Here is a 64,025-nt window from a genome sequence, read left to right on the forward strand (position 1 = left end):
TTCCGTACGAAAACGATTCGCGGCGGGAAATCGCTCCCTGACCCCCGCTGGACCTCCAGGAACTTTTGGCCAGCTTGTGGGGGGCCTCCTGACCCCCACGAGACTTGCCAAAAGTCCAGCGGGGGTCCGGAAGGACCTCCTGCCGTCCAATCGTGTTCGTCTATGGCCGCCGCCATTTTTCGGCGCCATTTTGGAAAATGGCGCCGGCTGAAGACAACAAGATTCAGGAGCAGGAGCCCGTTCCGGACCGCTGCCGTTCCGGACCGCCGCTGGACCCGCAGGTTATTTAAGTCATTTGGGAGGGGTTCGGGAGGGTGGGGGATTTAATTTAAAGGGTCGGGGGTGGGTTTTAGGGGGTTTTAATGTGCCGGTTTTGCGATTTTTAGATTTTTCACGATTTTTCACGATATTTTACCCCCCCAAACGGCAACAATACGATTCCCTCCCCCTCCCAGCCGAAATCGATCGTTAAGACGATCGAGGACACGATTCACATCCCTATGGAACGGAGGTTTTCTCCCCTTCCAGTTTTCTGCAAGCCTGTTATGGACCCCTCAAAATACAAAATTTGCTACGTTTCAAGAGATGCCTTACCGAAAGTGATTCAACACAACCCTATTATTAAATATTGCAGAATGGCCTGGCAGGGTTTAAGTAGTAGGCTGCAGGTCCCATGGGAAATCTCACCTTTTGTATCTATAATAGGACATCCCCGATTTCTTCCTGGTCTAGAAAACCCAGTATTCAGAGTCTGGGTGGTTAAAGGGCTAGAATATCTCCACCAGGGAGGAGAACCAAGATGGCTGCCGCAAGGTGAACACGGAAATAGCCTGGTTCCGTGGAACCTTTGGAAAAGCCTTTTCTTTCCTGAGAATATTTATTTAATTTAAAATGCCTCACACCAAGAGAAAGGCAAGGATCCGGGAAAATTCTACCTTTACTTCGAATATTATTTCAAGGCAACCGCGGATCGAGAAGGCTTTCCAGGTCATGCATCAGAGACAATGAAGAAGGAGCCGCGAGTGAGCTCTGTGGAGAGCAGACACAGTATCCTCTGGCTGAAGAAACATCTCTCAGTCCCGGAGCGCCAGCTGTCCCCGTTCTCCCATATAAATCCCCAGAAGGAATGGGGAGTGAACAACTATTGATAACGCCGCCGGAACAACTTAAATCAAGGACTTCTAGCACCCCGAGAAGTGATGGTGACCTACCGTCTGCTTCAGTGAGCCCTTTTTTTTCGGGCTCCAAGGGTAAGAAAGAGGAGATACGGCGTGAGAAGAGAGGGGAAAAAGAACCTTTGGAGTTAGGAGGTAAGGAAACTGAAATACAGGTGATTGTAAACGTTCCATTGGAAAAGCCAGAAAAAATTACCTTGGACGGAATATGGAAGGCTCTGACTGATATGAATAGACATATGAGTAGAGCTATAAATGATTTGACTACTGCCGTAAAGCAAAACATGGACAAAGTCCGGAGTATGGAAAATAAGAAACAAGTGGTTGAAACTGCAGTGAAAATGGTTGAGACTGAAATCAAAGAGGTCAATTTGATAAATTTGATAAAGTGCAATTTAATAAAATCTGAAAATATCGTTCTGAGGAAAATGGAGGTTATTGAAAATGAGATAAGGAGAGCCAATTTAAGGTTCCTGAATTTCCCAAAGACCAGGTGGATGACACCTAAAGATCTTCTTAGAAGTTATTTAATTAATATCTTAGGATTGCCAGAAACATCTATCCCGGCAACTTCCAAGGTATTTTATTTACCAGCTAAAGAAGGAGAAAAGCATGAACAAGTTCAAGATCAAGTATCCGCTGATAACCTAACGGATATACTAGAAAAATCTTTCGAAACTAAGATAGAGACGAGAGCAACGATGTTAGTGACGTTTATATCATTATCGGACAGAGACACTATACTGCGTCTATCTTTTCGTCATCAGAGTCAATTGTTCTATGGGCAACAGATTAGAGTTTTCTCTGACATTACTAAGAAAATGCAAGAGAAAAGGAAATTGTTTCTGATGATGAAGAGTGAAGTGACATCAAGAGGAGCAACATTCTTTTTAAGATTTCCTTGTAGATGTTTATTAATATATCAAAATGATAGATATATATTTTCAGAGCCTGAGCAATTACAACTGTATTTGGATTCACACTCCTAATATAACTCTAAAGGGGTTGGCTAGACTTAAATTTTGGTACATGACACCTTGCGATAACTAAATAATTATGACTGAATTTACCTGTATCTGCTTAAATAATTGTATTCTCCCCCTAATTCTTATAATATTAGTACAGAGAAAATTTCATGTACGCAATCTTGATTAGATTAGTTTTATTTTCTGTTTTTTTCAGACACATTGTTTACAATGTAAATTGGTTAAAATTCAATAAAATTTCTTACTGACAAGAGGAAAGAATATTGCTTAGAGAATGCCGCACCTGAGGTAAATGCGCTGACATGTTGGAACGTTGCCAAGACGGTGTTGAGAGGGCACATTATTTCTTAGCTTGCTGAGAAAAAAAAATTACTGAATAATAAAATCCTCTCCCTTAAAAAACCAATTAGCAGAGCTTATTAAATATCTAATTGTGGACAGTAGGCAACGTTTAAGAGAAATTAAAATGGAATTAAATGAGATTCTAGATAGTCTAAAAATAATTTGCTTTATTTTCAATTTAAACTTTTCCAATGGAGTAATAAGTCAGGAAAGTTGTTAGCAAACCTGCTGAAGGAATCAAAGTCTAGAAAGATTATTATCAGGCTTAAGAACACTGAAGGGGGATCTCTGGTTACAGATGCAGAAGGAATTGTGAGGGAATTTGTATCATTGTTTTAAATCTTAAATAACAAGGATTTAGTAAATGAATCAATGCAAGCTCTTTTTTTTTTCCAGAATATGCATCTTCCTAAGTTGACAGATGATCAAAGAAGAACTTTAGACACCCTTATACAAGAACAGGAAATTTTGGGGGTTATCCAATCTTTGAAGTTAGGCAAGGCCTCTGTTGGCAGTTTGGGCCTGAATTTTACAAAATCTTATTTATTTATTTATTTATTTATTTATTTAGCATTTGTTTATAAACCGAGGTACAGCTGACATAGCCTTCACTCCGGTTTACATTATAACAAACCAGTTACATTTAAATTCATAACAGTGTGACAGAGATTGAATCAGAACATTAACTTAATAAAAGTCAATAAATACATTGAACAATAGATATGAGTGTATGCAACACTTGAAGTTGACGGTTGAAACCGTTAATGAGAAAAAAAGGTTTCTGCGAGACAGGACGAATGTCTTATAATATTATAATCTTAGAACATTATGTAACTGCTAAGAAATGTTTTCCTTAGCACGGGACCAGGGCGCTGTTGAATTAGGGTATAATTTGGCTACAATATTATTGTCTAAACTGGGTAAAAATCCACTGCTTCCTGAATCATACCACCTAATTTCCATTCTCAACCAGTAGTTCTGGCCAACAGGTTGAATTGGCCAGAACTGCTGGTTCTGATCAAACAGGATTTATGAGAGGTTGTAATTACACCACTAATATTTTAAAAGCTTTACTAGCATTGCAAGGTGTTCAACATAATAATCCTAGTGGCTTACTAGTCAGTTTAGATTCGGAAAAGGTTTTCGATCAAGTTGCATGGTCCTATTTATGCTATATTTTACAAGAATTTGGGTTTTCATAGGGTTTTGTAAGTTGGATAAGATTACTTTTTATGAGGCACCAAAAGCTCACATCCCGGTTAATGGCATGTTATCTTCCCCATTTCAAATACTGCGGTGCACTAGACAGGAGTACCTTCTCTCACCACTACTTTATGTGCTATCCTTGGAACGATTAGCGATAAAGTTATGAGAGATGCAAGGGCTTAGTGGTATCAACATAGGGAGGCGAGAATTAAAACTTAGTCTATTTGCTGATGACTTCTTGTTGTTCTTGGGGAATTCTAAACAATATTTGGAGCAAGTGATCCACTCCATCCAAAATCATTTGGGACTTTTTCAGGCTTGAAAATAAATTATGGAAAATCTGAAGCATTCCCGTTCTTCACAGATTTGAAAGGCACTTGGAATTCACCGTTTCTTTTTAAATGGACTTCAAATATCTTAAAATATCTTGCCATTCAATTGACCCATACAGAGAATGAATTATACCACTTAAATATTGTACAGGCTTTGTTTGAGTGCAAGAATTATTAAACAAGTGGATAGATTATCCTTTATCATATATGGGCAGATGTGTGGTAGTTAAGATGGTGATTCTGCCAAAAATGCTTTATGTGCCACAGATGCTCCCAATATGGATTCATACAAAGGAGATCTTTGGCTTTAAGTCTGCTACAATAGATTTTTTTTGGAGAAAGAAGAGAGCAAGAATTAACAAGAGTGAGGAAACTCACTCCAAGAAGAGATTTGGGCAACGTTCTCTCCACCTAGCTTGTTGTTGCCCAGGTAGAGTGTCCATCAAGCTAGGTTGAGAGAACGTTGCCCAAATCTCTTCTTGGAGTGAGTTTCCCACTCAGACGGCCAGCAAATCTTCACTAGAAACCACTGTTCTTTCCGTAGGTCTCATGTGGAATGCGAAAGTGGCCCCAACCCCCGACACTCATACCTAATCCCCACCCCGAGTTAGTAGGTGGGCCTCCCATAGGGATACAAATACCTGTCTAGGGCACAGGCACTATAGCAAGTCTCAGTCTCTCTCTCTCTCTCTCTCTCTCTCTCTCTCTCTCTCTCTCTCTCTCTCTCTCTCTCTCTCTCTCTCTCTCTCGGCTGGATAAATACTTTTCTTCTGATAATGATTACAAGAAAACTCCCACCTCCCTGATCCTGCTTTCCTTTTGTTGTTTATAAGCAAAGCAGCCAGTTGGAAGCTGCAGTCAAAGTCTTACCTCATGCTGACATCCCTCCATCTCTGTCTTAAAACAAAATCATCGTTACCTTTTATGCTTAATTAAGAAGGCTCATTAGCAATCAATCCCCTGCCCCTCATTGGCTCCAGGCAGGTATTGACTACTCTAACTCTGATGCAAAAGCTTACAATAGGTCCTTTTGAATTTAAAATCGTTTTCCATGGACTAAGAAGAATTAATTATAATAAACTCAAATATCTTCACCTGTCCAGTAATGTCCACTTGACGTCAGTGTGGTCTAGCAAATACTACAGCACTGGCCTTCCAGCCAAAAGGCCTCCCTCCCCTCCCATGACATGGAATGATTCCTCAGGGACATCAAACAATTTAACAATCCACTATAAACATCTTTAATTACCCTTCCCATTGTCCTTCATGGAACATTTGCCATTTCATTCCTCTGTAACCGACAAAAGAACGATTTCCAAGAGCCCCTTAAAGTAAAGGAAATAAACTGGCACAAATGTTAAAATGGCCAGAAAGGCAAAAGAAGGACCATCTTCCACTCAGCCTTTTACACCAGTTGAGGAGCAGATTGGGCTCACTCCTTATGCCAGACAGCTGTTGGAATTATTTTCCCGTTTTGTTTCATTTCATTTTTTTTAGATTAATATCTTACGTCAGTTCATGCCGCCCGCTCGAAGTGGATTTCAGCCAGTAACAGAAGTCAGGGTCTCTGCATGAGCTCACATAAAGCAAAGGGGAGAAGGCAATGGGGCTACATGAAATGCATCCAAGGTTATTAAGGGATCCTAATGTAGTGAGAAAGATTTCAGATAAAGCGTACGTTCTGGACGGTTGAGAGTATTTCTTTAAAAAAAAAAAAAAAGTTTTTACAGTATGTATGCATTTAGATAGATATTAAAAACAAAAAAAAAATCTAATCAATCAACATCTCTTTATACAACGAGGACATCTAATGACCAAACTTAGTATTGCACTTAGAAAATGTCCTATTCTGGGGAAAATCTTGCCGAACACTTTCCAATAATCTGCTTAGGCAAACTCTGCTGCTGTCTGGATGGAAGAAGGAGCTGGTGGAGAAGGGGGGGCGGCTGGAAGAGCAGACTTGGTCAGGCAGAGCCATGACTTTAAGAGCGGAGTCGGCGGCACATTGGAGATGGAAAGGGCTAGACAAAATGCAGACCATGGAAACTGGACAAGACTAAGTCCTTCCTGCATGGCACTGCAGCCAAGCCCAGCCGCCACTGAGTTTCCTTTCCTATGCGGTTTCAGCTCATTTTCCGCAGGCCTGGTCAGCTGCAGCTCTTCATTGCTGCCAAGGCGTGCCGTGAGCTTGCAGACACCTCGGGAGATCAGCTCTTCTCCTCTTGCCAGGCAAGAGAGGGATATCCTACAGCTTTAGGTTTATTCCAAGGCTGGAGAGCTCCATGGAGACCTTGCAAAATATCAGAGGGAAGGAGAGTACAGAGGTCCCATGCTACTTCTTCCTTCAGGTTTGCTATGATATCTGCATAGGTAGGAAAGGGAATGATATGGGCACATAAGTGAGATGAGGGCAGCAAAACTAAAGGTTCAATGTTGAGGCCAGCACTGACTCTGCCTGGCCCTAATCAGTGTTTTAGAGACAAGCCACATGAACTCGGTATTATCTGATTCCTGGCATCTAGTTCAGGGGTGGGCAAAGTACAGTCTATGGGCCGCTACTGGCCACCGGGACCCAAGCCCTCTTCCTTAGACTACCGGCCTGCCCGCCCGATTCTGGGCCAGCGCTGCAGCTTGGGGCAGGGCATGGACTAGAGGGAGTCTGCTGGTTTTCTGCCGCAGTGCAGCATTGTTTCCGATGCTCCGAACCGGCGCTCGGGCCTCAGCCGCATGCAGGCGCGTGTTCTGGCGTCAGAGAAGTGTGCTTGGGTGCTGTAAGAGGGTCCCTGCATGGGGTCCGGGCGTGCACTTCATCCTAGAGCGTAGCTGTGGTGGGGGGGGGGGGGGGGGGAAGGGGCTGGAGAGGATTCGCTCGCATTCTGCAGTCTCTAGGGGGAGGTTGTGGCAAGGCTGGGGAGGGGGCACCTTTGATTTAAATGGGCGTCCTTGCTGTTCAGGGTTGGCACAGATGGGTGGGGGGGGGGGGGTCCCTGTTTCAGTCACTGGGACCACGGATCACTGACTCTAGCTGTGAATATGAAGCAGATCAAGGGAGAGTAGAAAGTTTGGTTCTGGTTTTTCTCTTTTTTTTAGGTTGCTATTCTACCAGGCTGGGGCAGTGGGAGCTGGGGGGCAGCTGCAGATTGGCTGGGTGGGAGGAAGGAGCTGATTGGATGAGGATGAGGATGGGGATGACAGTGGCTGGAGGCTGGATAGGGAACGGGGATGGATGACTTCCCTGCACCTGCCAGTCCTCCTCAGTTTTTAACCTCTTCAGATCCTCTCAGGAACAGCACCAAACCTTAATGTGGTTTCCAAGCTAGAGATCTGCCCTCCCCGATCTAGCTCCCATTCTGAGGTAGGTCTAGACCAGTACACCAAATATTCAGCTTCTGAACCTGCAGGGCTCCTCACCCTACTATATTATGGTGCCCATAAAGGCATTCCTGTCTGACCTACCTTAAACTGCATTTTGGTGGGGCTGCTACATAGCCTATCTTTGAGTACACATGTAACACTTTTCTGGCGCTCCAAGTAGTCACAGGTGAGTTCTCCATCCCCCAGGCCTGCAGGTGTCCTACCATTGACAGGGCACCTTACATTGGCCTGTCAGTCACCGGGACCTTAAGCTGAGCCTCTTCTCACTGAGACGGTGTTCAGTTTTGGAAGTGGTACTTGGCAGTGTCTCCGCCTGGCAGGGTTGTGTGGGCAAATGAAAGAGCTCTCTCCTGTACCTCCTAGGAACAAACTGGGGTTAAAGCATCTGGACAGAAAAGCACAGGTGTGAAGAAAGGATCTAAGTGGCCTTGAAAGCCCTTAACTACAACAGCGTGTTTGCATAATGCTGGTCCAGGTAGCATCACCTAAAAGTGGTAAAACTTGAAAGACGGGTATGTGTTTTGCTAAACAGGGACCTTTGAACATTATAAAGATAGTTCTCCAAAATTCAAACCAGCTGGTGCTACACTACCCGGATCCTCAAGGGTTCTCCAAGAAATGAGGCTCTGCACATGATCCTGCTTCTCAGGCAAAATGCATGCAGCTCAACCTAATGACTCTTCCCCTGGAGATATTCTGAAAAGCCAGCCTTGTTTGCGCCCTTTTGGGTCATTCCTCTCCTGCTGAGTCTCTAGAGTAATTTGTTTTTCCTATTTGGCAAAGCGAGAAGAAAAAAAAATCACTATGAAGGGAGTATACCTCATTATAAAGTGGGTCAAAAGTATTAACTCTAACCAGTTACATTTTACAAGAGTAAGTTTGAACTTCCAATTGCATCAGTCCTAAACATGCCAAGAAAGAGACAGACAGAGAAAAACACTCGTTAGAAAATGCCTTCAAAGGAGAGCTGCCATTATGGGGGGAAAGGAGAACAGTGTGTAATTATACAGGGGTGTGGACAGCAAGAGCCACAAAACTATTCAATCAAGCTAGGAGTGCTTCCTGTATTCCAGATGTGAGCTCAGGTTATACTGAGAGAAATGTGTTTAACACTGCTGTTGCTGATAATTCTTTTTTGTGAGTAAAAGCAATGCACCTTTTTCAGCCACATCTTATTATATCAGGGGTCTCCCTGCTGCTGACTGCCCTCTGGCCTCAGTCAGCTTAAGCAGGAGAATTGGAAACCCTGGCCTGGACTCAGACACAGCCTGTTCTTTGGCAAGATCGGGTCTCTGCTGTCTCTGCCGTCTTGCAGAGACGCAAAGTACGTTAACCTTGCAATGCAGTAAGCTAATGGTTTGCTAAGGCATTGGGAGTTAAAAAAACAAAAAAAAAAGAGCAGGCTGACCCAGAGATATGCACATGAAGACACAAGATATGGGATCTTAAAGTTTAGGAGTACAAAAGTTGTGAGCCTAAGACAAGTTATGCTCTGTGCTCTGAACATTTATGAGCACAACTTTAATGCTCCTAAAAGGTTTTGAGTGTACAACCTGTGTGCACACAAATCCTGTTCTGTACACACAACAATGTGACCGAAGCATGCTTTATGTGCAGAAAACATGACCTGTGTGTAAATACTAATTACATGACATGATATGAAGTCTGCGAAACAATGCGACAAGGCGATAGCAAAAGCCAGAAGAATGCTGGGATGCATAGAGAGAGGAATATCGAGTAAGAAAAGGGAAGTGATTATCCCCTTGTACAGATCCTTGGTGAGGCCACACCTGGAGTACTGTGTTCAGTTCTGGAGATCGTATCTCCAAAGAGACAGAGACAAGATGGAGGCAGAACAGAGAAGGGCGACCAAAAAGGTGGATGGTCTTCATAGGATGACATACGAGGAGAGATTGAAGAATCTAAATATGTACTCCCTGGAGGAAAGGAGGAGCAGGGGTGATATGATTCAGACTTTCAGATACTTGAAAAACTTTAATGATCCAAAGACAACGACAAACCTTTTCCGTCAGAAAAAAATCAGCAGAACCAGAGGTCACGAGCTGAGGCTCCAGGGAGGAAGACTAAGAACCAATGTCAGGAAGTATTTCTTCACGGAGAGGGTGGTAGATGCCTGGAATGCCCTTCTGGAGGAAGTGGTGAAGTCTAAAACTGTGAACGACTTCAAAGGGGCGTGGGATAAACACTGTGGATCCATCAGGTCTAGAGGGCGTGAAAAAAGTGGAGGCAGCAAAACACTGCACGGAGCGGCAGTAGCCACAGAGGCATTCACAGAGCGGGATGCCAGTGGCCAGTAGTTGGTGTTCCACCTTCACGGAGCGGAAGGATGGAGGGTTGCTATTTCCAAACAAAAAATAAAACAAAACAAAAAATAAAAACAGGGGTGGGTAAGAGTATGGGGCAAGGGGGTGGCCTGCTTGTTACAGCGGTCGCTACCCCTAATTGAGCTGGATGTCACTTGGATGCAGATACGGAGCTGCTCTCTAAATTGGGTGGAGGGGAATTAGGGCTGGAGGGTACTGGAAGCCAATAGTAACAGGTGGGAGAGAGAAAAAGGGAAAAAAAATGGATAAAGTGCGTAGCTTGCTGGGCAGACTGGATGGGCCGTTTGGTCGTCTTCTGCCGTCATTTCTATGTTTCTATGACCCCCACACCATGAACTCTGGTTTCAGCTCCGTAGGTTAACACTGGCCCCAGAAACTTTACTCCATCTCTGACCAGGAGTTACATTCCCAGCCTTAAGAAAACCCGAGTTAAGCCTATGCATTTCTCTGCATTGGGAGGATAATAGCTAATGCCTTGATTAACATGGCATCAGGGTTGCCAGATGCCAAACATTTTTAGAGCCCAATAAATCGCCAGATCTAGCCCAAAAGTAGCCCAAAACTCAAAAGTTGCGAAAACAATTTTTATTATGCACGATTGTACACAAATTCCTGTATAGTCTGTAGACAAATTTATGGGGGGAGGGGGCGGCGAGACAGTTGGGCAGACCGTGGTCTGGATTGGGGGGGGGCACGGGCGATCAGGCAGCGAGTAGACTGCATCGTGGGAAAGAGGGTGTTGTGCTTGGAGGTGGACCAGGAGGCAACTGCCCCCAGGGGGTGGAGCACTGGAGGAGACAGAGGTTAGGATGAGCTTCACCACTGGAAGCCCGCGGTCCCCCCGGGTGGAGCCCGTAGGGACCTGGGCAGCTTGGACTTAGGTGGGCCTCGCAGGGTCTCCTGGAGAGGTAGTAGAGAGACGTGCCCACGAGCAGCAAGGGAGCGCGGTCGGCCACCAGGCTGTAGGTCTGGAGGAGCAAGGAAGGCCGGTACAGCGTAGGCGATGACAGGGCAAGGGACAAAGCCAGAATCAGGAGACGTGATCAATGGCAGCCGGGGTCAGAATCCGAGGATCAGTCCGGGGAGTAGTCAACGAAGCAGGGGTCAGGTTCCAGAGGTCAGACAAGGTCACAAGGCAGGCAGAGGTCAGGATCCAGGCAGCAAACAGAATGGCCAAGGAGCAGGCCGAGGTCAGTACCAGAGAGACAGTCCGAGGGTACTACCTGGGGAGACAGGACAGACAGATGCTGGAACAGTAGGACACTGGAACAAGACTGGAACAAGACTGGAACAAGGCTGGAACAAGATTGTGAACGCAGAGGCAAACTAGTACACTTGCAGTGCCGACCCGATTGCCAAGGCAAGAAAGTGCAAGCAGGGACTTCCTTATATCGTACGTTCAATCAGGGCGCGCCGCGGGGCTAGGACCCACCCCTGGCCCTACAAGAGGCCGGGCGGTCCTCGCGCACACATGCATAGGGGCATGGCCAATGCCACTGGGGACACCGAATTCCAGTGTGAGGCCTGGTGCGCAGTGGAAGGCCCGGTGACTGCCGCCGCGGGACGCCGAGGTCTGGAGGAGCTCACGGCTGCCGCTGGGGAGGCCAACCCGTGACTTGCAGAGGAGCTAGCGAGGTGAGCAGGCCCATGCGCTGGCCTGGCACAGACGGGGCGCGCAACAGAGGGGTGGCACAGTGGTCTGAATTTTGGGAAGGGGGAAGATTTCAGTGAAGCAGTCAGGCAGCGAGTATTCCAGATAATATGGGGAAAAGGGGCAGTGAGGCTTTCGGAAGGTCAAGTGTTCCGGATCACCTGGGGAGTGAGGGTGTGGTTCCGATCACAGGAACAGGGAGGCAGCAAGGCAGTGTGGCAGCGAATGGTTTGGATTGTAGCGGGAGAGGCCGTGATGCGGTTAGGCAGCAAGTGACCCCAATTGCAGGGGTGGGAGTGGTGGCAAGGCGGTAGGGCAGTTTGTGATCTGGTAATGTAGAAAAGAGGATTTGCATTCAGACAGCAACCAACAAGGACCGAATTACACAGTCTGGGTAAACAAATAAGCATGGGGGTAGCTTGCTTATTACGGCGGTTACTATCCTAAACCAATTAAGCCTGATATATCACTTTGAATGCATATACAGCGTTGCTCTCTGCTTCAACTGCAGGAGGAAATGTGGAAAAGAGGATTTGCATTCAGACAACAACCAACAAGGACTGAACTTCACAATCTAGGTAAACAAATAAGCGTAGGGGTAGCTTGCTTATTATGGCAGTTACTACCCTAAACCAATTAAGCCTGATACATCACTTTGAATGCATATACAGCGTTGCTCTCTGCTTCAACGGCAGGGGAAAATGTAGAAAAGAGGATTTACATTCAGACAACATCCAACAAGGCAATGATTTGTGCACTCTGGGTAAACAAGCATCGGGGTAACTTGCTTGATGCGGCGGTTACTACCCTTAATCATTAAGCCTTATGCTCACCTTTGATGCAACTCCAACATTACTCTCTGCATCAATGGCAGGGGATGGCAGGAAATTTGAATCAAACAGTTACCAATAGGGGCCCTGAACTTGGTGGTCGATGAAACAGATAAATATGGGAAAATAAGTGTGGGGACTTGCTGGGCAGACTGGATGGGCCGATTGGTCTTTTTCTGCCATCGTTTCTATATTTCTATGGCACATGTGGGGGGCAGTGGTTCATTTCTTGGATAGGAGAGGCGGTTGTGTAGCGAGTGATCTATTGGGAGATGGGGTGAGGTGATCCGGCAGCCAGTGGTTGGTTCGTGGTGAGCGAGTGGTCCATTTCTTGAATTTGGGGGTGGCGCATGGTGGTTGGGCGGCGAGTGGTTCGGTTCATGGCGGGAGATGCGGGGGATCGGCGAGGCGATCAGGCAGTGAGTGGTCCGGACACATCGAACAAGTGCACCGGTTGAAGGGGAGGGAGGCGCTCGGGGAGTGAGTGTGCTGGTTTCTCAGGGAGGGAGGCGGTTGGGCAGGGAGTGGTCTGGATCACAGGGAGGGAGGCGGTTGGGGAGTGAGTACGTTGATTCACAGGGAGGGAGGCAGTGAGTGGTCCAGATCATGGGGGAGGGAGGCAGTGAGTGGTCTAGATCATGGGGGGGAGGGAGGCAGTGAGTGGTCTAGATCATGGGGGGGGGGGGGGAAGGGAGGCAGTGAGTGGTCCAGATCATGGGGGAGGGAGGCAGTGAGTGGTCTAGATCATGGGGGGGAGGGAGGCAGTGAGTGGTCTAGATCACGGGGAGGGAGGCGGTCAGGGAGTGAGTTCTCAGTATCTTGAGGAGGAAGCTGGGCAGTGGCTCTCTGTGCATGGGCGCTCATGATGTTGTGCCTCCGTGTGTGAGCTCAGAGGACTGGCAGTGGTGCTGAGGGGGTATTATTGCAAGAACGGCAGCGGGAGTCACCCTTTCCCAACCAGCCCTACGCTTTTTATACTTTCTGCTCCCACACCCGAGTAAAAATATAAGCAAGAGGGCAGAAGGCACTAGCGCTCGAGCTTGCTCTCACCCGTTTCGTGCCCTGCTGTCGCTGTCTGTCCCCCATGCAGTAGCTTATGACTCATTAGTGAAAGGCACGCGCTTCCGGCTTTAAAGCCGTATGCCCCGCCCACTCTGTTCCCCTTCTGGCAAGATGCCCAAAAAAACACATGCGCCAAAAAAAAAAAAAAAGCCCCAAATCCTGCACCCAAAAAAAGCAAAAACATTCCTGTACAGGCTCACAAAAAGAGGCCCAACTGGGTGTGAAAACCGCCCGACTGGCAACATTGCGTGGGATTTGCACAGAGAAGCGCTAATGTGTGAGCACAGTTATATTCACCTTTGTGTGCACATTTTTTGTAGGCTAAACTCTTGTTATATCGGGATTAAAGTTCTATGCACAAAACTGTGCAGCATGCACAGGTAAGCAAGCTTTATTATACTGGGCACGGCTGGAGAGAGTTAAGGAGCCTGGCCCACGGCCTAGGAAGTCAGGATGGCTGCAGAGCTCCTGACCTGCGGCAGACGCCCTGCCTGTTTAGAGATCATTAACTTTCGTTCTTATTATTATTTGAGGAAGTGAACCTTCCGCTGTGATTTTTGTGTTCCTGTTTTACTGCTCTGAAGAAGCGATTTTCTTTTGTGGGCACGATGAAGCTGCAGGGGGTGGTCATGCTGACAAGGGGCACGGTGCGCCGGCGACATCCCTCTGTGATGATAGCTCTTGCCCACGTTAGGCGGACGGAACGTGCATCAGAGTGTCTCGGAAACGGAAAGCAGTTTCGGGGAAGAGGCCGAGGAGGGCCAGATGGGTAGAAGAAGGGCAGACACGCTGGAAGATCTCGTAGGGGACTGCACGCACGCCAGAGTGGAGGGGAAGCAGGGCAAACGAGCACGGCCTAAACAAGCAGACGGCATGGGGCCCGCGGTTGCCTTCTGCAGTCACCGTCTAGAATGTCTACGTCGGGCCTGCTGTTTACTTTTCCATGGCTCAGAAGATGGAAATTCTCCGGTAATGCAATCTTCTGCTCCAGTCAACCCCCTGGCAGCTGGAGCTGAGCCGTGGTTGATGCGAGGGTCAGTCCACCAGGTGAGGATGAGAAGAGGGAGCTGGGAAGAAAGGAAAGAAAGCAGGGCCTGAGGAGTTAGGCTGTGGGAGGGGGGCACAGTTAAAAACCACAGTGCCTGGCAACGCGTCTCTCCAAGTATTACTCACTTAACTACAGTATGCCAGCAAGTCAAGGAAATGAGCATTGATTAAAGGGAACCAGTGGCTAATTTTGCTGAATGATCAGGGAGAACATTTTAAACTGGATTTCAAGGCCAGCAACAGAAAAAAAAAAAAAAAAGTTCCTTGGTTTAATTTAGCTTCATAAGCTCTGCATGGGCAGCACCAGTGTGAGAAACAGTGATTTCCTTAGACTCACTGAGCAGTGCTGCTGCTGGCCCTTCATACAATGAAGGGGATATTAACGTCTTATAATAATCTGTCTCCTTTTATTGCTACATTCTTCTTCAGCTCAATATGAAGATAAATTAGTTACTAGAAAAGGTAATATTGGCCAGAGTTTGGAATGCATGAAAACATTTCCAATAAAACTCAGTGCAAACCATTATTATCGGAAGCCTCTGTAAGTGATGGCGTTAATATTGGATTCTGAACTAGTTTTTCAAAAACTATGACTTTGTTCATAGCTGAAACATTTCTCTAGCTGTGACAGGTACAATGTGCTGGAGCAGGATTTACAAAGAAGGGGATTGTTCTGGGACTGAAAAGTTCTGAGGCTTGTTGACAGAGAAGGGTAGAAACTGGAGATCAGAACTAGGGGAGATGCTGCATTGCTGTGGGCACCGTCTTTCCAGTGCTGATACTCCAGAGCAGTGTAAGGAGAAGTGTTGCACTGCCCTGCAGAGGGCGCACTGGAAGGATGGTGCCCCTGGCAGCGCATCACCTCTCTGTACAGTGTCCTACAGTATCAGCACTACAAGAATGGCACCCTGCAGCACCTCGCAGAGCACTGACCTGCAGTATCAGCACTGGAAGGATGGCACACCCCAGCAGTGCAGCACCTGCCTTAGCATTTATCTGCAGTATCAGCACTGGAAGGATGGCACCCTCGGCAGTGTAGCACCTCTCCTTACACTGCCCTGCAGTATCAGCACTGGAAGGATGGCACCCTCGGCAGTGTAGCACCTCTCCTTACACTGCCCTGCTCTATCAGCACTGGAAAGACGGCACGCCCCAGCAGAGTAGCACCTCTCCTTACACTGCCCTGCAGTATCAGCACTGGAAGGATGGCACACCCCAGCAGTGCAGCACCTGCCTTAGCATTTATCTGCAGTATCAGCACTGGAAGGATGGCACCCTCGGCAGTGTAGCACCTCTCCTTACACTGCCCTGCAGTATCAGCACTGGAAGGATGGCACCCTCGGCAGTGTAGCACCTCTCCTTACACTGCCCTGCTCTATCAGCACTGGAAAGACGGCATGCCCCAGCAGAGTAGCACCTCTCCTTACACTGCCCTGCAGTATCAGCACTGGAAGGATGGCACACCCCAGCAGTGCAGCACCTGCCTTAGCATTTATCTGCAGTATCAGCACTGGAAGGATGGCACCCTCGGCAGTGTAGCACCTCTCCTTACACTGCCCTGCAGTATCAGCACTGGAAGGATGGCACCCTCGGCAGTGTAGCACCTCTCCTTACACTGCCCTGCTCTATCAGCACTGGAAAGACGGCACGCCCCAGCAGAGTAGCACCTCTCCTTACACTGCCCTGCAGTATCAGCACTGGAAGGATGGCACACCCCAGCAGTGCAGCACCTGCCTTAGCATTTATCTGCAGTATCAGCACTGGAAGGATGGCACCCTCGGCAGTGTAGCACCTCTCCTTACACTGCCCTGCAGTATCAGCACTGGAAGGATGGTGTCCTCGACAGTGCAGCACCTCTCTGTACTCTGCCCTGCAGTATCAGCACTGGAGAGACAGCACCCCAGCATAGCAGCACCTCCTGCAGTATTGACCTTCAGTATCAGCACTGGAAGGATGCCCCCCCCCCCCCCCTGCAATGTAGCATCTCCCATAGCACTGCCCTGCAGTATCAGCACTTGGAGGATGGTGCTCCTGGAAGTGCAGCACATCTCCTGCACTGCCCTGCAATATCAACACTGGAAAGACGGAGCCCCTGGCAATGCACTGGGAGTGCAGCAGGTAACAAATCTCGCTTTCCTCTTGCGTCCCATTCGTCCTCCAAGATGGATTTTTTTCAGTTCTCTTGATCAAATCTCAGTCAAAGCCGGTGACAGCTGCGCGCCAGTGTGCCTCAGGTTTGAAAGACCCGGTCCCCTGGTGATGACGCCGAGTCTATGGGTCAGCTGTTTTCACTTCTCTTCTCCTCCCGTTCACTGCACTCAATTTCTTGGCAATCAGCTGGCGCTCCACACTCCCAGAGACTCCAACCAGGACGGCTTGATATCCTTTCACCTCCACAACCGGGCCCCCAGAATATTTGTTTTTTTGCGTGTATGTGACAGAAGGTTTTTGATTGTGGGTGTGTCGGAGAGTCAAGAGCTGTAGGTGGTTCTTTGTGTGGAAGGGAGGCTTCGTGTGTGTTTGTGTATTCTAGAGAGCTGCACCTCTTTCTGCTACCTTAACATACAGATAAAGTTTACTGAAAGAAATAAAATGCTCATTTCATAAGAGTAAAATAATCCAACCTCATTCCAACTGTTTGGGAAAGAAGAATTTTATTAGTATAATCTGCTTTCCTTTTCAAATTGATCATATAATGACAGTCTGTCTGAATTCCTAAGCCTGTGGGGGGATTGGGAGGAGGCTGATTGATGGGATGTTGTGGAAAAAAAAAGCACCAGAGGCAAGAGGTTAGTTTCACTTTGTCAAGAGTAGCCAACATTGCTTGGTCTCTGGTGTGAAATCAAGGCTGAGGCACAGGAACAGCCAAAGCAAGATAAAGAAAGTCGCTAGCTTTTTTGAAAGTTCACATCAGGGTATAAAGCACAGTGCAAACTCTTCCATGAGAAGCTGACTTAAAAGACTTTCAATCAGAAGAGACACCTGGAAACAAATCTTTTTTATTAGAAAGTTTGTTTTAGTATACAATTAACATCATACAAGTGTGGCTTCTGTGCCAGTTAATTGTTTAAAAGAGAAATATATCACTTTCCCAGCCCTATTAATTATGCCATAGTTGCTGACTTATACAAATAAAACAATTCAGATTGATAAACAGCTTTTAAGTATAATCTTTTTTTCATTCAAATGCATAATTATCTTGGAATATTTATTATCTGGTAACATCATTAGTTAGAAAATGTTATTAAGCTTATTACTTATTACGATACTGTGCCTTTTTTTCCCCCCCCTGTGGCTCCAGAGCTGGAGCCTGGTAAAAAACAGCTGGAGCCAATGCAGCGGTTTGGAACGGCTCTGGAGCCAAAGCAGAGTTTCCTGGAGTAGTCTAGAGCTGGAGTTGAAAGTCTCTCCTGGCTCTGGAGCTGGACCTAGACTACTGGAGCCACTCTGGAGCTGGAGCTGGCCAGAGCATTGCCAATCCTAGAACGGATGCCACCTTGACGTATCTGATAGAGTCGACACGCGTGGTAAGATTTTTCCAATGCCACAGAACTTCCACTAGTCATTTTGAAAGTTACACAGAGAAGCTGAAAAGTGACGCAGATGAAAATCGATTTTGACATGAGTTGTCCAGCACTTCCTGGAATGAAACTTAAAAAGATTTAGTCACTTAAGTCATGTTGTAGCAGCTTGCTGAATTTCCTCTGTCTACATTTGTACATTTGTTTTAGAATTTGCAGTCGCATGCCATACGCAACTGAGTCTGAAGCCTTGTTGGCTTCAGGGATCTCTGTCGCCTCTTATTCACAGGAAGGGAAGGAGCAGGCCTAGGGCAGTAGGCTTGGACTCTGATTGGTTCTCTCATCTCAGTAAGTCCTCCCTGGCCCTACTGGTCCTTCGAGAGCTGGGTCAAGTTCATCGATATTGGTCAATAGGGATGTGCAAGGGAAAAACTTTGTTTTTGGTTCGTTTGTGGGAGGGTTTTTCCCCCACAAATTTCGGTTCCTGGATTGCTTGATTCGTCTCATTCATGTGAAAAAAACGAATCAAACAATTAAAAAAAACAAACCAACCAAAACAGCCAAAAAACAAAAACAAGGCCTCCCTCTGACCCTACCAAAAATATACTGGGGCCAGGATCCCCTCCACCCCCACTTATCCGCTCTTGTGGGGATCTGCCAGCTAGGACTAGGCCAAAGCCTCAGACTTGCTTAGGCCGAGGCCATGATAGGTCGCTGCGGCCTTGTCCTACTCAAGGCTGACGCATTGGCCTAGGCCTGATGCCAGAGGCCAGGTTCTGATGCCAGTACCTCAGCCTGGACTTAGATCCAATGCTGCGATCCGACCCGGAGGTCAGTTCCCAATGCTGGGGCCTCGGCCCAGACTCAGGCCCGACTCTGTGACCCGACCCGGAGGTCAGTTCCCAATACTGGGGCCTCGGCCCAGACTCAGACCCGACTCTGTGACCTGACCCGGAGGTCAGTTCCCAATACTGGGGCCTCGGCCCAGACTCAGACCCGACTCTGTGACCTGACCCGGAGGTCAGTTCCCAATACTGGGACCTCGGCCCAGACTCAGACCCGACTCTGTGACCTGACCCAGAGGTCAGTTCCCAATACTGGGGCCTCAGCCCAGACTCAGGCCCGACTCTGTGACCTGACCCGGAGGTCAGTTCCCAATACTGGGGCCTCGGCCCAGACTCAGACCCGACTCTGTGACCTGACCCGGAGGTCAGTTCCCAATACTGGGACCTCGGCCCAGACTCAGACCCGACTCTGTGACCTGACCCGGAGGTCAGTTCCCAATACTGGGACCTCGGCCCAGACTCAGACCCGACTCTGTGACCTGACCCGGAGGTCAGTTCCCAATACTGGGGCCTCGGCCCAGACTCAGACCCGACTCTGTGACCTGACCCGGAGGTCAGTTCCCAATACTGGGGCCTCGGCCCAGACTCAGACCCGACTCTGTGACCTGACCCGGAGGTCAGTTCCTGATGCCTAGGTCGGAGCCTGAGCCCAGGTCCAATGCCGTGATCTAACCCGGGGCTGGGTCCTGATACTGGAGCCTCAGCCTGGACTCAGGCCCTGTGCCGTGACCCCAACTTCAGGCCAAGTCCTGGCACCTGAGCCTTGGCCTAGGCTGGTGCCCAAACCCAGACCTAAAGGCTGGGGTCTTTGCCTGGAGCCAGGCCCGATGCTGTGACTCAACCTAGAGGCCAGGTCCTGATGCTGGGGCTTATGTCTGGACCCAGGCCCAACGCTGTGATCCGGTCAGGAGGCCGGTTACCGAAGCCTGGACCGCGGCCCACGGTCGGGCCCAGGCTTGGGAGCTCCTCTTCTTCAGTGCTTGAAAGTCAAATGGTGCCGTCTGCTGGGGTTGCGCTGGAGTTAATTAATTCCAGCACATTCACGCCAGCAGACGGCACCATTTTGATGTATGGCAAAGCCGTACAATGCCACATATCAAAATGGCACCGTTTTTGGCTTTCAAGGGCCAAAGAAAGAAGAGGACCAAAGAAGAGGAGCTCCTGGGCCTGGGTTCTGAGGTCTGGGCCTGATCTGGATCAAGATCCAGATCTTGGGACCCATCCTCCTGGCTGAGGCCTTGGTGTCGGGCCTGGATCCGGGCACAGACACAGCATCGGGACCCAGTCTCTGGGTCAGGTTGCGGCATTGGATCTGGGCTCAGGCTCCAGCCTAGGTTGAGGCCCCGGCATTGGGACCCCCGTCTTCAGGTTGGACTGTGGTGTCAAGCCTGGGTTTCAGACCTGGCCTAGGGCGAAGCCACGGTGTCGGGACCCAGCCTTCCGGTTGGGTCGCAACAACAAGCCTGGATCTGGTCGAGATCTGGGCGTTGGGACCGAACCTCCAGGTCAGGTCACAGCATTGGGCCTGGGTCTGGGCTTTGGCTTAGGCCGAGACCCTGGCAATGGGACCTAGCCTTTGTCTGATATGTGACGAATTAAGTAGATTTTTGTTTTAAATTTTCGGGGGTCTCGGCCAAGGCTCCAGCTTCGGCCATGCCTCTGCCGAGATCCAAGCATCACATTTGGACCTAGGCCGCGGCCCCTGCTTTGGGCCTTGGCCTATACCCTAGGCGAGGCCCCTGCTTTGGGCCTAGACCTAGGCCCGATGCATAGGTTTAAAACGAAACGAATAAGGTTTGTTTCATTCAGAGGGGCCCCTGATTTGGTTCGGGGGGCTCCCAAATGAAACAAATTAGCCTTATTCATTGCATTTTGCTCTTGTTTTAATGAATGCTCTTGTTTTAAATGAATGCACATCCCTATTGGTCATTTCCATAATCTGCAGCCTAGGAAAAGTGCTGGACAGCTGTACAGTTCTGCAGTAGCCTTTGCATAAAAGCTTCCTAGAACAGGGACCCAAGGATCACAACGTTTTCTGAGGTGATTGCGCTGTCCCTGTTTATGCAGAGGTCATCTAAAGGCGCACTGGACTTTTGTCTGCTAAATTCCAGCAAAGCCTGCAAAAGCAGTAAGTTAACACCAGCTGCTAAAGGAAGGGCAGCTAAAATATTGTTGGTTCCTTTTCATTTTGGCTGGGGTTTTTTTTATTTTTTCCATTCGTTTTTGGAACTTATAAACACCATATTACGTCCCAAAAAAAAAAAAAATCACATTTTACATGTGCAAAAAATGTACCCGCACAAACCTCCAAAACCAAATTGAACATATGCATATCTTTAAGGGTGACCCCCACCACCTCCAACTCCCAGTTCCACATAAACCTAGGAGGGGCCATTTTGGCTGAGCTGGCAACAAAAAAAAAAAAAAAAAAAATTCTGACCGACAGCCTGGGCTGGATGTTATGCGAACACTGCAGGGGGGAGGGGCTCTGAGTTTGAGCTACACATTTGGAGGAGTAAAACAAAGTGAAAAGGGCACTTACTGGGGTGGGAGAAACGTGAGCTCATTGGGGGAGGGGGGGGGGGGGAATTCATTAGAGCTGGGCAGGAATCCCCGCCACCCCTCCCAGGTTTATAGACTAAAAAAAGTGCACAGACTGACCCGGTAAGGTGCTGGTAGCCGCAGCCTGTTGCCCTGCAGCGTGGCTAGCTTGCGCTTCCTTTATCACCTTGCACCGATCACCACCAACCTGCCGGCATTGGCCCAGTTGGTTTCCGGGGTGTTGTAGCTTGCTGTATATACGTGTGTGGTGGATTCCCCCACCCTTCTCTCTGATTTCTCTTCTTTTACAGTGAAATTGGGGCGTGGATGAGGATTATGGTAAGGGATGGTCAGGAGCCGTTGACGATGCATCTGGAACATTTTGTATTGCTATTATTTTTTTTTTTCACCTGTAATTTCTGGTCTCTGCTCGATAAATACAAAGAATTAAAAAAAATAAAATAAAATAAACAGGACAGGTGGCCGTCAAGAAGTGGGCACACACCTTGTATTCCAAGAACCAAGTAAAAATAGAAGCAATGCGATCAGGGCGAAAAAAAATAAAAAAGACCTACGAACACGGGCATTTGGATATTGTGAAGAGGAGCCAGCACAGCTAAATGAATATCTCGTGAGCAAGAATGATTTGTATCTGGTACAAAGGGTGCTCGTGGAAGGCCGTAAACTGTGTCATTGCATAAAACAGAAGAGGAGCACAGGAAAAACCTGTCCAGCAGATACGGCCAGGCCTGAAGTGTTCAGTGCACACACACAAGGCACGCAGAGCGCGGAGGGGGGATGGGCAGTCCCCATCAAAGGTAGCCGAGTGTAGTGGGGGAGGGCAGGGAGCACATCTGGCCCTTCCCATGATCTGAAATGCTGGGAGAGGGAAGAGGTAGGGCAAGATAGTAAGAACGTCGATAATAATAATAATGTCTGCACGTTTCTCAGAAGCTGCTACGCTGCCACACCCCTGGGAATCCTGCCCCCCCCCCTGCCTCCCCCTTTATCCTGAGATGTAGGGGTGGGAGGCTGTGAGTGTGGTGCACTCCCACCACTCCTTTCCCTATCCTCTCACGCACTCTGCCCTTTTCCATCTCTTGCCCCTTTCCTCTCCTCCCCTTTTCCTTCCCTCTGACTCTCACCCTTCCCTTCCCATTCACTCTGCTCCTTTCCCTCTCACCCTTTCCCTCCCTCTCCTCCTCACCCTTCCCTCTGATTCCCCTCCACCCTACTCTCTCTTTCCACCCCTTCCCTCTCTTCTCATTCACTCCCCGCCCCTCCTTTCCTTTCACTCCGACTTTCTACCCTACTCTCTCTTGCCCTCCCCCCTCCTTACACGCTCAACCCCCTTCCTGAGATATCTGCCTGGTCGTCTGCTGGCAGGGCCTGGCCTCCCCACTAGTGGCTCTGTGCCGCCTCTGGCAAGCTGCTTTTCTGGCGGCGGGGCCTGGTCTCCCTGCCAGTGGCTTTGTGCTAGCCTTGTGGGTTCGGGCAGTCTCCTCTTCCGCTGGTGGGTTCTGGGCTCCCCATGAAGAGTTCTGTGCAGCAGGATGGGTCCGGCAAGGTCCTCCTCCACCGGTAGGGCCTGGGAAACCCTGTCAGCCTTTCTGTCACCATCACTGCACACGGAGGAAAAACACAATTCTTCCACGGGCCACATTTGGCTGCGGGAACGAAAAAGTATGGCAGGACCACAAAAAAAAAACAAACAAACAAAAAACAGGCTTTAGTTTGGGCACCCCGGGGCCATGTCTTCGTATGAACACGGAGAGGAGAGAAGCGGTTCGGAAGGGGGCGTACTAACAACTCAACTCTCTACACAAAGAGGCTTACGGAACTCAAAATGCCTCTTCTGTAGGCAGGAAGGGAAAGGCTGGATATGACGGAAACATTCAAATATTTAGCGGGCGTCAGCACGGAAGAGGAAGGGGGCCTTGTCCACAGATAAATCCACTCTGAGCACAAGGGACCAAGATATGAAGCTGGAAGGAGGCAAGCTCAGAGGAAGAACATGACACTCTATTTTCTGGTGTGTAAGTGGCACCGTATAACCAGCCATTTTTACGAAAATGTTTGTAAGTAAGTAGCACCTTTATTTAAGACAAGACACACCTGTTTGTACAGAGACTGATGCGTTTATGCTATGTCCTACACCATGCCTGGATATCACTAACTAATCAGATTCAGAAAATCTTAATCTTCCCTGTCACTCAGAAAGAGGAGTATGCTAACCACGGTTATGGCGTGGGCGAGGATCAGGCGCACCAGGTGAGTGCCAAAAGTAAGTCCACTTAGTGGTGTTTGAGAGGCGGCACGGAGTGTTGCGGTCATAGGTGTCGCAGACTTTCTTACGGCAAAGAAACACTGTTCGGAGCAGGAGAAGAATGAGGAAGAGAGAGAGAGAAATCCGGCAGTATGTAGCAAAAACAGCATATAAGTCACACCATTGTATAAGAACATGAGAAGCTGCCATACCGGTTCAGACCAAGGGTCCATCAAGCACAGCATCCTGTTTCCAACAGAGGCCAATCCAGGCCACAAGAACCTGGCAAGTACCCAAATATTAAATAGATTCCAAGCTACTATTCCTTATTGATTAATAGCTCCTTATGGACTTCTTCTCTAGGAACTTATCCAAACCTTTTTTTAAACCCAGTTACACTAATTGCCGTAACCAAAAAAAGTGACTTGTACACCAGAAAATACGGTACTTCTTTACTGAGAGTTATGGATGCCCAGAATAGTCTTTCGGTAAAGGGACTAGTAAACAAAACAGGGATATAATTCAAGTATGATTGGGACAGATACAAAGGGCAGTGAGAAGGGCCGGGAGAAAGACGAACAGGTGTCACAGCAGATAGGGCCTCCTGAGCGCATCCAAAAGGACTTTCTGCCAACTATGGTATTAGCAGGGCCTTGGAGCACTGCCCAGCTGAGACCCAATGAACCTCTTGGCATGTGTTGAATCTCATACAATGGCAAAAACGACCCTTTTATTAAAAAAGCTCTCATCTTCTCCCAAACACCCAGGACACTACATTCTGGTATTTGGGCACCTGCTGGGAAGCATGTTGATCTGGACGCCTATTGAGCTGGCTAAGCCAAAATGCTGCTCTAGGCTTAAGCGCCGCCTAATGCCTGAACGAGCTGTAGGTTGCAGTGTTATTTCAGGGCAGCCCAGAATAAAATCTGCTGACAATGAAGGAAGCCAAATGAAGACTTCCAGACCTCTTGGAAAATAATTATTTATTTCAAACAGCTGAGAGACACACAGGTTGACATGTCATAGTGCCCAGAGCAGGTTGCAATGAAGGCATCAACCCATCAGATGCCTTTATCACCTTGTATGCTAGATCCTCTTATGTCTGTAGGTGACTGATGACATAAGCGAATGAGGTAAATAAGCAGTATAGTTTGTCCAATTTTGGATAGTAGCCACCATTCGTTGCCCTTCCCCTGTCCCCCGAGCTGGATAATATATTGGTGGAGTTCTCCAAGACCCTTTCCAGCACACAATAGTCACCTTATTTGTCTTCTTTTAAGGTCAGAATCACTCGGTCTTATTTCAGTATAACGCCCAAGACCGTCCCTTCTAACTCACACATTGGCTCATCAGGTAACTGGATGCTGTCATCAAATCCACCTGCATGAATCTCTATTCCTGCAGTGGGTCACCGGCGCAAATACACACTGTCTCAATGGGACACTTTCTGTAAAAGTACTGCTTAGCTTCGAAAAGTTCCAGAGCGCGCCGTTTTTGGTTACCTGCCTAGCTGATGAAACCTGGTCCTGGGAGTGGTCTCACTGGTATTTATTTATTTATTTTATTTATTTATTTAACATTTTTCTATACCGGCATTCGTAGGACACATCACGTCGGTTTACAAGTAACTGAGAAAGGAAATTACAAAAAACAGGGAAGGGGGCTAACTGGATAATATATAAAAGTACAGATGAAGAGAGTCAAAGAGCAGAGTTACAACTTTTGCATTCATGCTAGGGTTAGATATGCAAGTGAACTATAAACAATGCTAAGGAGGCATGTGCACTTAAGAACTTAGCATATAGAACTTATTTACAGTATGAAAGGAGGCAAGTGCACGTATATACAGATAAATGCTGGTGCGGGGGGGAGGAAAAAGAAGGAGGGAGCGGGAAGGGAGAGGGGAGAGGGAAAAAGGAGCAGGGGGGTGTGGAGGGAAACAGGGGTACAACTGAGCAAGGGTATTTTTAGGGAGAGCTTGCTAAAGGGTGAAGAGGGCGGGGTAGGGCATGCCCTCTTCACCCTTTAGCAAGCTCTCCCTATGCACTGGTATGCCCTCATGCCCATGACACTGAGGGCATACCAGTGTCATGGGCATGAGGGCATGCCCATGACACTGGTATGCCCTCAGTGTCAGAACCATCTGACGTTTGTCCATCCTCAGGCTACAGGGAATTGCAGAAGACGGTGTCACAGCGCGCCATTAATTCATGAAGTGTCAAACGCTGTCGGTCGGTCAGGGTACCTCCCGTTCTCAGCAGTCCTTGCTGTTATTAGCATTGCATAGAAAGCCGCAGCAGATAAGGAGAGCAAGGCCCATTCTAGTCTTCCCAGTGCCATCCCTGGCGCAATGCCGTAGACCTCACTTGATTTCCAGCTTTCCCTCATTCACCAAGAAGCCTCTGTGCTTTTCCCCTTGCTTTTCAGAATCCTGCTACTGTGTTTTTGTCTTCACCGTGTCCTCCGGGAGACCGTTCCATGCATCCAACCGTCCCGGCTTTCTATGAATAACTATTTCCTTAGCTTACTCCTGATTCTACCTACTTGGAGCCTCCCAGGGAGCAGACTCAAGAGTAAGGCCAGGGAAGCTTAATAATGCGATACTCAGCAGTGAGCTGTACTCACAGTAACAGCTTCTCTGCTTAAAACTCCAAATTTAGCAACCTGGAAAAGAAAAACATCTTTTTTTTTTTCGGTCCAAACAAGGCAGAGATACCAATGGCTTTTTATTCACCTTCCAATCAGGATTTCTATTGTATTATATCAGGCCTGAGAAAAATTAGGCAATGGGATTCGTTAGACAGCATCATGTGACTACACATCAAACCCCCCTTCAGTGTGCAGTCCAAGTAACACCAGGCACTGGCCAATGATGAGGCAGCATCTGACGACATCACAACGGGCTCCAGAAGTTCACCGTACGGACCCTGAGCCGGTTCACCGTATGGTCAGCTTTAAAAGGTTCATAATGTGCTCACTTGAAAATGAGAGAAGGGACATTTTCTTATTTCAGTCCATTTTGAAGCACCGTGAACACATTTCAGAGTGTGCAGCAAAGCTTCCCAAATTTTTAGCTAATGAGACCCCATTTTAGCACTTGAAAATTTACATGACACCAGAAGACAACCAAAACAAATTACTCTTCTCTCATCCTCTAGCCTCTCCAGAGGACTTCCACCCCTTCCAAAGGACCTCCTCTCTCAATCTCTGCTCCTCTCACCTCCCTAACCCAACCCTTCTATCTCACCCCATCCAGGCCATTTCACATCCCCCAATTGATCCTCTCTCATCCCAAACACTTTTTATAACCCCCAACTGATCCTCTGTCATCCCCTCCCTCTCTCTCTCAATCTATTTCCTATTCCCTCCTCTTATCCCCATCCCCTCTTTCACCTCCCAGCCTCACTTCCTCCCTTCCAACCCTTCTCTCACATTTCTCCTAGTTCCTTTTATATCTTGATCTTCTGTCATTCCCCTCTCCACAGCCAATCCCTTCACACCTTATCCAACCCACAAAACACCTCCTGCCTCTCATCCTCCTTTCGCATAGCCCTTCCTCTAAATATCCTACTGGCCAGGATCAGCAGCAACATTTACCTTTGGGTCCTGGATCAAAGGTGGTCAACAAACGGTGGGAAGAGAGAGCAGGCTGGCGACAGGGGCAATGATTTTCTCTTGGATAGGCTCAGTGGTTGGTAAGGAGAGAGGAGCAATGACAATTTCTGCCGGCCCATGTACACTCAGCCTTGCCCTCCGCTCCCTTCCCCCTATGGCTGGTCCCAAGCCTGACAGTGATCTGCAAGCGGCAGCAGTACTAGTGATGAAGTCAGCATGGGGCCTGAGCAAGTTCATAGGCCTTGCAGCAGCCTTGAGCCTTCCTTGTGAAGGTCTTCCTGTTGCCACGGAAACTCCCGCCAGGGCAGTGCCGCCACAGGGCCTGTGAGCACGTGCTGGCTCGCAGGCACTTGTGACCCCCACTTAAGGGTTTTGTGACCCCCATCTGGGGTCCCAACCCACAGTTTGGGAAGCCCTGGTGTACATTAAGAGGGCGACCTACATACTGTGCGCTGAATTGGAAAGTTTGCAGAAGTCAAGTTAGGCGGTGGGGGACCCAGACGCTCGCTTGTGCACGTAAATAGGTACGCGCAGAAATCACGCCTCAATCCCGGCCCACCCATGCTCCGCCCATACTATGCCCACACCCCGCCCCTTTTCCCCCGAAAAATCTTTTGTTCGTGTAACGGGAGATAGGCAAGTTGTCTCGAGCCTTTTAAAATCCCAAGACACGGGCACATCTCCCGGTTTTGGTGCTCGAAAGGCTTTTAAAATCGAACAGTAAGTGATGAATGTACCGTCCTCAGCTGGCTAATAGGTCCTCTTCTGTAAACAATTACTACGTTCTATTACTATGTAATCACAGTTGAATTGTGGACATTCCCCCCTCCCTCCCCCAGGTTTCCAAAGAAAATCTTTTTGGGGAGCAGGAGGGAATGGAACTGTGAGTCCCTGTGTCCTTTAGGAAAATTGCATTGAATATTCATTATGCTGAGCTCTGGATTGATCGATATTCCTGCCTTTCAGCCACGTCAAAGCAGATTACATTCAGGTCCTGTAGGTATCTGGAATTTAGATGTAATTGCTTCTCCAAACCTGAGCTCAGGGGGCTTATGATCTACCCGTTTGCCCAATATCACAAGGCACGGGAGTGGGAGAAGTGGGATTTGAACCCCAGTTTCCCTGGTTCTCAGCCCCCTGCCCTAACCAATGTTTGCTGCTTGAAGGTTCTGAGGAAACAGATGTTCCGGTACCAGATGCAGGCCTCCAGTGAGTGGCTCCCCCCATTTTTTTCCATCAGCGAGGGACAACGTTTATTCCTCTAGCAGGGTGGTAGACCTCACACATGGGTGACATCATCGGATGGAGCCCGGCACGGAACTTTGATCTCAAAGATTCTAGAGCTTTCAGCATGTCCTACTGAGCACGTGCAGCTGTAGTCATCACCCTGCCCCCTAGGCAGAGTCCCTCAGTCTCTTTTTTTTTCTGCAGAGCCGTGTGGTTGCGGAAGCCGGTGCTCGTGGTTTTCAGCTTTGCTCTCTTCTCAGTTTTTGTAAGTGATTTTTAGAGCTGCAGCTTTTTCTTTAAGGTAGTTCTATTCTTTTATTTTTCCTTCTCTTTCCAACTGTCTGCTGACCGCATGGTGGGCGTTCCCCTATGCAGCCTGGCAGAGTTTGTTACATTAAAAAAAAAAAAATGCTCCTGCAATTTTTGTATCTGTGTCCTCTCCTGTTTTTTCGGTTTTCCGCAGTGCTGACAGGACTGAGCTATGCAATACATTGGTGATCTGTGTAGGCCGCTGAGCCTGGGGACTCGCCTGAGTTCTACCCAGGCTGGAGTTCCATGGCGATTCACCATTCAGTCGGCATCGATGGATTCAGATGGTGTAAGGATTGAGGACCATGCCGAGAACTCTTTCCTCCCCACATCTCAAGGAACTAGTCTCCATGGGCGGGAGCCCTGGATGATGTTGCCTCCCCTCCTGCATTGCCAGCCTTGGCAATGCAGTCTCCCTGGGAGAGAGGGTGAGCGGAGCCTAGGCTAGCAGCCTGCTGCCTCACCTCGGTGCCATGCCCATGAACGGTTGCCCATGCACAGCTGTGACCAGGCATCGTTTCTCCAACACATGTGATATCGTCGGGGACCGGACCCATCTTCGGGTACCACGGTCACCTTTGATGCCGCCAAAGTCCATGTCACCCTCATTGCCATCAAGATGAGTGACTGCCCACGATACCATGGTGAGGACAAGAATGGTAATGGGATTCTAAAGGGTGTGGGATAAACACAGAGGATCCATTGTGGCTAGAGGAAGGAAATGAAGAACCACAGGTAACTGGTTGTAATTTTGGTGTAACAATTTTGCCCGGAGGGGTAGTTACCACTAAACAGAAGGTAATGGAGGTAATCTGAATAGAGCAGCAGAAGGCATGGGGTAACCTGTACAGAACAGCAGTTGCACCCACAAACAACACCTTGCTGAGCAGACTGTCTGGACCCTTTTGGTCTCTATCTGCCATCATTCACTATCAGGCCGATTCAGTAAAGTCCGCGGGAGAGCCTCTCCCGACGCGCGCACAGGCCACTTGCCTGTGCGCGCGATGCAGTATTAAAATTAGGTCCGACGATAGAAATGGGCAAAAGGAGGCCCTAGGGACACTAGCACGTCCCTAGTGCCTCCTTTTGGCCCGGAGCGGCGGCTGTCAGTGGGTTTGACAGCCGACGCTCAATTTTGCCGGCATCGGTTCTCGAGCCCGCTGACAGCTATGGGCTCGGAAACTGGACGCCGGCAAAATTGAGCATCCGGTTTTCAACCCGACAGCCGCCAGCTGACTTTAAATTTTTTTTCTTTTTACTTTTTTTACCCTTCGGGACCTCCGACTTAATATCGCCATGATATTAAGTCGGAGGGTGCACAGAAAAGCAGCTTTTACTGCTTTTCTGTGCACTTTCCTGGTGCCCGAAGAAATTAGCGCCTACCTTTGGGTAGGCGCTAATTTCTGAAAGCAAAATGTGTGGCTTGGCTGCACATTTTACTTACTGAATCGCGTGGGCATACCTAATAGCGCCCTCAACAAGCATTTGCATGTTGCCCTTACTGAATAAGGGGTAAGGGAAAATGCGCGTCCAATGACAGGTTAACAGTGCGTGCCTTCGGAGTGCACTGTACTGTATCGGCCTGTATGTAAGAAGTTCAGCTTCTGAATCCCAGGTTTTGTGCAGTGTGGCACAGGTTCCTGCAGAACAACACGTAACTCCAACACTCGACTTCCAGACAGAGACAGAAGCAGAGAGGGTTTTAAATATCCCTTTTGCAGACAGGCTCCTGCTGTGCATTTGAATTCTGTTTGGATACCTTACAGAATAATTTAGCTCTTCCGACACTGCCCACGCAGGATCAGAGCGGCTGATGTATTTCCTTGAGAATTAATTTGCACACACAGGCAAGAAGAGAGAACAGGTCACAGGGTCCAAACAACTTGTTTGCTGGCTGGTTAGATATTCTTGACCGCTGTTTTTCAGGACAGCACAGCTTAGATCACAGATTCAGATATTTGCTCCTTCCCCCTAAGTCTCCTGATGCAATTCTTCCTTTGCTGTTACGCAGAGAAATCCTCTATGACGCCTCCACCCACCCACCCCCAACCCCAGGACATGTGCCACCTGTCTTCAGGGGCTGCAAATCCAAAATTCTGGTTCAAATCAGAGCCACTGCATGCAGATTTGTCTTGTGAATATTCATTCTGCGTAGTTTGATAACTAAGAATTGTCAGCAGCCTTATGGGGCCAGGGGCTGCCCACCTCTGCTGTAACTCGCCATAGGATGTCCACGTCTCCAAGCCTGTTTTAAGGGCTCTCTGGGCTGGAGTGCATCACATTCCTGAAGGCTTCTTAAGTTCCTCCCCCCCCCCCCCCCCCCCAAAAAAAAAAGACACAGACTGAAAGAAAAGCCTTTGCAGATCAGCTCTGGTGATTTACTGCCACAGAAGGAACTCTATTTGAGGTGAGGTTAGGGTAGTCAATCAGTAACTGGGATAGCACAACTGCAGGTCTGCAGGGATCGCTCTGCCAACTAACCAGAGTTTCCCCCATCAAGAAAAAAACAAACACATTACGCACAGTGCGGCCAGGCCTTCCCAGTAATGCTGCTTCGGGAAAGTTTGTTCCTTCTCAATGGCCAGATCGGAATAGGAACGCCAGAGCCCCTCACCTAAGAAATATCCCTAATCCAAGCAAAGCGGGAGGAAGGAGACTGGAAAGAATTTCTATTCACAGTTAAATCGCATTTCTTCAAAGCAGAATCCTGAAGAACTTCGCCACGCGATAACTCAGAGGAAAGCAGGCAGCCGCCTCTGGGGGGGTGCATGGCCTCTGTCCCAGTTCTAGTCCCTGGACTGCATAGGCCTTGCAGAAAGCAAGCAAAGATAATAAAACCCCGCTGTTATATTAATCAATGCCAGTTGGATGCATGGGAGGTGAGCTCCCCGTCCCAGCTTTTTCTCTGTAATCACAGATTGCACCTGATCCTGCTGCAGAGCCTGAGGGCACCCGGAATAGTTACATTCAGAGACCTACGTTTCAGCAGCTTGCACCTCAAACGCAATCAATGTGTGTGTGTACATGTGTGTGTGTGTGTGTGTGTGCGCGCACAGAGGTCAGGGGGCGGGGAGATGGGAGAGAAGCCTCTAGAACCACCTCTTGTCCCACTCCTCCTGAATGTTCTTTCTCTGCCCTGTCCTCCAAACCATCCTCCGGGCAGCTGGTGGAGCGGGCGCATGCAGGGCCTGCTTATCTCCACTTATTAACGACCACAGCCGCAGTGATCGGACGCAGGGACTCTGCTCTCTTGGACTGCTTTCAGGAAATCCCCGTCCACACATAACCAGTTGAGTGCCTGGCAGTTAAGACTCAACGTAATAAAGTACAGAGTCAAGCGTTTGGGGTGCAGACATTCTAGGGAGCAGTACACCACAGCCGCTGAGAAGCTGATGTGCACCGAGCAGGAGAGACCTAGGAGTCATCGCATCAGGTGAACTCAAGGTGGCGAAGCAATGCGAGCATGGAATAAGATAAGGGATCTTGTATGTTCATCTACCAGGAAGGCAAAGAAATCTGAGGAAACTTGCACAGAGCAGCAACCTAATCCCTAAACAGCAGTGATATGACTGCATCAGGCTCTCAAGAAGGCACTGGGGATGACTTGCACGGAACATCGGTTGCAACCCGAGACACAGTGGTAAAGCTGCATTGGGCTTCCAAGAAGCCCAAGGTAACCTGCATGGAATCACCATGGATTAAAAGAAGCCATCAATACTGGATGTTTTGGAAAAGAACCTTACTAATTTTGGCAATTGTGTAGATTATTATAAAACCTGTTAAGAAGACAAGGAAGGGGGCCAGGCTGTTGGATTAAATACTGGGCTTGCATACCCTAGCGGAGAGAAGGAGATAGGGATATATGACAGATGTTTAAATACCTCCAAGGCAGGCCTCTTTCAATAGAAAGGAGGCTCTGATTTGAGGAGGGGGGGTCATGGGATGAGGGTGAAAGGGGGTAGACTCAGGAGAAAGATTGGGAAATTATTTCTTTTTCAGAGAGGGTAGTGGATGCGTGGAACGGCCTCCCTATAGAGGTGGGGAAGACAAGGACAGTATCTGAATTCAAGAAAGCACGGGATAAGCTCAGAGGATCTCTGAGGGAGTGGTGGGGATTGTAGAGCTGAGCAGTTGGTATGGATCAATAGTCAGGGGGTACGTGTTGGTACATTTTACCGCCAACTGCTTCATTTGTCCTATGGTCCCGAAAAAAAACCATGCATCCTGTATGTGAGTACCAGCACCTTTTTTTTTTCCCAAAAAGTTAGCACTGGATAGGTCACATGGTCTTTTCCTGTTTCTAAGAATCAAAGAGGACTATGACAAGGCCTGAAATGGTCTATTGGAGGAGGCCAGCACTGTCAGATATGCAGACCAGATATGGGAAAAAGATTGTGAGGGCGCTGCTGTTGGTTTGCATATGGAAGTTTTACGCTAATCTATCTACAGTGCTAGAAAACTAAAGAGGAAGAATCTTAGCTGGGCAAATGGACCAATTTGTCTTTATCTGCTGTCATTTGTTAACACCCCGTACTTTGGGTAGGGTTTAAGATTGCTGTTCGGCATTGCAATGGTGAGGCCCATCCTTGTCCGGAGCATTAGCCATCATCAACTAATCCCCCGCCTAGCCTTTCCTTTAAGAAACCTCTGATGGTCCAAGACGCCAAGCCTTTCCATGAACTGAACTGACTCACACTCCAGTCACAAAGGTCATCAAACTGAAACTCAACAGGATGGCTCTTTCTGAAGGACACAATGGGACTGTTACCAGCATGGGTCATTCTGCCGGTGCTGCAGCACATCCCCCATAAGCTGCTTGCAATTTCTGAACTGAAGTCGATTGGAAGGTAAGCCAGGATGAAGGCAAAATGCAGGGAGGGAAGCCAGTAGCAGCAGCAAAAACTGCATGAATGCAGAGCAAAGCAGAAAGCAAATCTTTGTCCCCACAAATTCAGTAACAAAGAATGTACTGGGCCCTTCCCCCTATATACATACACACACACATATATATATATATATTACACCCCGGCTTTCCAGCCCGAGCATCAGTTCCATACCACGAGCATTCAGAATGGCTTAGCAGGGGATGCCCCATTTTACTGTTGGACCAACAATTTAATGAGTGGAGACAGCGCATCCAGATTCGGCGAAAATGACAGGCACCTAACGCAGATGCTTCATTGGGTATTAGTGTGCGCCAAATATGACTGACACACGAACAATATGTGCCTGATTCCTGAACAGAAAGTTGTAGCTCCTGAGGCAGCCACTTGAGCGGTGGCGAAACTCGGCCAGAGTCGGGCATTTTAACACGACTCCACCAGAATAAACATTTTCAAAGGACATCCAGCTTCTATCTTTTTTGTTTACACCATTTTACTGTTGGCCAGACCGAGAACGATCCAGAGTGTGATCATCACGTTTCTAGTCAGTGATGGATTTAGGTTTTTGATGTTCCTAGGCACTATTAGTGCTGTTGTGCCTCCCCCCTCCCCCTCCGAAGGATGGACAACAGGGAGTAAAAGATCTGAGGTACAACCCCTCAGATTCTGTAGCAGGAATTAGAAAATTCTGAAGCACATTTACAAACATTTTTGTTTATTTTTTTGACATCAAAAAATAAAGTACTTTTCCAACCTTGCTTGTATCTGTATAATTCATTTTCTTTGTATTGGGTGAGGAAACGGCATCTCAAGTACCAGTACAGGGAGGCGATATTGGGGATGGGGAGAGGAGAAGCAGAAGGAGAGAGCCAGGCATGGGGAGAGGAGAGGGATGACTGGTGATTAGGGAGAGAAAGAAGGACTAGGAATGGGTTGAGGAGAAAGTGAGAGGAATGAAGATAGAAGGGAGTGTGAGAGGGAGAGAGGACTGGGGCTAGTGTAGGAGAGTAAGGGGATGGGAAGGATGGGGAACATTAAGGGAGGGGAAGTTCGGTAATTTGAGATGGGAGAAGAGGAATGAGAAGGATGGAGGTTCAGGGATTGAGGAAAGGGAGGAGAAGAAGAAGGAGTAGGATGGGGATCAGCAGAGCGAGGATCTGGGGAACAATGAGAGGTAGGAAGAAAGGAACATTTTGGGATCTGAGATCAAGGGAGGGTTGTAGTTGTGGGGTAGGGAGGAGGGTGTGAAAAAGGAAGGAGGTGCCCCTACTGTGTTCTAGTCCTGCTCCCCCTTGCATCCCCTCTCTAAACTCCCACCCAGTCTGGCATAAACACACACACAGCCTGGCACTAATTCCTTTTCTTTCACATACACTCCCTCTCTTCTTTCGTTCCACCCTCTCTCAAACCAGACACATGCCTCCCCCCCCCCCCCCCAAAAATAATCTTCTCTTAACTCCTAGCCCTTTTCCTCATCCCCATGATTCCCCCATTCATCTCCTCCTAACTTCCCAAAAATGACCCACCTTTGCTCTTACTACTCTAGACTCACCAACTGAGAGAAGAGACTGGAACAAGGAGCAGAGCAGCTCTTCTTTGTTTCGCTTTGACTGTTCCAGTCTCACCCCTTCCCCTTTTGTTTCCTGCATGCTGCCTGACAGGGGAAAGGCTGGATCAGAAAGGCTGCCAGGCAGAAAATCTTCAGCTAGCCTGCTGCCTGCTACCCTAGGTGCCTATTGGCAAATTCAAGCCTGTTCCGGTACTTTCTTCCAGAACTGTGATTTTTTTTTCCTTTTAATTAAAGATAAACAGGCGCACAAAGGCCTTAAAGCAGCATTCCAGCACAGCTGGTCACAAAATTGAATGTATAGTGTGTTAGGAATTGTGTGTATGTGGGCCCTGGGCCGAGGTGAGAGATGGTACCGCCCACGGGGAGGAGCCCCGTGAGCCTCACCATCGGAAGGCGAGGTCTCAGCTGTGCGATGTGTAGAGCAACAAGTGCTGAAGAGAGATAGCAGAGATGAGAGGCAGAGGAAGCTAGAGAGAGTGACCCCTGGTGGTGGAGTCACGGAACGTCAGCGCAGGGAGCTGATGCTAGTTCTAGCTAGAGAGTCCTTGAATCTTTATTAGAGAAGTAGAGTACCACTGCCTGCGGAGCGGGGAGTGTGGGAGAAGACACACAGGCGCTGGGGAGCCCCCAGGGTCTGTGAAGTGGGGTACACCCACGGAGTAGTCCTCTCTAGATTAAGATATGGCAATGGTCCGCAGAGCAGGGTACACCGGTGAGGGTCCTCAGTAGCGATGGTATGGTAAGGGTCTGCGGAATGGGGTACACCAATGAGGGTTCCTCTGTAGCAATGGTACTGCAATGGTCCGCAGAGCGGGGTACTCACTATAGTAGAGTGAAGGTTCCAGAGAAGGCCCTGGGGAACGGAGCAGGCAGAAGTCCTAGGCGGAAGGCCTTCTGAGGAGCGGATAGCCAGAGACAGGAAGGGTCCCCGAGGAGCGGGTACCCGGAATGTCTCACGCCACGGAAGCAGCAGCTGGAACAAGAGTCTGTAGTGAGCGAAGCGGATTCAGCGATGAGGGAACTCGTTGCCAAGTCATAGGTAGGCTTAAGAGTCCTTGAGGAATTACGTCATCTGAGGGGGATGCCCCCGAGGTTCCCGCCATGATGTGCGTAAGACTGGCCCGGTAGCGCGCAAGTGCACCTAAGGGACTCCAAGGGCAAGATGGTGGTCGGCAGCGTCCACGCCATCTAGGGGGGCCCAAGAACCAAGGCGTGTAGGTCGGCGATAGCTGGCGGAGGCTGCATGTCGACCCAGAGGAGTCAGTGTAGTCAAGCAAGAGGTGAGCAACAGCAGTTGCAGCGATCTGCGACCGACGGGCGTAACAGTACCCCCCTTCAAAGGGCCCCTCCCTGGGGGTTTGGGCTTCTTTGGGTGAGAAGCATGGAACTGCTGGATCAGGCCTTTGTCAAGGATATTGACTGCAGGTTCCCAGCTGTTTTCCTCAGAACCAAATCCTTCCCAAGAGATCAGGTATTCCCATCGCTTTCCGCGCTTCCTCATAACCAAGATGTCCTGTACCTGATATATTATGTCCTCCTCAGACACCAGAGGTTGGGGCTCGGGTGGTTTCTTGGAGAACTCGGACAAGATGAGAGGTTTTAACAGTGAGATGTGAAAGGCATTATGAATCTTGAGCGATGTGGGCAGGCGGAGACTATAAGTGACCGGTCCCAGCCGGTGAAGTACAGGAAAAGGTCTAATGTATCGGGGAGCGAAGCAGGCTGAAGGTAGTTTCAAGCGAATAAAGCAAGTGCTGAGCCACACCTTGCCTCCAGGATTAAACTGAGGAGCTGCCCGATGATGAGTATCGTAAAATTTCTTTGATTTCTGAGCGGCTTGCTGTAGAAGTTGTTTGGTGTGGTCCCAGAGCTGATGTAACCCCTGTGCAGTCGCCTGCGCCGCTGGAGAAGATACAGACAGAGGCAGTGGAAGAGGAGGCAGAGGCTGGCATCCATATACTACTTGGAAGGGTGATGACCCGGTAGATGCAGACTGGTGTGAGTTTAAAACGAACTCGGCCCAGGATAGTAAGTCGGACCAGTCATTCTGCCGAGAATTCACATATGCCTGAAGAAACTGTTTCAGGGTTCAGTTCGTCCTCTCTGACTGACCATTGGCCTGTGGGTGTTAGGCCGATGTGAGGTCTACAGCATTATCAAATTTTTTACACAGGGACCTCCAAAACCTGGCTGTAAATTGTACACCCCGATCTGAGAGTATATGTCTCGGGAGTCCGTGGAGGCGAAAGATGTGGCGAATGAATAACTTCGCTAATTCTGGGGCTGAGGGAAGACCAGGTAGCGCCACAAAGTGAGCCATCTTTGAAAATTGGTCCATTGTAACCCAAATGGTGTTGTTGCCACTGGAAGGAGGGAGGTCCACAATGAAATATGTGGCTATATGGGTCCACGGCTCACTGGGTGCCGGAAGGGGTTGTAAGAGACCCCAAGGATGGCCCGCTGGTGACTTCTGAAGTGGACAAGTGGGACATGATTCCATATACACTTGAGCATCTTTCTTCATGGTTGGCTACCAATAGAATCTTTGGAGAGTGACAAGAGTTCTAGCTTGTCCAGGGTGTCCTGCCAGCAAGGAATCATGCGCCCAGTGGAGGATTTTTCTTCAAAGTGGTTGGGGGACCACCGTTTTTTCAGAGGGTACTGTGAGCGTGGTAGAAAGGAGAACTTTAATTGGGTGAATGATGTGTCGAGGAACATCCGGAATATCTTCTGTGGTGAACGAAGGAGAGAGGGTGTCGGCTCGAGCGTTCTTATTAGCTGGCCGGTATCGTAGTAGGAAATTGAACCGAGTAAAAAAGAGAGACCAGCGGGCCTGTCTGTGATTGAGGCACTGTGCATGGTGCAGGTATTCGAGGTTCTTGTGGTCAGTGTATACTGTGATCTGGTGCTGTGCCCCCTTGAGCCAGGGGCACCACTCCTCAAAGGCCAGTTTAATTGCCAGCAATTCCTTGTCCCCGATTCCATAATTACGCTCAGCTGGGGAGAAGCGTCAGGAGAAGAAGGAGCAAGATATGATGCGCCAACACCAACATAAGAAGCGTCTACTTCGACGATGAAGGGTCGTCAGGGGATTACGCAAGCGTGATTCTTGTAGACACCCTCTCTCCTTCCTTGAGTTCCTGAAAAGCGGTCAAGGCCTCGGGTAGCCACTGAGAGGGGTTAGCTCCCTTACGAGTCATGGCTGTGATTGTGGCGGTCAGTGTAGAATAATGATGGATGAACTACCTGTAATAGTTCGTAAACCCCAGAAATCTTCGAAGCGCCTTAAGGCCCATTGGTTGAGGCCAGTCATGTATGCTCTTGATCTTTTGTGGATCCATTTGGAAGCCCTGACTTGATACCACATAGCCTAGAAACAGGACAGATTCCTGGTCGAATGCACATTTCTCCAGCTTGGCATACAACTGGTTGTCCCTTAGGCGTTGCAAGACATTGGCAACATCCTGGTGGTGGCTCTGGAGATCTTGCGAAAAGACCAGGATATCATCCACATAGACCACAACGCAACTGTAGAGCATGTCTCTGAAGATTTCGTTCATCATATTCTGAAACACCGCTGGAGCGTTGCAGAGGCCAAACGGCATTACTAGGTATTCAAAATGGCTGTCACGGGTGTTAAATATGGTTTTCCATTCGTTGCCGTGACGGATCCTGACTAAATTGTAAGCTCCTCTGAGGTCCAATTTGGTAAATATCTTGGCCCCCTGGAGCCTGTCGAAGAATTCAGAGATTAACGGCAAGGGGTAACAGTCCTTCTGGATAATCTTGTTTAAGCCGCGGTTATCTATGCACGGCCAGAGGGAGCCATCCTTCTTCCCTACAAGAAAGAACCCTGCTCCAGCAGGAGATTTGGAAGGCCGAATGAAGCCCTTTGCCAAATTTTCTTGTATATATTCAGACATGGCCTTAATCTCTGTTAGCAAAAGTGGGTGGACCCTTCCGCGGGGAGGCTGTGTTAGGCAATAAGTTTATAGCACAATCAAATGATTAGTGAGGAGGTAGAGTGTCTGCAGCCTTTTTGGAAAACACATCCCTGAAAGAGAAGTACTGTGGTGGGAATCCCGGAAGGGACGTTGCGGTAACCAGGCAAGGTATCGGGGACACGACCTCTAAACATCTCTTATGGCAGGAGTTGCCCCATTGGGACAATTGTAGAGTGCTCCAATCAAATTGTGGAGTGTGTAGTTTTAACCAAGGTAATCCCAGGACCACAGGTTGTATAGCTTTGTCCAGAACTAGGAAGGAAATGGTCTCTGAGTATAGAGATCCAGTACGGAGTCGAATGAGCACCGTGGAGAAAGTACCTTCGCCTGGTAGTGGCTCACCATGAATGGAGGAGAGCAATAATGGCATTGGCGTATGGACAGTGGGAATCCAAAGATGTTCCACAAGTTGCCTTAAGATAAAATTTCCACCGGCTCCGGAGTCCACCAATGCCAGGATGTGAAATTCCTGAGCGTCCGAGTAAATGGAGACAGGTAGAGTTAATGGAGGAGAGGGTGAAGTCAGGCCTAGGAGAAGTCCTCCAGCAGAACTTAGGCCTGGGAGTTTCCCGGACAGAGTGGACAGGAGGGTACCGCATGTCCCGGTTGACCACAATACATGCAGAGACCAGATCTTTGACGTCTACGCTTCTTCTTTGAGGATAGATGACTGTGGCCCATTTGCATCATTTCTTCCTCCTCGATGCCTTGTGTAATAGCGGGCTGAGCGGATGACATTGGACAGCTGCGCGGGGCTCCTGAAGTCGTCCTCTTGGATCCTTTGGTCTCGTGCGACCGCTCACGAAGACGGCGGTCAGTGCGACCGGTGAGGTCAATAAGAGAATCCAATGCCTCAGGGAGTTCTCGTGCTGCTAGTTCATCCTTGATAAGTGGGCTCAGACCTTCGAGGAATATGGCATGCAGGCAGCCCAGGTCCCAGTGTAATTCAGAGGAGTGAGTCCTAAACTCGATGACATAATCAGTCAGAGGTCTGGAACCTTGTTGCAGATGCAGGAGCATAGATCCGGAGATGGCCTTTCGACCTGGGTCATTGAATATGGACCGAAATAGAGCAAGGAAACCCGGAAGGTCCTGAAGGATCTGATCTATACGTTCCCAAAGGGGTGATGCCCAGGCCAACGTTTTTCCATCCAGGAGGGATAGGATGTATGTTGTCTTGGAAACTACATCAGGAAAATATGCAGGTTGTAAGGTAAAGTGCATGTTGCACTGGTTCAAGAAGCCCCTACATAATAAGAGGTCACCTGCGAAATGAGGAGGTGCCAGCAGAGGCACTGTAGGCTGGAATGGTGACGCATATGAAGCAGGACTAGGCTTGGCAGGTGTCAAGGCGGAGTCCAGCCAAGTGTTCAGTTGGTTGATGGCATTAGCCAAAGACTCCAGAATCCTTTGTTCTGTAATTCACTGGGCCAGGCCAGGGATGGCCTGGAGTGCCGAGACCTGTGCCGGGTCCATGTACTTGGTAATTTGTTAGGATTTGTGTGTATGTGGGCCCTGGGCCGAGGTGAAAGATGGTACCGCCCATGGGGAGGAGCCCCGTGAGCCTCACCGTCGGGAGGCGAAGTCTCAGCTGTGCAATGTGTAGAGCAACAAGTGCTGGAGACAGAGCAAAGATGAGAGGCAGAGGAAGCTAGAGAAGGTGACCCTTGGTGGTGGAGTCACGGAACGTCAGTGCAGGGAGCTGACGCTAGTTCTAGCTAGAGAGTCCTTGAATCTTTATTAGAGAAGTAGAGTACCACTGCCTGCGGAGTGGGGAGTGTGGGAGAAGACACACAGGCGCTGGGAAGCCCCCAGGATCTGTGAAGTGGGGGTACACCCATGGAGTAGTCTTCTGTAGATGAAGATACAGCAATGGTCCACAGAGCGGGGTACACTGGTGAGGGTCCTCAGTAGCGATGGTTTGGTAAGGGTCTGCGGAGCGGGGTACACCGATGAAGGTTCCTCTGTAGCAATGGTACGGCAATAGTCCACAGAGCAGGGTACTCACTGTAGCAGAGTGAAGGTTCCAGAGAAGGTCCCGGGGAACGGAGCAGGCAGAAGTCCTAGGTGGAAGGCCATCTGAGGGGCGGTTAGCCAGAGACAGGAAGGGCCCCCGAGGACCAGGTACCCAGAACGTCTCATGCCACGGAAGCAGCAGTTGGAACAAGAGTCTGTAGCGAGTGAAGCAGATTCAGCAATGAGGGAACTCATTGCCAAGTCATAGATAGGCAGGGCCAGCCAGCTTAAGAGTCCTTGAGGAATGACATCATCCGAGGGGATGCCCCCAAGGTTCCCGCCATGATGTGCATAAGACTGGCCCAATAGCACGCCCGCCTAAGGGGCTCCGAGGGCAAGATGGCAGTCGGCAGCGTCCACACCATCCAGGGGGACCTGGGAACCAAGACGTGTAGGTCGGCGATAGCTGGTGGAGGACGAGAGTCAACCCAGAGGAGTCAGTGTAGTTAAGAAAAAGGTGAGCAACAGCAGTCACAGTGTAACATAGTGTTTTTTAATCTAGTATTTACAAAGCTTATTACAGGTATCCAACACTGTATTCTTTGTGTGTGTGTGTGTATGTTGTATCTCTCTCTCTCTCTCTCTCTACATATAAATGTGTGTGTGTGTGTGAATACACACATGCACGCACACAACTAAGAGTACGTTTTCAATGGGGTGCCTAACTTGCAATGCACACACGCACTGTTCAGCCCGCACAAATTCCACCCATTTTCAAAAGAACACAAGATGTGCCATATTGGGTTGGGCCCAGCATCCTGTCACCAACAGGGGCCTACCCAGCTCTCTCGCATCTGGCAGGTCCTAAAGAGGAAATCAATTCCTTGTTGCTGATTCTCGGAGATAAGCACTGGGCTTTCGCAAGTCCATCTGGTTAATAACAGTTTATGGACTTCTTCAAGGAAAACCTAGGGATGCTAAGATTCCTTGACTACATCTTTCAGAAACAAATTCCATGGCTTGATTGTGCGCTGAGTGGAAACAAATATATATATTTTCTCCGATTTACTTTAAATTTGCTACTTATTAGTTTCATGGAGTGTCCCCTAGTCCTAGAAATATCTGGAACAATAAATTACCTGCTCCATCCCATTCATGATTTTATAAATCTCTATCCTATCTCCTCATTCCTGCCGCTCTCAAACACAGATACAGGCTCCCCCCAACCAATCCTCTATCAACCCCCAGCCCCTCTCCTCAACATATTGTCCACAGTGACTCCACAATCCTTTTCCAGGTAGTGATGCCCAATACGGAATGCAGCATCGCGCACCTGTAGTTAGGATTATACTTCCCTGTGTTCATCACTTTACATTTGTGGTCCAGACACAGACTATCCATGTACACCGAGCTTGAATATCGGCTTGTTATGCAGATAAGAGCTGTACGTGTATACACTTAACACGGTGTTGAACAATTTAGCAGCATGCATTTGACTGTACATGTTTAAAACTGAAATGTACACGTGTAGCTTCCAAGCACGCTTCTACCCTGGAACACATCTTTTCTATGCATCCAAAAGTATAACCAAACTGTCTGAAGGTTAGAAATCCACTTGGGGCGTTTCCAAGATGGCAATGTAGACGGTTGTGCTGTCGCAGCTCCCGTCTTGCTATTTTTCTTTATATTTATATCTAGACCATAATTTGGTCTTTGGAATTAATTATGCCGCATAAACGCAAGGGCAAGATCAGGGTTTTCCCGGCGGACTCTGGTCAAGCGGCGGAGCAGCGTTTAATCAGCCAGTACACAGCCGTCCCACAGATACAACTGGCGGTGAGCCCCATTGGCGGACTGCGGAGAGAGGCCACGATATGGCCCGGGGAAATCACCTTAAGCCCGCCGGATTCTAAGCAACCTCCAATTGCTTCCTCGCCGAACCCTGCCACTTCTGCACCGACACCGATAGATGGTGAGAATCCCATCGGAATGCCTGTGCCCGCGGGAAGAACCGGCGGAGTTTCGGGAGAACTCCCTACCTCCTCCCTGCTGAGAGCGCTGGATCCCCTAGAAGGAGGAGCAGCTGGAGGTGTAACTTCTATGGATGGAAAGGAACGTGGCCCAGCAGGAGAGTTTGGATTGAACGACTTGGAGGCAGAGGATTTGATTAAACCTGAGGTTGTTTCCATGGACTCCCTTTGGGGAATGACGGCAGGTATGTCTAAACTAATAAAGGGACAAACTTCTCAAATAGTGAATCTGGGGAGAAAATCGGATTTGGTGTCTGGGGACAGCTTTCGTGCAAAACAAGAACAGGCGCAAGCAACTGAGGCACTAAAGCAGGAAGTGGAAAAATTACAGGACACATCTACAAACCTAGTGCGAGACTCCCTGGTTTCCTCAAGGCGTTTAGAAGCTGTGGAAAACTTTCTTAGACATTTAAACATCAGACTCTTAAATTTCCCCAAGATGTTGGGTGAAATACCTTTTGTGACTTTTAAAAAATATCTCCAAGAGGCCTTAAAGATTCCACCTGAGCAAATACCTCCAGTAAAGAAAATCAGTTTTTTAACTCAAAGAACTGGTAATGTTTCTTTAAGAGAAAAGAATAGGCCTGATCTTTCTAACCTTACCCAGTATTTGGAAAATTCAGAAGTGGAAGTAATAGAGAGAGCTGTTTTGTTTACATGATTATATTCGGAACAGGACTTCAGTCTTATAATGAGAGCTTATTTTAAGAATATGAAAGAATTGTATTTAGGTCAACTGATCCGTTTATTTCCTGATTTATCTCGGCCGACTCAGTTGCTGAGAAAAGTTTTCTTAACTATGAGAGCGGAGGTGTTGGAACTAGGAGCGAGTTTCCATCTTCGCTATCCATGTAGATGTGTGGTAAAAATTTCTAATAATGTATATGTTTTCTTTAACCCAGATCACCTGAGAGAATTCCTGGTTAGTAAAAGCCAACCTCCTCCCATTGTAGAATAAAAGAAAGTTAATCTGTGCAGGAACTATGTCAAATGTTTCTTTGCTTGTTGACTTAGAATTCTTCTCAATTATAGTAAATACGCCTCCCCCCCAAAGTTGCTTATATAGATTTATTGAGATATAAAATATGAGAAGGAATATGTCTAAAGTCATATTATATGTTTAAATGATTTTTCTTGTTATTTTTAAAACTTGTATCTCATGAAAATGTTTCAAAGTTATTCTTTGTGTATATTGTTTAAAAATTGATAAATAAAAAAAAAAAAAGAAATCCACTTAACCTGGACATGACTGACTTAGATTGGTTAATTTTATTTCCACCCATGTAAAAGGTCCCTAAGCCTTTGAAAATGTACCCCGCATTACTCAGATAGCTTGAATATAGATCTTGGTAAAAGGGAAACTAATACTTTTTATCATGAAAGTTAATTTTTCAGTGAGCGTTTGCAAGCAAACCTCTTTTTCTTCTTCAGCAGTGTCCTCACCCCCTTTCGGGGTGCTCAGAGGGTGCTTCCATGGCTCCAGCAGTGTCTCCCCGATAAGCCACACAAGTCGGGTACAGAAGACCAGTCTGACACGCAGAGGTCAGGCTTGGCCCAACAGCTGTAGAGCAAGCAGCCGACGCTGCTTCAAATAAAGGCTGCCGAAGGTGTAGTCTCGCTCAGCAAGGCACAACAAATCATTAGCCAAAAGAAACAAAAAAAGTTGCTTCTTAGTTTCATGTGGACAAATGGGATGAGGTTATGCCTCTACACCCTCTGCCAAGAGCTGGTGCCATTTTTGGCAGTATATTTTCTTATTTATAAACACCATACGCTATGCCCTAAATTAGTGAGCTGAAATCATTCCAAGATGAAACATAGGATACTTAAATATAAATCCAGTCTATTCCCAAAACAGACCAACAGCAATAACCGTCCCCCTCCCCACACAAAGAGATCCCATCCTCCAACAATATCCAGCCACTTCAAACTGGAAGAGGTATTCCTTTTTTGATTTCCCGGATAAGGCATTGTGACAGAACTGAAGCAGTATTGCAGTTGAGTCTTATGATACCCAGATGAAGTAAGCAACTTCGTCTAAGTCAACAGGATAGTCTGTCAGCAGGATTGGTGTCTTTTGGAATAATTCCCCTTTGTAACTACGCCATTTGCCTATTGGGAGATACACATCTCTTTCCTGTTTGCCCATTTCCAGGACAGGGGCCACCATGAGGGTGTCCCCAATCAGGAACTGAGAGTCGATTTTGTGAGCGGTCTCATCGCTTGGAGAAATCCACCAAATTGGTCTTATGATTGGATCTCCTGTGTCCGTGACTTCCCCTGCCAACTCCAACAGGAGAGGGGCAACCAAGGATTCATGAAGCTCCGTGAATTTCTGTGCAATTTCAATTACCTCCTTGCTGTAAAGCCAAGGGGGAATGGAGAACTGCATAGAGGGCATAAAAGCCGACAGTTCAAGCCAGCGAATGTACAGCTCACGGTCTGGTTTCTCTTCAGCTCCAGCAGTCTCATTTGGATAGGTGTTTCCACCAACCATGTCTGGCAGTATAAAAGGGTAACCCAGCATGCTTATTGTGAGAACCGTAGGAATCAGCGACTTAAGCCCAAGTTCGTACCCCCAGACAGAGTCACGATCAATTATACGGAAGAAACAAGATATGTTTTGGGACTGATAGCCAACTCTCACTTCAGCACGCTCATAGAAAGGGATGGCCATTTCAGTGTACCGTCGGCTAAAAATGCTTGGATCAGACAAGGGCCTGAACGTGCTAAACTGTTTGGGGATATAGCTGGTCTCCCCAGCATCAAATTTGAAAGACGAGATACTGTACTTGGACCGGAGCCCTTTCAAGTTGTTCTGAAACCATTCTCGTGCTGCTGGGTTTGTAAAATCCAATATAGCACCAATGCCATTCCACCACTGTACCATAGCAGGGAGTTTACCAGTTGGCTCCTTGATGAAGAGCTGCCTTTCTATTCCCACTCCGAAATTCCTCGAATTATAATTTATGAAGGGATGTATCCACAGCGTAACTTTAAATCCATCTTCTTTCAATTTCTTAAACATTTCTGTTGCGTTAGGAAACTTCGCAGGGTCGAAATCAAAATCGCCATAGGCTTTTGAGTACATGTCATCTATTTCAATATGACTGCAATTGAACTTGTATTTTTTAATCTTTTCTGTGAAACGTAAGAGCTTTTCCTGGTCAATATCCGTTTTGTACAGCGCCCAGGTTGACCAAATTGGGTATCTGAAGGCACTTTCTGAGGGTATCTTTGAAGGTTTGTTAAAGTACCGTCGCACCATGTATTTGTGGATGGAAGTCACATCTGACCCTACACAGACCCGGTAGCTCAATTCTGGGAAAGGTGGCTGTCCCAGGGGAGGTTTGTATGAGGAGTCCTTGTACCTCGCTTCAAAGAAAAGAGACTTCTCAGTGCTGTTCCACCCAAGGTGAAAAGGAACAGAATCATTAATTTTGATGGCTGCTGCATTTGATGATAGCCAATATCTTTCCATGATGCCTCCAAAGCTGTCCCGGAATGAGTAGACATCGCTCGTCACAAACGGCTTAGGCTCCTGGTATCCTGAGAGTTTGATTGGCCAGTGCTGTATAGCCATTTCAGCTCCTCCGTACCAATGCGCCTCATCCCAAAACATGGTCTGTCTAACCACCAAGTCCTCCACAAACTCTTCCCAGCGAACTCTGTAGCACATCACAGTATCTTTTGGTTTGACAGTATGAATGAAAAAATTCAGTCTCCCTTTGTATGATCTAGTGCAGGTTAAATTCCCCCCAGCTTTGGAACAAGACTCTAGGTCAAGGTTACCTGACTGGAAGGCCATCCTAAAGACTATTTTCCCTTGCTGGTTCTTGATGATGAATCCATCCTTCCTCAAGTCCAGCAGTTCAGTCTTTAGGTACTCTGCCTTCCGGAGCGATGCTGAATAGTAACACCATGCTACCACAGCAAAGATTAACAAGAGAATCCCCAAAAGGACTGCTCCAATCAAGGGCTTCAGCTCTTTGGGTGGCTTCTGCTTGACTGGAGTAATGTTCTCTGGCAGAAAGGTGTACATTGTGGCAATCTTTCCAGAGTCTTCTCTCTTTCTAGATCAATGACAAAACAGCTTATAGCTGACAACTTAATTCAGGAGCATTATTCTTGGCACATTTCAGTTAACTCTGCAAGCTCTGAAGGAAAGGAGAATGTCTTTCAAGGGGCAGTTGTTGTTTCTTATCCACGTCTTCATATTTCTGAAAGAGGGGGAAAAAGCAATTTCAGAAAGCATCTATACTTTAAATTCATTAGCATTTATTTACAATGTTACAATGTAAAATAGGGCAGTTCTCGCCCTATTTAACCTGTTATCTGGAAACCGATGTGATATCTCGATCGAATGTTGGTATACAAAAGAAATAAATAAATATAAATAAATTTATCTATTTATTATTTCTTAAATTCTGCAATTCCATTAAAGACGTTCAATGCGGATTACAATAGGTACATACACAATCCTGATAATATACAAAGCATGTTATACCCCCAAAATAAAAAAACAATAAAAGCAAAACATTAATATAAAAGCTTATGTAAAAAAAAAAGCATGCCTTCAATTTTTTTTCTAAAACTTTAAAAACGTTTTCCTCCTTTAAGCCTTTAGGGAGGTTGTTCCACAAGGAAAAAGCATGGATCCTGGTAGTTTGTAATCTAAGGGCACACAAAGATGGTATAACTAAACATTGCTTATCTTGTGAGCATTATGTTCTTTTTGGAATGTATGTGACTAGCCTGCTTGCTAATAAGCATGGAGCATCTGAATATAACAACTTATGCATCTGCACTAAAATTTTGAACTGCGACCGTAGCTTCACTGGCAGCCAGTGATGAAATATCAGAGCAGGAGATATTTGCTCCCTTATTGAAGTCCCTGTAATCTTGCGAGCTGCTGCATGTTGGACCAAATGTATAGCCCAGTGGTTCCCAACCCTGTCCTGGGGACCCCGTAGCCAGTCAGGTTTTCAGGATATGCCTCTACAACATGCAAATTTTCTCAAGCATATTCATTGTGGATATCCTGAAAACCTGACTGGCTGGGGGGTGGTCCCCCAGGACAGGTTTGAGAACCACTGATTTATAGGCTATTGAAAAATCTATCTGACCAAACATCAATGTCTATAAAGCAGCACGAAACTGTCTTGAGGGTAACAGACTCTTCAAGGGGCATTTATAATTTTAGCTTACAAAATGCCCCTAAAATCACTTCCTTTATAGGAGATTTCATGCACAATTGCAATATATGAACAATTAAGATATCATGGCATCAATTCTGCAGAATGTGAAGGAGTGCAAACAATCTTGTACTGCAGTGGTTTCCAAACGTGTCCTGGAGGAAGCCCCAGCTAGTCAGGTTTTCAGGATATCCACAATGAATATGCATAATAAGGTACAATTTGCACGTATGGAGGTAGTACATGCAAATCTGTCACATGCACAATCTGCCTGGCTGGGTTTCCCCAGGATAGGTTTGGGAACCTCAGATGTACTAAATCCTCCCTGGCGCTGACATGAATGTCTTTTTGGCAGCAGAAGCCGGGTGGGGAAGCACCATGTATGCAGTTCAGGAATTTGACATAATTCAGGCCTCTTATTTTAGCTTGATTCTAAATCAAAAGCTTATGGGTAGGTGCAGCAGCCAACTTTTATTGAGCAGTAAAAGCTCTGGCACGCTCAGATAAAAAAATAGTTCCCTATTAGAAAAGGTCTGGCCATTCTCGACGCTGCTGTAAAACCAGCAGCCGCTCACTAGCAAAGCACCAGGTGTTTTAGACAGCACAATATCAAAACAGAAAAAAAAAAAAAGATTATGATCCCCCCTCTTCTTTTTTGTGTGGGGGACGATGAGTCTAATTTCCAGGCATCGATGTAAAATATAAATATTTTTCCTCGGGTAAAAGTATGATAAAGAAGCGGGAATAAGGTCATCATAACGCGTGGTCATCTTTTTTTTTTTTTTCAAATAAGTTCTAAAACTAAGAAATTAAATGTACTATTTATTTATGTATTTATTTTAAATTCTTATATACCGACATTCCTGTATGATATACAGATCACACCGGTTTACAGTACAACGGAACTGTCGCATGGGAGCGATACAAGGAACATTTGAAAATTTAAAAATATACTAATGCCTAAAACAAAAGAGAACTAAGAATAAGACAAAAGGGGGCATCAACAGAAGCAAGAACCAGGCTATTAGCTGGTGAGCACTGTGACTGAGAGCTCACCTATGTTTCCTAACAGATGTTGCAGGTTTGCTGAAAGACAGAATAGTACTGGGTGTGGGGGGGAGGGCATGTGCAGGGCCCCAGGCACAGCTGGAACACCTGGATGAGCTTACAGTCTCCTGGTGCACTGGCAAAAGGAACAAAGCAGTTACATATTTACCTTGATAAGATGATAAAGCAGCTTCAGTGTTGAACACATGGCTTGTCTAAAGCAGGTAAGAGAATAAAGCCCCAGACTATCAGCAGACTCTGCTGTCCAATGGATTACTTGAAAGCTGCAGAAGTTCATTTTTAGGCTGCAGTCCAGTGGCTCTGCGCTCAGTGCTCTGCTTTGGCCCACTACCGAGACCTGGGTTGCATTCATGGCTCTGGCCGGAACCAAACTGGGTCAGATCAAAGGTCCATCCAAGCTCAGTTATCCTGTCTTTGGCAGAGTTTGGAGGATGAGTATCAGAAACTGGGCATGTGCAGTGTTGTCCGTTTGCAGTTGTATTCCAGTAGTTATGATCTAGGTAAATACTGACCCTGGTGCGACATCCCTGATTGCTACGTTAAATAGCCTGTGATTAATCAATCTTCCATAAACTCGTACAACCGCTTTTTCAACCCTTGGCCCTTGCTGTTATTGAGCGTGCTGCTGAAGTGGCCGTCACAGCCTCTTGCACAGAAGGATTCGGTCAAATGTGAGTAGCTGGCCTTGTAGCAGGCAGTACAGCTTGCTTCACAGACATCAGTTCCTTCTCTAGGAGGTCACTGCTCAGCCTTTACACAGGCATGAATGTGGGAGAGCAGAGAGGGAGGGAAAAAAAACATCTGAGGCCGTTTACTATAAGATATCATGTCTTGGCTGAGCTAGCTCAAGTTGCATTAAGCATTTGGCTGTGCACATGTGTGCAACAACAGTCAACTCTGCCAAGACAACGCAAAGCCACGGTACTACCAAGAAAACATTTCGAAATAATTTAGTTGACAGTAAGAACATGCAAAACCAATGATTAAGCTGTACTCTTCTTGGTGTTTCCCATTTCGTCTCAGCAGCTCGCCGAGGTCGCCTTAAAAATACACTCAGCTGTACAAACACAGCCAGCGCCAGGCATCAGGGCTGCCTTACAGCTGCAAGGCGTTCCCTCCCAGCAGGGCCCAAGCACATCACCATCATCTCCCTGAGGTGCCTGGACCTGCCAACCCCAAGCCCCAAACACAGGCCACCTGCCTTGCAACACTAAAGAAACAGAAATACGAGGAAAGAAAACGAACACCAGACCCATCCAAGTCTGCCCATTTTCCCTTCCTGTTGCAATACTGCAGATCCGAGTTGATCTTCAGTTTTTGTTTTCATTTCTCCTCAGCAAAGGATCTTCTGTGCTTATCTCAGGCTTCCTTGAATTCTACTATGTCTGACTCCACCGCCACCACTGGGAGGATGCTGCCTGTATCTACCACTCTCTCTCTCACTACAGCCAAGCCATAGGGACAGTCAAGAGAAGGGACTGCAACAAACATATCTATATGTTTTTATTGAACTGTAAAAAAAATATACATTAGCACAACAGAGTATAAGGGAATACTTCACACAGGCCGTAGACATCTATATTTTATAAATAAGAGAACTGCACGTATGCATGTCCATTGGAAAGCTAAACCTGGGGCTTTTTCATACCGCTGCCCTGAGGCTGTGGAAGAGCGGACACAGGGAGATTGGCCTCTCGCCTACTTTAATGGGGTTTAGGCGGAGCCTGAAGAATTGGCTATTCAGGCCTTCTGCAGCAGCTCTGCAGGTCAGAACCAGATGCGGATATTGGAGCAGAGTAGCACGGGCTATTTGAACAGGCGCTTGCCAGCAGCTTTAAGGCAGGTTTGATCTAGAGGTGCTTGCTAGTGTAGGTGAGAGAGGAGCTTTACAATTCTAAACAGAGAAACATAGAAATGACGGCAGAAGAGGACCAAATGATCCATCCAGTCTGCCCAGTAAGAACATAAGAACATAAGAAATTGCCATGCTGGGTCAGACCAAGGGTCCATCAAGCCCAGCATCCTGTTTCCAACAGAGGTCAAACCAGGCCACAAGATCCTGGCAATTACCCAAACACTAAGAAGATCCCATGCTACTGATGCAATTAAAAGCAGTGGCTATTCCCTAAGTAAACTTGATTAATAGCAGTTAATGGACTTCTCCTCCAAGAACTTATCCAAAGCTACACTAACTGCACTAACCACATCCTCTGGCAACAAATTCCAGAGCTTTATTGTGCGTTGAGTGAAAAAAAATTTTTCTCCGATTAGTCTTAAATGTGTTACTTGCTAACTTCATGGAATGCCCCCTAGTCCTTCTATTATTCGAAAGTGTAAATAACCGATTCACATCTACTCGTTCAAGACCTCTCATGATCTTAAAGACCTCTATCATATCCCCCCTCAGCCGTCTCTTCTCCAAGCTGAACAGCCCTAACCTCTTTAGTCTTTCCTCATAGGGGAGCTGTTCCATCCCCTTTATCATTTTGGTTGCCCTTCTCTGTACCTTCTCCATCACAACTATATATGTTTTGAGATGCGGCGACCAGAATTGTACACAGTATTCAAGGTGCAGTCTCACCATCGAGCGAAATAGAGGCATTATGACATTTTCTGTTTTATTAACTATTCCCTTCCTAATAATTCCTAACAATCTGTTTGCTTTTTTGACTGCCGCAGCACACTGAGCCAACGATTTTAAAGTATTATCCACTATGATGCCTAGATCTTTTTCCTGGGTGGTAGTTCCTAATATGGAACCTAACATTGTGTAACTACAGAATCCCATTCCCCTTTAACCCCTGTTGGTGAAGATGTATTTTAGATGTATTCTGGCTGACAATGGGATTTTATGATTTATTGTAACTGGCTTGCTAATTTCTTGTATTGGTATTCTGTGTTAGATTCGGGCATCTCCGGCTGGCTTTACAGGTTTGATGTCTTATTCTATGATTCTTTTATTTATTTATTTTCAGTATTTGTTACCCGCCCTTGCATGGTTCAGGGCAGGGTACTTAGTAAAAACATTCGCAATATCAGAACATATACAGAATTCATATTATCAGGACGTTAAGCAGAATGATGAAAACGGCAGCTCTTAGAATGCTCAAATGAGATCAGGAAAGGCAGGCTGGGATAGGTAGCTCCTAAATGCCTTTTCAAATAGTTTTGGCTCTTTCATTGCGTGCAACTTGGCAGGCACGGAGTTCCACAGGGAAGGGCTGGCAATTGAGAAGGTGCGTTCATGTGTTTTGTTAAGGTGTGCCCATTTTTAAGATGGAATGTTAAGGAGGCCTTTATTTGATGACCAAAGAGTCCTTGTAGGTGTGCAAAGCTTTCGTGGGGCAGTAATCCAAGGAGAGGTGATATCATTGAGCAAACTATGAATGATGGTGGCGTGCTTGTATTGTCTAGGAGGTGATTGGAAGCCAGTGTAAAGAGAACAATATAGAGGTAATGTGTTCATGGATGGGAGTGTTGGTAAGTAGCCGAGCTACAGAATTCGGAATTATTTGTAGTGGACGTAGAACATATTCTGGGAGACCATTATGAAGAGAACTACAGTAATCCATACCTGAAAACAAGAATGATTGAAGGACTGTTCTGAAATTTGAGGGGTCCAGTGGTGGCTTGAGAAGGCATGGGAACTGAAGCTTGTAGAAAGAGGATTTGGTTACAGTCTTTTTGTGAGAATCGATGGACGGTGAAGGGTCAATAAGAACTCCTAAGTTGCATACTGTATTGCAACTGGAATGAAATGTCCATCGAAAGAAAATGTATCGGGGAGACTGGAAGGTGGGAAACGGGAAAGAATTTGTTTGCTTTTATTGATGTTCAAAAGAGTTTGTTTTGGTGAAGCCAATTACGGGCTGTGAAGAGACAGAGAGAGATGAATTGCTCAGTGAGGGCCCACGATGATTTCAATGGAATAAAGAACTGTATGTCGTCTGCATGCAATTTGCAGTGTACCCCAAGGTTCACAGGCAGCATAAGGGGGTCAGGTAGATGTTGAAAAATGCCACCGAGAGCGCTGAGCCTTGGGGTACACCAGACAAGAGGGAGAACCAAGAGAAGATGTCTGAGCTACAGATCAGCTGTTGCTTATGGCCTGTCAAATAGGAAGAGAATCAGGATAGAACAATACCAGATGGAGCGTTGTGTTTTATCGTTTTTTGGATTTTAATATTATGTGCTTTGTGATGGAATGCGCTGACTGTATCTCACCTCGGGCACACTCTGAGGAGATGAGCGACAAATCTGATGAAATAAATAAATAATAAACCTCAGAGAACCTCTGCAGGTGATCTGCAAGCTCTTGAGACAGGCTGGACTGCTAGCTGAAACACATGAGGTTTTAGTTTACCTGTGGATATTGCTGTCCAATACACATCTGTTGTTCGAGGTTGCAATTTCCACGTGGTTCTCTTTTTCCTTCTACACCTACGACTACTAAGATCAGTGTTATCTTTCATGTTGTCGCGTTCCATCGCACGCCGTATTACACCACCGTTGCATGATCAATTTGCGATACATAAGTCTCTGCTAGATGTTGTTTACAATTGGTGACATTTGATCTTTGCAATCCGTGTCCATGTACCATTGTGCTCTCGTTTAATAATACAGATTTATTTCTTAAGCAAGCATCTTCATGCTTGATCTCCGAAAGCCAAACAGGCCAAGTCTAACCCTTGCATTGGGGGCAGGGGGTGATCCTGATTAGGCTGAGGGTTCTTTTCCAAGGTGGTGGATCAGATGGCGTAGTGGACCTGCAGGGAAACTCACAATCAAAGTAAGGGTGACCAATCCTTTCTGTAAAAACAGGTTTCTCCTGCGCTAAACCTCAGGATTAAATCCATGCAACTCTAAAAGCCCGTGATTCCAAAACAGGTCTGCTTTATTTGCACAGGAAGACATTTACAAGTTCCTTTTCACTGGAGCAATGAGTGGAACAATTCTCAGCTCAAATCAGGTTGTCAGTTTTACACATCCCAGACAGGATTCAAATTATTTACCTCCAGCCCAACCTCAAATGCACAAACTTAAGGACTGTTAAGCCAGTTGTTCTCTTCTTCTTCCAGATGTGGCAAGTATTCCTATACCGTTCCATTAATGACTTTCTTCTAATGTAACTTTACCTGGGAGCACTTTTGGGATCCCAGATTCACCATTCAACAGACAAATCACTGATGATCTTATGCCAGCTTTAGACAGCTCCAAGACCTTAAAGCATGCCACTTCCCCTCGGAAATGATCTTCTGACTCATTTTCTACAAATGTCCCCGCTCCCCCTCACAGGATCCTTTGGGTCCCGATGTTACGCTATGGAAGAGATTCTATTCACACTCACGGCTCCACTGTCACCAAAGTGGGGACGATGCGGAGTTCAGTCCCCTTCAGGGATGAAGGTGCTCTAAAGCTGATCTTCATTTTCCTCCCTGGAGCCCGAGTAAGCTGCTCAGGAAGCTCACCAACCACTCGCCCTGCCATGAGTTCGGGAGCGTCCAACCTCAGCAGAGCCACTGCTCTTCCCGCAGTCAACACTACTGCTAAGACCGAAAGGCCCCCGTCTAGAGCATGCGGGACACAGCCCAGCAGGGATCACACTCTCCGGGCCATGCTACATGGCGCAGGGGGCCTCAGAAGCGTTTTCACTATGGACACAAAAAATGGGAGCTTACCCTTTGGTACTTTCGCAATCAAGACATACCTCTATTTCCGAAGAACCGTAAGCAGGCCCTGAGAGGAAACAAGCCACTGACACTCTCTGCAATTTGCTCCTCTAACCTCTTTGGAAGTCTGCCGGGGGCCGGGACTGCACTGAAACCACAAATTCAGTCCGAAGGGCTGAAGGGCGGCTCTGCCGAAAGGGGAGGTTTAAAAACAAGGGGTGGGGCCGTCTTCAAAGGTGTCCACCTTTTGCTTATGAAGAACATTAGGCATAAATTGTTTTAAAAAAATATAAAAAATCTTTAAAGAAAGCAGAAAGAAAGCCTAAGAGGCGAGGAGAAAGCTGAACCCACAACTCATGCAAACTGACATTTTGAGGGCTGTAGGCGCTGTGACTGCCTTGCCCCATAAATCACTTACAAATTTCACATTTCCTGTAAGCCTTTGGAATATTTTATAGTTTTTCAACTGATCAGGAAACAGATTTTCTCTCTGCTTGAGATGAAATTGTCCAACTGCTGTCTGGCCGTGCTGAAAAAGAAAAAAAAACAGCATTTATTTAGTTTGGGACATGGACGACTGAGTGCCGAGACCCTAATAACATAACTGCTCCGACGAAGGCCACAATGAGTGAAATAAAGAGAGGTGAATGGTGGTAAGGAACGCCCCAGAAAACCAGAGCTCCAACAGACTGAGAAAAACACGATTTTCCCGGTCCTCTTAATATCTGAATAGTGTCTTTTCTATCTGCCTCCTGCTTTGTATCAGTGCCCAGACTGCTGACGAAACCTTCGATTTCTAACAGGAACCTCTGACCTTACTTTTCAAGTTTCTTCTTTCCAAGCCCCTGCACGCCTCTGCCCCTCCTTACAGCACCGTGAGCTCAGCCCAAGCCTCTCGCCTCTCCGCTCCCCCACTTTCCAGCTTGTCCTCGCCATCCTGACTCTCCCCGGTGTCTGAAGCTCGTGCCTCCTCATCCCAGTGCACCCCAGCCCCCTCCCCCTCCCAAAAAAACCTCTCTACCATCAAGTCCAATTATAAAAGGCTCTTCTTCAGAGAAGCATCCCACCACATTCGAGGGGCTTAAGGGGCACTTACAGAAGACAAGGGCATTGTGGAAAGATTAAACAATTTCTTTGCTTCGGTGTTTACTGAAGAGGATGTTGGGGAGATACCCGTTCCGGAGAAGGTTTTCATGGGTAATAATTCAGATGAACTGAATCAAATCACGGTGAACCTAGAAGATGTGGTAGACCTGATTGACAAATTGAAGAGTAGTAAATCACCTGGACCGGATGGTATACACCCCAGAGTTCTGATGGAACTAAAAAATGAAGTTTCAGACCTATAAGTAAAAATTTGTAACTTATCATTAAAATCATCCATTGTACCTGACGACTGGAGGATAGCAAATGTAACCCCAATATTTAAAAAGGGCTCCAGGGGCGATCCGGGAAACTACAGACCGGTTAGCCTGACTTCAGTGACAGGAAAAATAGTGGAAAGTGTTCTAAACATCAAAATCACAGAACATATAGAAAGACATGGTTTAATGGAACAAAATCAGCATGGCTTTACCCAGGGCAAGTCTTGCCTCACAAATCTGCTTCACTTTTTTGAAGGAGTTAATAAACATGTGGATAAAGGTGAACCGGTAGATGTAGTGTACTTGGATTTTCAGAAGGTGTTTGACAAAGTTCCTCATGAAAGGCTTCTAGGAAAAATAAAAAGGAATGGGGTAGACGATGTCCTTGCGTGGATTACAAACTGGTTAAAAGACAGGAAACAGAGAGTAGGATTAAATGGGCAATTTTCTCAGTGGAAGGGAGTGGGCAGTGGAGTGCCTTAGGGATCTGTATTGGGACCCTTACTTTTCAATATATTTATAAATGATCTGGAAAGAAATACAAGTGAGGTAATCAAATTTGCAGATGATACAAAATTGTTCAGAGTAGTTAAATCACAAGCAGATTGTGACAAATTGCAGGAAGACCTTCTGAGACTGGAAAATTGGGCATTCAAATGGCAGATGAAATTTAATGTGGATAAGTGCAAGGTGATGCATATAGGGAAAAATAGCCCATGCTATAGTTACACAATGTTAGGTTCCATATTAGGAGCTACCACCCAAGAAAGAGATCTAGGTGTCATAGTGGATAACACATTGAAATCGTCAGTGCAGTGTGCTGCGGCAGTCAAAAAAGCAAACAGAATGTTAGGAATTATTAGAAAGGGAATGGTGAATAAAACAGAAAATGTCATAATACCTCTGTATCGCTCTATGGTGAGACCGCACCTTGAATACTGTGTATAATTCTGGTCGCCGCATCTCAAAAAAGATATAGTTGTGATAGAGGAGGTACAGAGAAAGGCGACCAAAATGATAAGGGGAATGGAACAGCTCACCGGCAGTGAATGAATGCTGTGACTGCCTTGAGCGCCGAATCGCAGGGGTCGCACAGGCGCGCATTCATTCAGGTGGAGCCGGCGGCTTTTGCCGCCGGCTCCTCCGCCTGGATGAATGAATGCGCGCCTGTGCGACCCGGCCTAGATTTAACACGCGACCACCCGGCTCCCGCCGCCGCCGCCTGTACCCACGCGGCCCTCCGACAGGTATTTAAAAATTTTTATTTTTTTTTCTGACAGGTTTTATGTGTCCCAGATCATTACATTTTCTCGATCATCTCTGTATCGCTTTTTTTTTAATTGTGTTTTATTGTTTTTGAGTGTCTTAAGCGGTGTCGATGGATTTGTTACTAGACTCACAGTCCTAACTCCTACTAGGGGGAGGCGGTAAACTAACACGTTACGGCCGCGGCAAAACAGTGCGTTACTAATGAGATAACCTGAGCGCGCGTTACGGTATCGGAGGGGAATAGCTAATTCCTTCATTATACAGCTAATTCGTTCATTTACATGCCGGGTGGGGAAGGGTTACGTGTCTGTTTTAAGAAGCGCTACGGACGCGCGAAACTGGAGATGTATCGCTGGTTTGCCTTACGCGTCCGAATTGTGCGCAGCGAGCTTGTTACAGACGAGAAATCTTCAAATGAATGTTACTGTATCGAGCTGAAAGTGTAAAGGGTGCTCCTTTTACGCAGTCATTTTATTCCAGCGGATGCAACAGGCAAACACGCGCAGTCTTCTCCCTAACTTCTCTGCTTTTTTTGTTTTGTTTTTTTTCAAGTTGCCCCCACCTCTCTCCCCCGACCCCCGCTCTGTTATTTCTCAGTACTGGGGGGGGGAGAGGAGGGGGCGCCTGCGGCAACCACCGACTTGCAGAGCAGGCACAAACATTACCGAGCCAGGAGGCCAAATTCCTTTTAAGATACCGATCAGAGAGTCCCCCTCCCCTCCCCCCTCCTTTAAAAACACAAGAAATTATTATAATTTAGAAAATGACAACTGCTGCAGGCGTGAACTCAGGCAGCAAGTCAAGAAGAGTTTGCCGTCAGCGCGGGCCCCGGGAAAATTACACGTCAGGAAATTAAAAGCTCCCTCACCCTGGAGCGCGATCTCCCTGTAAACAACTTTTATTAGCGCCCCCTCGGCATACAGCACTTTTATTCCCCGCCCCCCCGGGAAACTCCAGCTCAGTCCCGTGCCAGCGCTTCGGTTCGGCGTTTGCTCCCTGCTCCCTGCGAAACCTCCTCCCAGCCCAGCTCGGGAAGGGTAACAGCAGCTGCAGCAGCTGCAGACGTGCGATCGCTGTCAACCCGCCGCGCTTGTTTTGCAAAAGCAATCGACGTTACCAGGCTGCAGGAGGGTTTGATATTTAAACAACCCAAAAAAAAAATAAAATAAAATGTATTAAAAAAAAAAAAAAGTGCAGCTTGGAAAGGGGAGAAGACGATTCTCCTTCTCCCTCTTAAGAAAAAAAACAAACAAAAAACACAAAAAAACAACAAGAAGGACACTGAAGGTTTTATTTTCGTGCGGCGGCGAAGTCCACGAACTCCTGGCACGCAACGCAGCCCCCCCGGGACACGCGAGTTCAGCTCGCCCCTCGCAGCGATCGCGCTCCCTCCCGGGCATTATTCCAGCTGTCACGGGGGGGGGGGGGGGCTGCCTGTGCCCAGCCCTTGTTTATTCCTTTTCCCCCCTACCAGACATATCCCATCAGCACAGCACCCTAAAATAACGCCACCCCCTCGTCTCCCCTAACAGCGGCTGCCCGTGCAACACAGCCCGGGGAGGGGGAGATCAGAGTCCCCCACCGGCCCCGGAGCGATGGCCCGAAGGAGACAAAAAAAAAAAATAAAGCACACACACGCACCGATCACTCACCCCGCCAGCAAAAGTGGCAACTTGCAAATCATTGCAACACTGTAACTAGTACAGGAAACCCAGGCACCGCCCCTTCACCCCCTGTTCAGTTCAACGCGAGCTTCGATTGGCTGCCGCCTATGTCCCTCAGGCAAATGACTGGGTCGGGAAGTGGGGCGCTGGGACCTCTGGGAGTTGTAGTTCTTTCCCCCTCCCCCCCCCTAACCCTGATTTGGGGGAGGAATGAGGGGGAGACCCTCCCCTAAAGGGTCTCAAGACCGATACCGTCTCTCCAGCTGTTACTGCGGAGTGGGGAAGATTTGCAGATGTGTTTATTTCCGGCCCCCCCCCCCCCCCCCGGGGGCCTTCTTTACAGATGATGATTTTTCTCCGTCTCCTGTATGGTCTGGGTACATATTGGCTTCTGCTGTCACAGAAAGGGGCTCGCATTAGCCCGAGTTTGAAAACTGATGAGCAGTGGCGCTTAAGTGGTCAAGGCTTCAGACACCAGCTACTGTCCCTGCCGATATCTTACGTTCATAATTACATCATCTTATACATATAATTTTAAAAGTCCTCTAAAGTGGCAGCGTGGCTTAACGTTTTCTTATCTCACTTTTGGGTCAGCAAGGGCTGCACATTCTGGCTGAAAACCTTTAAGGAGTTTCCTTAGGAAATGTTTTGCATCGGAGGGGAAACAGGTTTATTTATCTGATTGTCTGAGGGGAGTGGGGGGGGCTAGGAGAGAAGCAGTTTTGTTTTTTTTAAATAGTAGCTGGGCTGCTGACGTGGGTACAGATGCTAAAGTCACAAAGGTTATAGCAAGAAACATGCTGTGCTGCACGTTATGCATGCTGTAAAATTACCTTTGGGCTTTTTAATTCTAGAAGATTTTGGTGTAAGGAAGAAAACCGAACACCGCTCCCCATTTTTAAGTATTCCGTTTCTTTCTGTTCAAAGTTGTAACTTCACAATCAGTTGTGGCATTGTTGAAAACGTGCAGAGGTTTCCCTAATGCCTTCTTCTTTTTTTTTTTTGTTCTCTTTCCTCATCATACTATTCTTAGTCTCTTCTCTGATTTTGTCTGCAGAGACGGATTTAGCAGTGTTTGCCATCCCCTAGACACTGTTGCTGCAGTTGTGCCCTCCCTCCCTCACCCCCAGGTAAGGTCAGATAACAGGGAGCGGGAGGAATAAGGCCCAGCTCAGGCAATGATTCTATCACAAAAACTGGAAAAATCCCAAGCACATTGGCAAACATTTCTTTCCATCTTTTATATTATAAAAATAAAATAATTTTCCATCCTTGTTTGTGTCTGTATAATTTTATTTTATTTTTTATTGGGTGAGGAAAAGGGATGTTAAGTATCAGTACAGGAAGGAGATCTTGGGGATGGGCGGAAGACAAGGGGATGATGAGAGGACCAGGAATGGGGTGAGGAGAAGGTGAAAGGACTGGGGATAGGAGGGAGGAGTATGAGAAGGAAAGAGGGCTGGGGATGGGGGAGGAGAGGTAGAAAGCACTGGGGAAGGGGGAGGAGATAAGTAGACAGGACTGGGAATGAGGTGAGGAGAAGGTGAAAGGACTGGGGATAGGAGGGAGGAGTATGAGAAGGAAAGAGGGCTGGGGATGGGGGAGGAGAGGTAGAAAGCACTGGGGAAGGGGGAGGAGATAAGTAGACAGGACTGGGGATGGGGAGGAGAGAAGGTGAAATGACTGGGGATAGGAGGGAGGAGTATGAGAAGGAAAGAGGGCTGGGGATGGGGGAGGAGAGGTAGAAAGCACTGGAGAAGGGGGAGGAGATAAGTAGACAGGACTGGGGATGGGGGAGGAGAGAAGTAGATAGTACTGGGAATGGGGTGAGGAGAAGGTGAAAGGACTGGGGATAGGAGGGAGGAGTATGAGAAGGAAAGAGGGCTGGGGATGGGGGAGGAGAGGTAGAAAGCACTGGGGAAGGGGGAGGAGATAAGTAGACAGGACTGGGGATGGGGGAGGGAGAGAAGGAGATAGGACTGGGGATGGGGGAGGATGAGAGATGGGGAAGATCGAGGAAAGGGGGAAAATCAGGAATCTGGGCTGGGAGGAAAAGAGGGAGAAGAAAGGAGATCCTGAGATTGAGAAAGGGGGAAGGGAGTAGGACAGGTTAGGGGGTGGGTTCCAGGATCTGGAGAGAAGGGAGGATCCAGGATCTGGGGGATAGAATCTGAGATCAAGGGAGGGAGAGCCTGAACCACAGTGAAGGGAGGGGGGGGGGAGGGAGGTGTCCCTACTGTGCCCTGGTCCTTCTCCCACTATCAGCTCCTCCCTATCCTCTCAGTCTGACACACACACACCAGCGTCGATCGTTTCTCTCTCACACACACAAACACTTCTCCCTCCACCCCCATCTGATCCACTCTCATCCCTCAGCCTCTCTTCTCACCCCCAATGCAGAGCTGTAGCCAGGTAATTTGGCGCCTATGGCCAAGTGAAAAACTGCGCCCTCCCCCTTTACACAATGCACGACACCAGGAGTTGGGAGACGCTGCTCAATGTTTGTACAGCGATGCCCATGGCCAGTGCAAGGGAATTAGAGGCCCTAGGAAACCTTTACAGCCTTGCACTGGCATTTATAATAAGATTTTACATGAAAAAGAACATTCAAAGCACAGTCTTCTGAGGTAAAAATATCACTTACACTATGTATATTATATTTATATCCATTGCTGAGGTGCCAAACAGAAAACCCTGCAAAAAAGCAAGAGATGCTTGGAACCAATATTGGTATTAGGCCTACTGTAATGTGTCTTGGGCATGGGCATGACCCTCAGAGAGCCACTCAAACAGCAACAACCCTACCTCTGAAAGTTAATACTATAAATATTACACCAGGCCTAAAATAGTAATAAATCCCCTATTAGGAAAACAGAAGAATCCAAGCTGCTATAGATCCTACATAGAAATACACACTAATGGAGTAACTCACTTCAGTCACACATGCAAAACACAGATAGACCCTCAAATACAGAATAAAGAATCCATATAGTATAAATAGAAATATATACAGACAACTGGAAACTGCAACAAGCCAAATTCTGTATGTTCTTATGTTCTAATGTGAACAAAAAGAAACATTACCATTCCTCATAAAACAAAATTAGTAAAAACATACCAATAAAAATAATAATACAAAGCAATTAATGAATTGAATAACATTCAATAATTACAATCTCAGAGAAAAATCTTCCAAACATCAATAAAATATTTCGAAACAGACACATCAAATAACGGCCAGCAATTAAAATAAGGATTTTTAAAAATTCCCCATTATTCATAATTTGGAACTTTTGATTTCCAGATGCCCTGAAATTGTCATGGATTAGCAGGCAGAGAGTAACTGGGGTAGTTGTGCTTAGGGATGTGAATCGTGTCCTCGATCGTCTTAACGATCGATTTCGGCTGGGAGGGGGAGGGAATCGTATTGTTGCCGTTTGGGGGGGGGGTAAAATATCGTGAAAAATCGTTAAAAATCGAAAAATCGAAAAACCGGCACATTAAAACCCCCTAAAACCCACCCCCGACCCTTTAAATTAAATCCCCCACCCTCCCGAACCCCCCCCAAATAACTTAAATAACCTGCGGGTCCAGCGGCGGTCCGGAACGGCAGCGGTCCGGAACGGGCTCCTGCTCTGAATCTTGTCGTCTTCAGCCGGCGCCATTTTCCAAAATGGCGCCGAAAAATGGCGGCGGCCATAGACGAAAAAGATTGGACGGCAGGAGGTCCTTCCGGACCCCCGCTGGACTTTTGGCAAGTCTCGTGGGGGTCAGGAGGCCCCCCACAAGCTGGCCAAAAGTTCCTGGAGGTCCAGCGGGGGTCAGGGAGCGATTTCCCGCCGCGAATCGTTTTCGTACGGAAAATGGCGCCGGCCATACGCGTATGGCCGGCGCCATTTTCCGTACGGAAAATGGCGCCGGCAGGAGATCGACTGCAGGAGGGTCGTTCAGCGAGGCGCCGGAACCCTCTCCTGCCGGCGCCATTTTCCGTACGGAAAATGGCGCCGGCAGGAGATCGACTGCAGGAGGTCGTTCAGCGAGGCGCCGGAACCCTCGCTGAACGACCCTCCTGCAGTCGATCTCCTGCCGGCGCCATTTTCCGTACGAAAACGATTCGCGGCGGGAAATCGCTCCCTGACCCCCGCTGGACCTCCAGGAACTTTTGGCCAGCTTGTGGGGGGCCTCCTGACCCCCACGAGACTTGCCAAAAGTCCAGCGGGGGTCCGGAAGGACCTCCTGCCGTCCAATCTTTTTCGTCTATGGCCGCCGCCATTTTTCGGCGCCATTTTGGAAAATGGCGCCGGCTGAAGACGACAAGATTCAGAGCAGGAGCCCGTTCCGGACCGCTGCCATTCCGGACCGCCGCTGGACCCGCAGGTTATTTAAGTGATTTGGGGGGGGGTTCGGGAGGGTGGGGGATTTAATTTAAAGGGTCGGGGGTGGGTTTTAGGGGGGTTTTAGTGTGCCGGCTCACGATTCTAACGATTTATAACGATAAATCGTTAGAATCTGTATTGTATTGTGTTCCATAACGGTTTAAGACGATATTAAAATTATCGGACGATAATTTTAATCGTCCTAAAACGATTCACATCCCTAGTTGTGCTCTCTCTCATACACACACGTACTCTCTATCACTCCCCTTCATAATACACCCATGCTCTCTCTCACTCTCCCA

At 47.5% G+C, this 64,025-nt stretch overlaps 1 protein-coding gene and 1 long non-coding RNA gene across 5 annotated transcripts; both read right to left on the reverse strand.

The window, feature by feature from the left end:
* Positions 1-17,334: 17,334 nt before the first annotated feature.
* On the reverse strand, positions 17,335-22,347 carry LOC115078405. The gene is made up of 2 exons (XR_003853113.1): positions 19,323-22,347; positions 17,335-19,259 (listed from the first exon to the last, which is right to left on the reverse strand). It is a non-coding gene; the product is annotated as an uncharacterized LOC115078405 (long non-coding RNA).
* An 11,905-nt stretch (positions 22,348-34,252) lies between these two features.
* MYORG (myogenesis regulating glycosidase (putative)) lies at positions 34,253-59,407 on the reverse strand. 4 transcript variants are annotated; one of them, XM_029581288.1, is made up of 3 exons: positions 59,336-59,407; positions 55,469-55,579; positions 34,253-47,338 (listed from the first exon to the last, which is right to left on the reverse strand). In XM_029581288.1, the coding sequence occupies exon 3, from the start codon at positions 47,158-47,160 to the stop codon at positions 45,124-45,126; it is 2,037 nt and encodes a 678-aa protein (XP_029437148.1). In that variant the 5' UTR covers positions 47,161-47,338; positions 55,469-55,579; positions 59,336-59,407; the 3' UTR covers positions 34,253-45,123. The 4 variants fall into 4 exon arrangements, with proteins under 4 accessions (XP_029437148.1, XP_029437155.1, XP_029437169.1 ...); XM_029581295.1 differs by having other exon boundaries at positions 59,325-59,377; XM_029581309.1 differs by lacking the exons at positions 55,469-55,579; positions 59,336-59,407 and adding an exon at positions 55,089-55,443.
* Between the last annotated feature and the right edge of the window lie 4,618 nt (positions 59,408-64,025).

Source organism: Rhinatrema bivittatum, chromosome 1, assembly GCF_901001135.1.
Source record: "Rhinatrema bivittatum chromosome 1, aRhiBiv1.1, whole genome shotgun sequence".
In the NCBI taxonomy this organism is placed as follows: domain Eukaryota; kingdom Metazoa; phylum Chordata; class Amphibia; order Gymnophiona; family Rhinatrematidae; genus Rhinatrema; species Rhinatrema bivittatum.

Bases quoted from the DNA above. Each gene is read 5' to 3' on its own strand.
- MYORG (XM_029581288.1), bottom strand. From the start codon at position 47,160: ATGTACACCTTTCTGCCAGAGAACATTACTCCAGTCAAGCAGAAGCCA.